Source organism: Epinephelus fuscoguttatus, linkage group LG19, assembly GCF_011397635.1.
Source record: "Epinephelus fuscoguttatus linkage group LG19, E.fuscoguttatus.final_Chr_v1".
Taxonomy (NCBI): Eukaryota; Metazoa; Chordata; class Actinopteri; order Perciformes; family Serranidae; genus Epinephelus; species Epinephelus fuscoguttatus.
The window spans coordinates 21,088,956-21,148,777 of NC_064770.1; the positions used below are offsets into that span (position 1 = coordinate 21,088,956).

The following is a 59,822-nucleotide window of genomic DNA, read 5'->3' on the forward strand; positions in this document are numbered from 1 at the left end:
TTGAATTCAACACATGGGGGAGCCAGAGATCAGTGACGTTTGTACAGTGGCTTCTGCAGTGCAAATACTAATGTAACCCCCCTGAGCAGAACAAAGAGCTATCAGATAAAACATTCACATATGTGTCTCTTTTTTCTCCCCGTGGAAGCTTTTTAACGTCATAAACAGATGTCAGTGTAGGTTTGGAGGATATCATGCAAAGGGTTTTGTTGGACTTCTCCTCGGAGCGTTCTCCCCAGATGATGTAGGAGGGTCTTTGTCGTTCAACTGGAAAAATATTTACAGTTTATGGCTCCCAAAATGCATGACATCATCCTTCACAACCTCTTTACACAGCACATGCCCCTCCTAAACCCAGTTTTCTCCCCTTCTACTGATAAAACTAATCAAATGGAGGCTATTCCAGATCCAATTCATTATTAATGACAGATTTTTTTTTTCTGTTTCAGTTCTATTTGGAAATAAAAAAAGAAATGACGAAGCTGAATGAGCTTCTGTCTGAGCTCTTTGTCTGTTCCCCATCACACAGCCCCTAAACATTCCCATATGGCTATGATGTCATGCTTTACGTTGCAGAGCAGTGATCCTCTCCCGGGACCATCAGGGTCAGATAGGGAAGTCAGACCCTCCCTCAACCGGAGGACCTGTAAACCTCCTGTCAGCAAGCATCTGCCCTGCTGAAATATTCCTGTGCAGGATCGGTTTAAGGGTGCTCTTTTAAGCTTCTCTGAAATCAATTCTCCCAATGGAAACAAGTCAAGTCATGCATTGTTTTCAATTATTTTTATTCAGTCAGTCCAGTTTATTGTCATTTTATCACACATATCTGTGCACTGCAGAATGAGAGTGTTTCTCTGGCATAAACAAATAACACTATATGCAAGAGTGCAAACATCTATGGGTAACTCTTCAACTACAGTGCATTTTGCTTTGGAAACTTTTAGAAAACACACATTTAGAGAGATGTATTGATACAACATTTTCAGTGATATAACAGGGGCATTTTTATTTCCATTATTGTATGTCATTTTCATCACAGTAAAGTGGTGGACATGAGATTTTGTCACATAAAAAAAAAGCATTAAATATACACAAAAACTCAATATAAAATGTTGTTTTTATAGTATTTGTACATTCAAAGTAACAAAATATGAGCTGTTTGGAAATGAGTGCCAGCAAACATGTTCTTCATTTCGTACAAGTTACCTGGATTTCTTCACATTTCACTTCCCTCCATGACGCTAACTGACCTCCAGCCATGTGCTCTCCTCTCACATGACTATTGCTGTGGTCACCAAGTTCATAAACTTGAAAAGAAAACATCCCTGACTTTACATTTGGTACAGTGGGGTGGAGACAACAATAACTCCAAGGGACATATATATCAAAAATTAGACATAAAATACTAATACATCCTACTACAATGTCACTCAAATTAATGAATACTGAACAGGAAGAGACTCAAGACAATCACAAAGGAGGTCCGAGGTTTAAACCCCCAAGTGGGCAATTACAAGTCTTTGATAATACACCTGACAAAAGCAGGTTGATGTGTGACTTGTATTGTACTGTTGTATCCCCAACAGTTAAATTGTTGTGAGTAACTTAAGTTTTGTTGCCGGTGGGAGGAGCTGAAGAGGACGTCAGAAAAGTACCTGCACCTGGGCAGATCTCATGTTTCTGTGAACTCTTGTAGTTTAAAAGTTCTCATGTCAAATCCTCTGCTACTTTATTAATTTCCAAATTAAAATTTCCCAATCCCCTCTAATAAGTATATTCAATTCAAGTAAAAAGAACTTATAATTCATCCTGTCAAAACCTACTATGACATTTAATGAGTTGCTGAACTGATCGGTAGTTTGGTGGTGAGGTTAAGAGTTAAAGTCCTGCAGGTGGTCAAATCCTTTTTCCATGACAACTTTTGACGCTTTTCACATAGTAGCACCATTTGTGTATAAATTAATAGACGTGGTATACATTTTAGATCTTAAATGAAATAGAAATTAAATACAAATGTAGTCATGTAAAACACCTTTTCATGGGCCACATCAAATGTCTCTAAAAGTAGATTTATGTATGTCAAAAGAGCATCAGCATATCATGATGACCACCATGAATATTTTTTTTAAGAAATGTTTGCTTCTTGTAAATTAAAAAAGAAAAAAAGTAATTAAATTCTTGCAATCTGCTTCGACTCGCTTGTGGCTGTAATTGAATTTAATAGTGGACCAATATTAAATTCAAAATTAAGCAAGGTTGAATGTCCAAATCTGGCTCAGGGACACAGGAAATGTACCAGAAACCACACATAAAAGGCTTGTTTTTATAAAATTAAAATAGTGACAGTCCAGTTATTTAAGTTTTATATGTTCATTTTGGTGTAAAGTAAGTGTGGCATAAATGAAATAAGAAATGTGTTTTTATTTTTCTTCTATCCGACAGAAAAATTCCGATAGTTGAAGAATTACCCTTACACAAAACACAGTCCCTGAGCCTGCATATCTAAGATATATGAGTGCACGTTACAAAAGTGAAAATAATATAGTGAACCGATAAAACAGCAGTGATCTGAAGTCGTAAAAAAGGTGTTCACAGATAAGATTTACAAGTTAAGCTGCAGCTGGTCGGCGTGAGATGGTTCGGCTATTTGTCAGCCTGATGGCCTGAGGGCCTGCGTTCTCTCTCGAATGTTTGCAGCATTGTCCAAATCTAAAATGTATCCTGTTTTATCTTATATGCTCCTCCACAGTTATAATCAGCAGACCATTTGGCAGTACTGACTCATCCTCCCCTGCTAAACTGGGAGACTCTGTAAGAATCTGATTGTTGTCAGCACACAGATGAGCCAAAGGGGGACCCTGGAAGGGGCAAGTTGTTCTTGGAGAAGCATTCTCATATGACTCAGCGGGACAGGAGTGAGCCTCCCTTTACGAAACAATAAAACAAAACAATGTAATTACTGTGAAAGGAGGCTTTCAGTCTCAGCTGAGACTCCCAATATCCAAAAGACTAATACCCCTTCATTTCCAACTGAAGAGAGCTGCTGCATTTAAAAGGAGACAAGAGAAAGGAGCAATGGTGGAGAGGAAGGGGGTGGGGTACACACTAACAAATGAGTCAAGACAAGAGGGGGATATAGGCCAGCAAATGATCCCAATGTACTCAGGATGTGTTGCCTTTGTTAATAAGCAAAGTTGAAGGAGAGGGTGACATAATGGAACAGTTTCATTATTTCAAATAAGGTGATATTGTGCAATCGGGATCCCATGGACAGAGGGGACAGGAATTTCAAAGAGGAAGGGGATTCACTACATGTGGCGTCCAGAACAGTAGGTCATCTGATAAGAAATGAGATCAGGAAAAGAGTCTTCCAGTCACAATCTTTTTCATGGCTCCGCCTCTCCTCAGATGTTTAAACACTTTTCCTGTCTTTTGTGGACGCACTGGAATTGTCCGCAGTAAATTGGATATTTCCTGTTTGTTATCTGGTTCCTGCATACAATATACTTTCCCTCTTCTATTATGAATCATTTAAACATGTGTCAGGCTTTTTTCAATTTAATTGACTGAGAAAGTTTGTTTTGGCACAGAGAGTTCATGTTTAGGTATTTACAAGAGAAGGCCAGCAAATTACAGTAAATCATTTCAGTTTATAATAAAAGCCCTGCGGAGCTACTGTTAGTGCCAAGCTTAGCACATTCATAGTAGCCTGAGGATGAATCCACCAGCAGGTCAAAGCTGTCGCTTAACCTGTGACATACACCTCAACATCTAGTCAGTGGATTGGAAAAACATGTTATAAACATTAATGCTTCCTACACAATGGATCCTAATTTCTTTGATGGTCCCCTAACCTTTCCTTTATCGTGATCATGAGGTTTACATTTGTGGTTTTGTGTGAAATGTAACAGCAACATGCCCAATGTTCATGCCCCCCCAGGATCAATTGTAATCAGTTTGCTAATCCCCTGACTTTCCATGCGGTTTCAATTTGTCAGTGGGATTTGTTCAGGTCTGTCAGCATGTTAGCACTGTGATTGTCAACATGCTGATGTATGTCTGAGTACAGTCTCACTGAGTGCTAGCTGTAGCCCCTTAAGCGGGATTTATACTTGTGCATTAGCTCTATGCCTACGTATGTGGCCTACGCCATTGTGTTACACCTTTAAACCACTAGTCAGCGGTGGGGTTTCTGTGAAGTGCTGTAAAATTTAGTTGATTCAAAACACACATTAAACATGGCTTAATAGCGACAATTTCAAACACAAGTACACAGATCAGCTTAACTATAATTCACAACATTCGCAGACAAAGCACTTGTCTTTTGCTGGATAAAATTTCTCCAAAAATACAACATGCTAATGTTTTTAGCATAAGCCTATGGCATTTTACACTGTATAAATTAGCCTAGCAGCTAGCAGACTTTTTCTCAACTCATATGAAACCAGGGACAACAGCAACATTTAACAAAGGTAACGTTACAAAATTCAGGTCCATTAGGTTGACTAACAAAACAAATGTTTTCCAAACAAATATAACATGCTAACGTTATTAGCACAAGCCTATAGCATTTGAAAATGTATAAATGTATAATATGCTCATTCAAAGCCAGGATAAATCCCGAAATATAAATCCCTGCAGGATAAATCACACAATGCTATTTTATGGAGGCTTTATTGTCTTCAAGAGGTCTGCATCGCTGCAATGTGTAGTCATTTTTCTCAGGAGGTGTAAGGCGTGCATTGACACACAGCCTATGCCGTAGGTACGGGGTCGATTCAATGCAGAAGTAGAACACGGCTTTAGTCCTGTTTTTGTCGGTTCAGAGGCCAATATTGTCATGTGATTGTATAAATTATGCACAACCCTACAAAAATACAAAAGTACATTTGGTAAGGTTATGATTGAGTGTGTGTTAATATCATAGACTGTAAAAATATTGGACATAGCTAGCCTGATGTCACTCATTGGTTTGGGGAGTCCTGTTTTGAAGCTTTGAGTGAGCGAGAGGTTGGTGCTGAGAGGAGCGAGGGGTCGATCTGACAGAGAAGCCATGGACACTATTGGCAGACAGCCTGTCACTCACAGCAGCCTGCCCTTAATTATGTGTAACTTTAAGCCTTTATAAAATGTAAACAGGTGAGGCATATAAAAATTCACCTCTTGTACAGCTGTCAAAAACGTTGAAATTAGCTACAGAAACCAAAACTGTTTATTGCACCAGGCTGTAAACATATTTCTGCTGTAAAGTTGGGCATTTTAACATGGGGATATGGGGATTGACTCACTTCTGGAGTCAGCCTCATGTGGCCGTTCAAAGAACTGCAGATTTTGGCACTTTGTGTTGGCTTCAATTTTCAGCCCTAGAGGTTGCTGCTTGGTTAGAACACACACGTGATATATTGTGTAAATAATTCAGCGCGCTTAAATCGGTACTGTTTCTTTCCATCTCAACCCCATCTTGAACTCCAAGATAATTGTTCAGTTCATTCATACACTCATCCAGTCGCGGGGGGCTGGAGCCTATCCCAGCTGACACAGGGCGATAGAAAGGGTACCCTGGACACATCGGGCTGACACACAGAGACAGACAACCATTCACGCTCACATTGACACCTACAGCCAATTTAGATTCACCAATTAATGACACAGGGCAACATGCAAACTTTAAACCAGGAACACAACAATGCTAACCACTGCACCGTCGTCTAATTGTTCAGTGAAAATCTGATATTGCGCTAGCCGAGACAATACCTTGGATTAGAAAAACATTAAAAGGATAAGGCACATTGTGAATCAGATGATGTAACTGCATTGATAGCAATCTATTTTTAACAAAAAGATGAATTTAAAGAAGTTATTAAAGGGTGTCACTAATTCTGCAAATCTCAGATCCTCAGACAGTTAGCATGAGGGGCCCTGACTGCAAAAGAATGATGAAGTAGGTTTGCATCTGGAAGATTGCAACTTCTGGGACTCCCTCCAAGAGAGTTTGCATGAGCTCAGATATAATGTACATATTTACCGTGTCCTTCCCAAAAAGCACACATGCATTCCAGCAATGACCTCTGCTCATTTTAATGATCAAGGGAAAAAATGCGGTCCTTGGCAGGGAAATTTATCTTGCTCAATGTTGTGGTATGTAGAGTCTTAACTCTTAGTCAGTGCACTGTGAGGTCTGTACGGGAAAAATAGAGTGTTCAAACTAAATTCAGAATGATTTATTGTTATTATTCATTACTGTAAATGCAAAACGACATTGGCAATTGCATAACAAGTGTATTAGATTTAGATGACAAATTGTGGTGTGCTCTGAAATTCACTGGAGCTTCTTATGAACTCGGGAGGTGTATTATCTGCAACTTCTCAGGAAACCAGATGAGTAAGCACAACCTCTGATGTTTGACTTATTATGCCAGTTTTCCAGCAGGCAAGATAAGATTATGCTGTGCAAAGGACAGAGGAATATCTATGTTGAACCATGTGTCAAAAGCCAATTTAGGAAATCCTTCTCCACAGTCTGTCCAGCCACCCCGACCCTGGCATTGTTTCTCTCGCACAAGATAGAGAAAATGGCTGCAAAATGCCAGCAGAGACACAAGGAATCTGCGGAGACAGAGGGACCTCTGTTAGACTCTTGCATTTTCCATGATCACATTACAGTAAGCTTTGCCTCAGTGAGTAAATGGACAACACTCATATTGTTGCATAGTGACAACTCTTGTGTTATTCTCTGTTTTCACAGATCTGCTGGTTGAACATTAAATCCCCGCTCAGTTTCATAACACAGATACAGAGAGGGTGAGAAAAAAGCATCTGGTCATTACAGCTGGTTTCTCTCGAACAGCACAAGGTCAACTTATTCATCAGTGTCCCGACAAGTGATTAGTCTATGGATGGTGCTCGCTCTGCGTTCTCTCTTTTACACATGTTTTCCTTGCCCTTATCATTGTCATATTTTAACAGCTTTTTCCTCTTTGTCACAGGAAAAGCCTTTAAAAAGGTAGCGTGGTCCCCTGGAGTTTCTTAGATCCTTTACTGGATAGCTCAGCCCAACAATTTCCCCACTCGCTGTTATCGTGTTACCCTGGAATGTCCACAGAGAGCATGTAGATAAGTAACCAGCACCACTGAATGACTTAAGAGACATTTTGGGTTTTTCTCATGAAGTGGCTGCTTTCCTTTTTCTTCCTAATCTTTTATTCCATCCCTTCCCGTTTTTTTTTTTTTTTTATTATTATTCGTGGGGGATTATCATTTAAATGCCACCTCTCTGTTTTGTCTCATAGTGGAAGGATAAACTTGATACAAAACAATGATATCTGGACGATGGAGAAACTCATTTAAAGGTGAACTGAGTCATGTGTTAACACTTCCATTGCTGGTCCCTTGAAAAAAAAAACATTAAGAGGCTTCAGCTCAGCTATTCAACGAACCAAGAGCACATCAGTCCACTTTTCTGTTACATTCAGAATTGATTTCAGGGTCCTCCTTCTTAAATACAAAGCCCCAAATGGGCTAGGACCAAGCTACATGTTTAACAACTCTGTTGTTTAACATTTGCCTTTAAGAACATTGTGTTCACCCACTGCTGGTTTATTGGAAGTTTCCAGCAACAGCATGGAGAACATCAAGGATGCAGCCCTTGTTAGTTACGCCCCAAAGCTATGAAACATACTTCCTATAGATAGGGGAGGCAAGTTTGTTTGTTTAATACGTTAAATATGTAAGATAAAAACACATCTTTTCACTTTCACCTTTAATTAGCTATGACATTCCTGACACAGACCTGAAACTCTTTCCTTATATGCGTCACGCTGCTGCAGTTCTTTTAAAATGCATCTTGATTTTTCGATAGTTTTCTGATTTCATGATTTTCAGATTATGGTTTTGCTGACACTGAGCTGTGATGCCTTCTATGTACTCTGTTTTTGTTGTATATTAAAGAGAGAACTGGATCCAAAAGCACGACTCAGACAGCTGTTTAGTTTAAAGTGGATTTATTTTCAATAAAGCCAGAAGGGGTGTCTTGGGTTCATCCAGGGCAGGTGGGGGAAACAGGGCAGGAATGCCGAGCAGGGCTGGAAACAGGTTGGCAGGCTGGAGTGGGAGGCAAACGGGGTGACCGATGAGTGTGGATCTGAGGCACAGAGACACAAGGCTTAGGCAAAACAAATCCAAGAGGAAAAAAGCAAAAAGCAATAAATAGGCCATAATTAGTATTACAAAGGTAAACTAAATGATCTGGAGACTGGACTGCAGAGTCAGAGTATTGTAGTGCTGGGGTTGATTAGTGGATGGCTTTCAGGTGGGCAGACTGGCAGCAGGACTGATGAGAGCTGAGCCCAGACACACAGCCACAGACACAAACAAGGAACCACAAGTAACAAAGGGAGGCTGACACATGAAGAATGAAGGAAAGACACAGACTATGACAGATTTTATCTACCAAGCACAAGATTTTGTCAGTTGGGTTTTCTGTTTGTTTTTGTACATTCACTCCTCATGTGCCATGTCTGCTTTTATTTCCTGTCTTTGTGTGTTTCCCCGCCTTAGTCTTTGTCAGCCCCGCCCTGATTAGTTTTACTTACCTGTTCTTACTCCCCCAGTTAGTGGGTTTCGAGCCCGGTCTCACTCCAAAGACATCGAAATCTGGCGCTTGGGCAGTGACTTGCGGCATCAGAAATCAACGAAATAGGCATCCTTTCACGTCGGCATGATACACAGCTGGTTGCTCTTATAGTTTTACAGCACCTGGCGGCGTCAGGGGTAAACACAGCGGGAAAAGGATGAAAGTTAAGCAAAAGTCCGAGTGGGGCTAGCAAGCTAGCTAGCTAACCAGCTAACATTACAAGGCAGCATAGTTATACTAGCTGGCGTGTTATCCTAATGTGAAAAATCCAACAATTTTGTTGAACAGGACAGATGACAGACGCCAGAAAGTGTGAGCTAGCTAGCTAGCTAGCTAACAAGCAACCTGACGACGGTAATGTTAGCTATGTATGAACTTTTTCCCCATCTCTTGCTCGGTGGTAGCCATGGCGACGTCTACCCCTCGCTGGCAAGTCAGCATCTGAAATCCCTCACTCAGAGGCCGTTTACACGTACACGGTGATTTTGATAAACGGAGACATCTTCCTTCGTTTTTGCCCTTCGTTTACACGCAAACGGAGATTTCTCCTCTGAAAACGAGTCTTTCTAAAAACCCCGGCCAGAGTGGAGATTTTGGAAAACTCCGGTTGCGCGTTTGCATGTAAACTGAGATAAACGGAGTTATAGGCAGCCGACGTCACAGTATGCGCCGTAACTTGTGCCTGTGTCAAAAGTGAGACCTTTGTTGCTATGGTGACAATGGATACATGGAAGGCTTGAGCTTCTCGTGGAGTGAAGGGTGATCTTTTTGTGCCACCTACAGGTTTGGCGTGCTCTTGTGTATATATACCGTACACGGGTAAGTGTAAACGAAGATCCTTTTGAAAACGGAGACAGTGAAATGTCCGTTTATGAAAATAGCTGGCAACGTGTAAACGGCCTCTCAGAAGGGCTAGTTTCATACCCACTACCCCTCGTTATGCCCCCTACCCCTACATGCAAAAAGGAATTGGGACACACCTACCCCTTGCGGGGACTCGCAAATGTAGGGGTAGGGCCAAGGGGTAGGGCTAAGGAGGGTATTAGGACAGGCCCTAAACGTTAAATGTCCTGTGAAAACAGAAGTGTATCTTGAAAGAAGACAGTGCATGTAACAGGCACAACGCACCCAGGGAACCTTTCACGTCACATGTGGATGTGAAAAGTCTATGACCAAGTATGCCAATATGTGACGAGGTTAGAGTGAGAGTTTACCCAGCAACACACCGGCCCTGCGTTAGCCTCATGACTCCTTCCCTGCACCTGAGTTTTTCCCAGCCTATCAGCTCCCTGCCTGTTCTTCTGATTCATCACTTTATTCCCCTCACCTGCGCTTCTCCGCCCCTTTTTCTCCACCTGCACTTCATCCCCTCATCACACTAGTTTGTATTTAAGACCTCTTTTTCAGTTCAGTTTTTGGTGGATCCTTGATTTGGTTGTGTGATGTTCGGTTGTTCTGTTTCCTGGAGTGAAGGGTGATCTTTTTGTGCTCCTGTGGTCTGCTGTCTCCTGAGTTTGGGTCCATGTTCTCCACACCACATAACAAAACTGATGCAAAATTAAGTTAAACTATAAAGTGTGTGTCTTACTCCTGTGTAGGAGAGGTGGTGGGGCCTTTTGCATATCTGTGCCCAAGGACCCATTGTCTCACAATCCGCCCCTGCCTAAAATGACCTACTGTAATGCTGGAAATGGATCAACATTGTCATGTCATTACCATGTAGAAGAAACCCCTTATCATGAGATAAAAAATCCTGTACAGGAACTGTTGCTTTTCACACCATTAACCATTAAGTGACTCACTTGCGTAAACATCTGAGCACAGTTAATCCAAATGAGCTGGAAACGCTCCACAGGCAGCTGACAGGGCTCTCTGAAGTCATTCCCTGGATGTCTTTTGGACATGAACAAGTCACATTGCGGACTTGATAACATTTAAGAGAGTCAAACACTCGTTTGAACATTTCAGTTCAGTTTTGGCAGTGATCTTTGTTTTGTTTTCAGAACCTCTGGCTTTGTTGCTGGGAAACAACGACCCCTTGTCAAGAGATTAAAGCTTACTACTGGCATGTGTCCAATAACAATCTGTTGAGGGTTTAATGATACCCACCTCCTGAGTCTGATATTACTGTGTGTATAAACCTCCAGGAGTGAGAGTGGAGACTAGTGCGTGTGATGCCTGTGTGTAGTTTTTGTGAATAGGGAGTGTTTCAGCAACATGACTGGAATCTCAATGCTTGTTTTCTCAAGTGAAGCACCCTGTTTGTCTTCCATGCCCCCCCCTGTTGAATATCTTCGTCTGTCATCTCCTCCTGCTCCCATCTGATGAACTGCCCTAACCACCTTTGACCCTGACTGGATTAAAAACGAGTGCAGCTGTTTATTCTCAGCATTCTTACTTTAATTTCAACCACAAACATTGTTCTGGTTTCTATTCATCATTCCAATGGGTCACAAGGGCTCAGGAAGGATGCGATCACACGGCATGCTCTATGCCTTCCTTAAAAAAATCTGTCTCAGCCTCTAGATATGTTATTTATTACAAATTACAACTCATCATATCCGCACTAGGGCAAAATTTTCTCCATTTCAAGGAATTCATATCCTGTTGGAATATCCCGTACTTCTGAAATTTGAAACAAGTAAAAACAGGATGTGACTGCATGCTGTGTAGCATGGAAATTCCACAGATCATATTAGCTTCTTTGTGAAAGTGAAAGATGCCATCTTGACGCAACAATGTTCTCAGGAAACAATACAACATATTCATTTTATTACAAAGCCCTATTTATGGACACTGGTTAAGATCTTAATAAGAACTTGAATGATTTTTGAATCATTATTACATTAAAAATGATCCAGAAGTGATAAATGTCAGATTTTGGTTTAAAAACAGCCTAAAGTGGTCTAAAAATGGTCTGAATATGCAAACACGGTGTTGGTAGAGCTGCAAACACTCAGACTGACTTGGAAATGTGGGTGTGTGGGTGTGAATCTCTGCGCTGGTGACCTTAAGAAGTGTGGGCATAATGAAGCCTTCCAGCATGCAACATTTTGGATGCCTGATTGAGAAAATGAACACGATGCCTTCACTGTCATCAAATTTGTTCCTTTCTAGTGTGGCTTTTTCAAGCAGTAAAGCAATATATAATGTAAATATCGGTGTCAGTTGTACTGTGGAATAAATATGTCTGCTTGAACAATTTTACTTAAAGTATCCAGTATTCATATGCAGTACTTAAATATTAAAAGTACTGACGTTACTCTTAAAGGGATAGTGCACCCAAAAATGAAAATTAAGCCATTATCTATTCACCCATATGCCGATGGAGGCTCAGGTGAAGTTTTAGAGTCCTCACATCACTTGCGGAGATCCAAGGGGAGAGGGGGTAGCAGCACAACTCCACCTAATGCAGTCTGACGGCGCCCCAGATTCACACATCCAAAAACACATACTTGAAACCACAAAATATCTCCATACTGCTCGTCCATAGTGATCCAAGTGTCCTGAAGCCCCGACATAAAAAGTTGTTTGAAAAAACGTCATTTGAACTCTGTTTTTAGCCTAAAGTGGTCTAAAAACCAGTGGTCAGAGCCTGCAGCTCTGACTGCCTCTCTGTGCACCGCGCTCATGTGTGTGCGCCGTAAGCCTCCATTAGGTGGAGTTGTGTTGCTACCCCGTCTCCCCTTGGATCTCCGCAAGTGTTGTGAGGACTCTAAAAGTTCACCTGAGCCTCCGTCGGCATATGGGTAAGTAGATAATAGGTGAATTTTCATTTTTGGGTGCACTATCCCTTTAAGGTACCCATCGTGCATCACTACTGCATTGTCTATTACTCAGCTAAAGTGTTTTCAGAAACATAATTTAGGGCGCATTCACAACAGGATAGTCTGGGGGACTCGGTTTGCTTGGGTGGGGAATGCTGAAAAATGTTACAGCTCCATTTGGTTCGGTTCACTTTTACACTGCGCTTCATAAAGCCGACCAAACTGCCTGGACAGCGTCACACAGTTACAGCTGCTCGTTTGGGGGCGGTATTGCCCGAAACGACCAGGAAAGGAAGAAGAAGAAGAAGAAGAAAAGCATGACGAAGAAGAAAACCTGGCTCATCGATTGGCCAGGCCCGAAAACGGAAATCCATTGTGGGTAGCCACAAGGAACTGCGATATATAGTCCTCTGACCATATATCAATAAGCGCCTGCACCTCCTCACTACTGCACGTCTATGTCCGTCAAGACATTTTCCAACTTTGTCTTTTTTTTACCTCTGCTTCTCCCAGTTCACGCTGTTGGCTTTGAGGTTTTTTTTGCTACCCAAAATGCACTTCCTCTCTTTGGTTCACTTCCTCTCTTTGGTTCCCTGGATAGTTAGTTTGCATTTCCCACTGTAAGCGAACCGCACCAGAGTTCACTTGCAAGTGAACCGAGACCCCCAGTTTTCAAGTGGACCAGGGTTCACTTGTTTGGTCTGCACCAGAGTTCGAATGAGCGGTCACACCACTCAAAAATGAACCAAACTACCTGTGGAAGTGGAACAGGGTTCGTTCAAAGCGGACCAAATAGCACCAGTGTGAATGTGTCCTTAGTGTACTGTTTAGCTGTAAATTGAGAGTTTGCTACAGCCTGTGGGCGGTGCTGAGTTCAGCTTGATTGTTTCCAACACGGTGACCAGGTCACAGTTTCTCATCTTTGAGTATAGCAGAGAATCGCATCTGTTTTCTTTTTACTTTTAGTAGGTACCGCAGCTGCCCTTGAAAAGTATGTACTGTTGCATGCAGTATGCACACAACTGGGACATACTACTTTCTCATAGCATTATGCCCTGAACTTTGACCCTCTTGCTTTTATATCCGTTAACCAGAGACAGAGATCAGCCTGGAGAGCTCTGCTGTGTGGATTCTAACGTATTATATTTGTGACAGTGAAATTACATCTGCAGTTCTCTGTCATTTTCATTTTCTTAGCTATGTCCTATTGAACTTTGTGACATTTATTTTGGTTACTTAAACAATTAATATTACAACTGGTCATCAGTTTCTTGAATGCGCTGTCATCTGTCACTGTGACTTCTGACAGCTGTCAATCAGCTGTCAATGAGCTGTCATCTGTTTGTGGCTTAGTCGATGTGACGTATCGTCCACTGTGCAGAGGATTGTGGGTCAGAACAGGCAGAAAAACATGCTTGCTTGCAAACTGCAAAATCCGACCAGATGTAGTAGAACATCCTGGTATTTTTGGCATACTGCATTTGACATACTGTGTATTGGGACATACTAAATTTTTATCTTGCATACAAGATAGAGTGATAGTATGGGAATTGGAATTCACAGATAGTTTTATAGTAGAGTAGTGAGTACTTTATTTTCTTTATCTTTTTTTCATTTGTTGTGAGATTTTGTTTGAGATACATTGGTCCAATTACAATATGCTTTTTATATTACTGATTTTTTTTCCTTTGGAGGAAAAATATTGTTTGAAACCGCAAAATCAGCTTTAAAATCACAGCAGTAAAACAGACCTATATCTTTAGCTACAGTCAGCGGAAACCCATAAAAATACTTGAATATGCACATTTAGTTAAATTTCATATAATCATTATAAAAAGACAGATGTTTCCAGTTTTTTGCTGAGCTGTTACTGAGAACAGAGGAAGTGTAAACTGGCACAACATAACCTTTATTTTCTGTGGGTTATTCTGTTTCATGCACTTTGAATAACTTTATTGTCACAATGTGCCCATTTCTTTTTAAAAAACTGTAGATCAGCAGTTTTAAATGAAACCTCAGTGGTGTGTGGAAAATCTTCCCACTGTTTAAGTTTGCAGTGATGCAAGTGGAGTGTTTACTGTGGCAAAAATGAAGGGATCAGGGTACACAGATTAATGCTTCAGTGAAGCGATTCTTTGTTGAGCAGGTCTGCAGAGAGCATTCTGGCATACACACAAGAGGACAACAGAAGGGTCTCGCTATTTTCATAGAAAGCAGAGTGCCTTCAACTAACAAGTTGAACCCTTGCACTTCCTCGTGCATCTTTCGGTCAAGAACTGGTCTTTTCTGAAACATCACATACACACTAACAGGGGATCTATCATAGATGATCAACAAAATAAGGAACTGAAATCAACACACAGAAAACAATTAATTAAAATGCAACAGCTGCTAAATCTGATAAGAGAATACTTCGAAATTTAATCTTTCAGTTCTTGTTTTTTTTTAAGTACATTTCTCATTTTCTTGCAAAGTAAGCATCGTATGTGTTAAGCTGCTGGTCTGGTTGCCAAGTAGCTCTTTTTTTTATAGAAGTTATTCAGATGTGTAATGTTGGCTACCTCAAGTTATATGTTCATTCCTTGATTGTCCTGTAAATTATTTATATTCTTTTAGTCCATAAGGGTCCTCAGATCAAAAGCCTCAAAAGGGTTTTTCATAAAAATTATTCCAAGTTGTGAGTGTTGTTTAAACAGGATAAAGTGGTGTTGTGTTGGTATGCCGGGTGCCGTAATCCTTGAGTGTTGTAACTCACTCTCTCTGCAGTGTTGTGCCTGGGGCACGTCATGTATTAATGATACTTGTTACCTGGAGAGGTTGGAAAAGATAAACGTTTCTTCCCTGTTCCAAAACCAAAATCAAACCCTGAAGAGTGTAGGGTTAGCTAGCTAGCTACTGAAGATATAGCCTACTGAATGTATACACATGCTGCTTTTGCTTTTTAATGATTATAACAGTGAAACCAGTGAAGGGAAGCAGGGAAACTTTGCTGATTTTCAACCAGCTGTGTGTCATTGCGGTGTGTGTGATCCCTGCCCGTCCTGCAGCAGAGGTCCAGGTGCTGGTGGTGGCAACGCTCATCTGCACACACTGTGATGCCACAGAGCTGGTTCAATATCAGCAAAGTTTCCCTTTATATTCATTGTCTTCTGTGGCGATCAGCAGTGATGTGGTGGTTCACTTTTACACTGTGATCTGTAGCCTATAGTTCGGTTTTAGCTTCTAACTATCTTTGTCTTTTTAACCTGTTGTTGCTGCTGAGTCAGTCTGACATCCTGGATATATCCTTCAAACAGACTGTAGACCCCTCTGTCTGCTTCTCTCTGGAATCACTGTTTCATTTTTCCAAAAATATGATAATATCTCTTCAGGCAGTGCAGTTAGTCACAGTGTGGGCTCCATGCTTACTCTGACAGCCTGTGGGACCATCACAAAAGGGCGGGGCTTGATGAAAGGTCAATTAAGGTGTTATGGTATTTTCAAATTTTGATATTTCAAAACAAATAAATAGTAGCTGACAGTTTGCTGAGCTGTTATAGAGAATTTTAGGAAGTGTAAAGTGGCTTAAGATGAACTCTGTCCTCTGTGGCTAATATGTTTTATGCACTTTGACTTGCCCTGTCATTAAAATGTGCCACACAAATAAACATATCAGTGTGAATGTGTTTAAAAAAAAAAAACATCAGAAGAGCAGAATTGCCAGGCTGAGTAACAATGCCTGACTCATGAATAACAAAAATATCCCCCACACAGACAAACCTCCAGCGACTGTACAGTCAAAGTGTGTGTGAGAGTGTGTGTGTGTGCTGAGAGAGAGAGAGAGAGAGAGTGTGAGAGAGAGAGAGAGAGAGAGAGAGAGAGCATTTCCCTCTCCCTCCTCCTCCTCTGAATGTGCTCCTTTGCTTTACTACGGGTCTGAACAGTGCGGTCTCAGAAGGGGAGCCGAGCAGAGCTGGAATAAACAACAGAAGGGACATTGTTCACATCCAATGAGTAAACAAATCCAATGACTGAGAGCACATCATTTGTTCGACTCTTTGTGGGGTTCCTGCTCAGTGTGACAGGTAGGTGCTTCTCACTTTCTCTGCTGAAATGATGCTCTTTATTTAGGCTTTGTTATGTATATTATCATGATACACATTATAAAGCCATCAGCTGTGGGTCTGCATTTTTATATTGTCACTCCACAGAAGACATGTTTTAATGATACACTGAATGTACTCAGGCGTCATTCATTCAAAAAATATAGCGGCAGCTAAAAGTGTCACATGCCATATGTGGCTGCAGAACTTTGTTTTAACCAGAAGAGAGCAGTATCATATGGAAAGAAAGGGACTGTCAATTCACTGTGCACAGAGAGCAAGCAAAGTTTCACATGTCCAAGGCTGTTAGAAAATCACGTGTTCATAATCCCTCAATAAATCTGAAGAGAGCATTAAAAACCTTTGAGTCCAGCTAGCGCACCTAGCACCACTGAGCTAGCTAAATGTTACAGCTCAGCCAAAGAGGACACCATTAATGTTCACATCGCAAAGTCGGGAGCACGAGCCTTACGTCAATGAGTAGATGTTTGCTTCCCTCTGCACAGTGATGCAGCTGGGGGGTGTAGTTTGGTAGAAAGAAATAGTCCCAAGAGAAAGAAAAAATATGTATTTTTGTTTTTTGGGTGAACTGTCCCTTTAAAGAAACAACTTTAACTATATACTCCACTAAGTAACCAAGTAGAAACAACACTATACCAACCTCTAACCTGCATCAAACTGAGATACAACCTTTTATAACCTGACAAAGTACAAACATACATGCAAATATATATTTTAGATTTTTTCCCACCTCATATACCTTCTGCAAGTCTTTGACAAACAGTGAGCATGCAGTGTGAGGCAAACATTGCAATGAAATGTTTCTCTTGTGGCAGTTATGCAAATATGACATGCCATATTTTCCCATGCTGTAGGTGCACACGCCTCCTGTCCTATTGAGTTGAGCCCCCCCAGTGTTGTGGTGAAATATGGCGACTCGGTCTCAATCAACTGCAGCACATCGGAGGTCCTGTTTCAAGGAATGGGTTGGGAGGCTACAGAAGGAGGCAAAAGTCTTGAGAAGGTCAACCATGTGGTCTGGACTGTGGCGAATCTCAAAGAATGGGGCGTCTCTCCCTTGTGCTTCATCAACCCCATACGTGAGAGTCATTTTAACCAGTGCCTCGAGAGCCCCAAAGTTGTACTTTACAGTAAGTCCTGCTTATTTTGCGCAGAATCAGAGTGAAACTACGACTGTGTCTGATAACGTCTACTTTTTCTCCAGCATTCCCAGAAACAATCAGTATCAGCTCCAGCAGTGGCACAAGTGGTGTGATAGATGAAGGGGAGAAATATGACTTCACGTGTGACATCAACAATGTAGCACCCATTCAAAATCTCACCATATGGTGGTATAAAGGAGATGCAGTAGTCTTTATAGACACTTTTGACAATCCTCGTGTTAAACCAGTGGATCAGTCAGCTGTCTACAGCTTTACACCGACCAGACAAGACGACGGAGTGACGTTCAGATGCGAGGCACATTTGGACCTGTCACCAGAAGGACCCCATTTAAATGTATCTTCTCGGGAGCTTAATATCACAGTTCACTGTAAGTATATCCTCTGTACTCACCAATCTGAAATGTACCTAAAGGCATATTTAGGCTGTATAGGTCATTAAAACTGGTACTTTCTGTTATTTGGAGTTTGCACATACTTTTTACAATACTATTTTCAGTAGAGCTGCAATTATTATTCAGTCAAGTGGTTAGTTGATCAACAGGGGACACGTCCCCCCAATTAAAACGTGAAAGTAGCAGAAGTCTTTTATTTGGCAAAAGTAAAGACATTTACGACACAAATTGATGCAGAAAAGGCACAAATTGGTGCATAAAAATCAACAGAATGCAGGAAATTAAGTGTTTGATGCTCAGAATTTTCTGGAGGAAGACCCACGCCTCCCATTTCATATGAGTCCCACCCACACATTTAACAACTTCAGCTTTAAATTGTGAGGATGTGCTACTTTTTCTTTTCTTACTGAGTACACTAAGTATCTTCGAGTGAAACTTTTCACTTCATAAAAACGATTAATTACACGACTTATGCGTATAAGATCATAAAGGCTTTTTAACTTAATTCAAATGCATCTGTTCCTGCTCCACACATGAGTGCCTGAAGTTGATTTTTTCTTCCCATGTGCTGACCCTTTTCTTCAAGAGCACCTGCGTTTATTCTTGAGTATCATATGATAAAGACGATCCTTATACAGTGCCAGTTGGGATAGGCTTCAGCCCCCTGCGACCCTGAATAGGATAAACGGCTACGGATAATGAATGAATAATTCCACTTGGAAGGGAGGCATCTAATTTCCATTTTAACACAATAGATTTTTTTAGCAATAGCCAGCAAAATTCCTGTAAGCCTTCTAGCATGGCTTTTTAAAAGATTTGTAAGATTGGCCTTAGTTACTCAGTTAACAAATCTGTGGGTCCAATGGTAAGACAACAACATGAATACCTCCTGTCAAAATGCCTGAAGTTTAGGGCACTGCCAAGCAAAGTGTAGGAATGTTCCCTCATCTAAGCCACAACTAAAACAAAGATCTTTTCATCTGTTAATTGAAAGAAAATAGTATAACCGGTTGCTGTGTTTGCTTCTGTTTAGTTGGACCAGATGTACAGTGTCCTGGTCTTTCACTGGACAAACTGGAGTTGCTGGAAGGAGAAACGTTGGAGGAGCGATGTTCTGTGTCGGGAAATCCCACCCCTATTGTCCAATGGCTGAAAGATGGACAGCCCACAGACCCAGGCGTCCCTCTGAGCAGGAAGAATGCAGGCCTGTACAGCATTACAGCTGACAGTGCCACAAAGGTCAAAAAGGAGCTCCGGGTTCTTATATTGTGTGAGTGTCACATCCAGTCATCAGCACAAACAGCCCTATTTCTAACATCCTGCACACACATCTACACAGAGACTCTCTGGGTTCTGCTTTTCATTGTTGTCCTATTGCAAGGATTTTTCTGTAATATTGTCTTTTTTTTTGGTAGTATTTATATTTGTAATTTAACGCACAAACAAACTTAGGTCTAGCTGCTATTAGGGTGTTACAGTAGATGTAAGGTGGAAGAAGTACTCAGATTTTTTTACTCAAAGTTCCAGTGTGTAGGAATAAGAGGCATCTACTGGCAGAAATTGTATATAATATTCACAACTATGTTTTCATTAGTTTATAATCACCAGAAAATAATAAGTGTTGTGTTTTGTTATTTTAGAATGAGCCGTTTATACCTACATACGGAGCGGGTAATCTTCGATGGATTTTGCCATGTTGTTCTACAGTAGCCCAGAACGCACAAACCAAACACTGGCTCTAGATAGGGTCATTTGCGTTTTTGTGAGCAGCGTCGAAAAAACACAGATTCTTTTAACGTAAAACGTCTTTATTCAGTGTTTTTGACAGTTTAAATCACTGGGTCTATTTGCTTGCAAAGAGTGGATTATTCAGAGACACTGCTTTGTAATGTGAAACTGCTTTATCCAGTGATTTCACCAATTTCAATCACATGGTCCTTTTGTTTTTGGATGAAAGAGACCTCAGCGGGTAATTTGGCTGTTGGGAAAACCAACCAAACAATGAACACTGAAGGAATTCTAATTAGGAGAAATTTTCAGCTGGTTGCAATCTGTAATTCTCACCACTAGATGCCACTAAATCCCCCTAATTCGTACACACGGCTCCTTTAAGTAGAAAAATTAATACCACAAGATAAGTAACTCCATTACAAGTAAATTTTCTGGCTTCAAATAATAGAAATATTCATGTAAATTACAAGGATCTCAAAGTCATACTTAAGTACAGTACTACCACCACTGGCTAGTTGATGAATTGTCAAGTGTTTTACTTTCAGATGGACCAGAATTGATGTGTCCAAGCAGTTACACAGCACTGGAATACACTTCTCACAACCTGACCTGCACTGTGGAGGGCTATCCTAAACCTGAGATCACCTGGTCTAAAGATGGCGAGGAGGTGGATCTTCCAGAGAAACTAACAAGACGTGACACGGGGCAGTACGTGATCACAGCTTCCAACAATCAGTCGAGTGTAAACTTCACAGTGGACATTAATGTTATATGTAAGTTATTTTGATGGAAACCTAAGCATCTATTTGCACAAGTCTTCTGCTTTTTCTCTGACTTTGTTTCAATGGCTTCCTCTAGACCCGCCATCTGAGATAGTTGAGCTTGAACACTCTGAAGTCAACGTTGGTTCTACTGTGTGGCTGAAGTGCTCCTCTATGGGCAACCCACGGCCCACATATTTCTGGAATTATTACCGAACCGCCAATGTGATTGAGGAAAATGATGATGGAGTGTCCCGTCTGCTCATCCACAATGCTACTGTATACAACATGGGCCTCTACACATGTCACGCCTGGAATGACAAAGGAAATGTCTCTAAAACTGTCAAAGTCTCTGTAAAAGGTAGGTTCAGTATGATGTATCTGTCACTTTAATGTAATCAGTGGGCTAATGCAATAATTTATAGAGTTTGTTTTTCATTGGTAGCCTGCTCATGACATTATTATTTATATTTAAATATGACCTTACTCATAATATAGTCATATAGTCATGTAGCAAGCATTGATTAAAAGAGCACTATGTAGGATTCATAGGATTTAGTGGCATCTAGTGGCGGGGATTGCAAATTGCAACTAGCTGAGACGTCTCCCATGTGCCAAGCATGAACTTCTATTGAGGATTCCTTCAGTGTTCATAGTTCAGGACGTTTTTACCGGGAGCTGAATTAAAGCAAAGTCTTTTCATCTCCAAAACAAACAGACCTGGTGATTTAAACCGGTAAAAACGCTGAACAAAGTAATTTCACATAAAAAAATCTATGTGTCTTTCAATTCTGCTCATCGTGGAGGGGCTGCTAACTAAGATGGCCAATGCAAAAATGTGAATGTCCCTATCTAGAGCCATGTTTAGTTTGTCCATTCTGGGCTACTGCAGAGACATGGCAGACTCTCTCTTATGTAGATATAAACGGCTCATTCTAAGAAAACAAAAACACAAAGATTCTTATTTTCAGGTGATTATACACTGAAGAAAACCTACTTATTATATTATATTATATTATATTCCATTTCTGCCAATATATCCAATGAAGATGATAAGCACAAAACCACCCATACTCACCTCACAGATGTGCTGAGCAGACTCTCGCAGACGCCCCAGGGGAAGGTACTCCATTATCAGCTGCACCACTTGTCTTCCTGTCAATGGACAATGGAACTGCTTTTATCATCCTATTTCCATTACTTTTCACAAGCAAGAATGACCTGTTGTCTATCCTGGTGCCCAGTCAGCATGCTATGTGTTAAAAAAAAAAAACAACTCAAAATACATTGACAAATAAGGGAAACAGTGCTGCACTTCGGATAGATTTTTTCATTATTTACAGAGGAACAGCAGGAACCAAAAATCAATTTCTTGAATCGTCCACTGAGTACTGCAAGCTTAAACAGAATACTGAGCAAGCACTCTTTGGCACATGCAGACACTGTATTTTGACATATCAACATTACAGCAGGGATACTCAATTTGCTTTGCCTAGGGGCCACTTTTGCAAAATGACAGGAGGCCAGGGGCCAGTTAATAAACAAACATTAATAATATGTATCAGTATATAATTAATGAATTGCCTGTTGTTCTCACATTTTTTATAGTTACTGTCCTCACTCAGTCCAGTCACAGGTTAAGCGGAATTTATACTTGTGCATCAGCTCAATTCGGAGCCTGTGCCGTAGCCTACGTGCATGGCCTACGCTGTTGTGAGCATTTATACTTGTGCAATGGTGTGTGTGTGTGACTCTGCAGTTACACCTCCAAAACACTAGCCAGTGGCAGGGTTTCTGTGAAGTGCTGTAAAGTTTAGTTGATTCAAAACACACATTAAACACACATAAAACATGGCTTAATAGAGACAATTTCAAACACAAGTACACAAATCAGCTTCACTATAACTCGCAGCATTCACAGACAAAGCATTTTTCTGTTGCTGGACACATTTTCCCCACAAATACAACATGCTAACGTAATTAGCTCAAGCCTATAGCATTTTGCATTGTATAAATTACCCTAGCGGCTGACGATCTTTTCCTCTACTCATATAAAGCCTGGGACAACAGCAACATTTAACAAAGGTAACATTACAAAATTCTACTCTATTACAACTCACAAGGTTCACCGACAAAACTACTGTCTAATATTAAACATGTTTTCCAAACAAATATAAGATGCTATCGTTATTAGCACAAGCCTATGGCATTTTACATTGTATAAATTAGCCTAGTGACGAGTGGAGATTTGAAACCTGGATAAATCCTGAAGTATAAATCCCTGACGGATAAATAACACACAAGACTTAAAATGCTATTTTTGTGGAGGCTTAATCGTCTTCACAATTTATTGTTTCTTAGCTGTGAAATTAAAGTAAATAAAAGCTACGTTTCCACTGAGGGAAATGGTTTCAGCTTACAATAATAAACAGGAGGTCTGCGTTGCCGTGATGTGTAGTTACATTTTTGGGAAGGTGCACGTCAGGCGTTTTAGGGTATGGTGTTCTCTGTGTCATACAGAGCCTACGCCGTACGATTCGACAGACGTATAAATCCTGCATTAGCCTGGACCACTTGGTTGGTGGGCCACCCAGCACTCTATTGTGGGCCAGATTTGGCCCGCGGGCCATATGTTGAGTGTCACTGCTTTTAGTGTTAGAGCCATATTTTTTTAAACATACGGTAACTATAAGACTGTGTGCCTCAGTAACCATATAATTATTTATCGTTTTTTTTTTTAGAGTTTGTATTAACCCGTATGCGCTCTGAAGTTTGGCCAACCAAAGTCTAACTAGCAACTGGCACAGATACGGTTACATTTATAGACAAGGTGGGTGTGAGGGCTTGCAGAGTGTGTGTGTGTGTGTGTGTGTGTGTGTGTGTGTGTGTGTGTGTGTGTGTGTGTGTGTGTGCCCACTGTGCTGGGGGGAGGGCTGTTTCTCAGTTTCCTCTCCGGTGATGTTGGAGCTGCAGCCATAGCTTAGCTTAGCCTTCTCCCAAAAAGTCAACAAGCCGCCGCTGGCAGAGAGGAAGCAGCAGAAAGCTCTGAGGCGCCCGGTGTTACAGAGGAGGGTCGACAGCTGCCGGACAAACTTTATACCCATGAATGATTTAAACTGTCTTCGTCTCCTTTCAGTCATTTTGACTGTGGAGCTGCTGTCGCTTTGTAACGGGATAGGACCGAGTAAGTTGAGCGCTGAGTTTGTGTCGAGGCTGAAATGACTGACTGTTAATAGACTTATAAGGAACAAAAAACGGGATTGTGTGAGTTTATTTATGTAGTGTGTGTGATGAGGAACTGACTTACAGCAACACTCTGAAGTCTGGAAAAGTTAGTTGGAAACTAGTAATTATCCTTTGAATGGGGACAAACTGGAAAATCAGTGTAAATACTTCGTGACTGTTAGTAAGCACTGTGAACTTTTGTCTATCTAATCTAATGTTTAAAGCCTCCTTTCACATTCTGTGTATATTATAGTATTCTGATAAAATAGTGTCTTTTAAGTTATGATAACTGTTATAATAATATGGGCTGGGTGGAATGTGCATTGATGTGAGATTTTGATATCACAGTATAGTCCAGGACAAAGAATGTTGGGCAGCAAGTGCAGACTTTCCTAAGGGAGGGGAATATCCTTCCTGAGCCTTTTCCTGTTCCCCCTATGAGACACTGCTTTTGTATTACAGGCTTGTCCACAGCATTTCATCACAGCGCTGGATGTGGAAATGTTGTCTTAAGATAATGTGTGTGTATACACTTGGACGTGGAATAACATCTCCCCCCCCCCAACTCTACATTCCACAGGTGCCAGGCCAGAGTGCACTATTGAAATATCCCCGGACAGGATGGTGGTACAATACCAAGACAGAGGCCAGAATGCAACATGCGAGCCAACACCCAGCACCTCCCAACATCTCAAAGAAATATACTGGCAAGATCTGCAGGGCACCAGGACTAACAGCACAACCTGGTTCATTGACGCCAATACAGACTGGGACCCAAGGCCTGTTTGTGTAGCAACGTTTCATGTAACAGGATCATGCCAGAAACAGCTAAAAGTCACACTCTACAGTATGTATTTGTAACTTTTGTACTTGCCCTGTCATCACTTTTAGAAACGTCTCTAAGATGTTGGAACTATCCTGATGATTTTTTTGTCTTAGAAATGCCAGACAGTGTCACCATCCGTCCTGTGGATAACTTGATCTCGGCGAGGGAAGGGAAAGAGATCCAGCTGCAGTGTGACATCACCAACGTTGCTCCTGCACGAAGCCTCACCATACAGTGGTACAAAGGGAATGAAACCTTAAGACCACTTAGCAAAGGTAGGGGATCTTTCTCTACATAAGTCTTATCTTGTCTGTAAGGCCCAGGGAACCTACCAGTGCTAGTGTAGCTCAGAGCAAGTCATGAAAACCGTCATGGAGACAATTTGGAACATGTATGCGCCGAAGTAACAACTGCAGATCCGGCACAGCTCTGAAGTGCACTCTGTAGATGAGTTAAAATGAAGTGCAAACATTTGAAGTCAACATTTAGTTCCCCTAATGTTGCAATGTTTTATTTTCTTGTTCATAAAACAACCAGAATGATGAGTAGAAGAGTATTTTCATAATTAGTGTACTGTGAGGAAAGGTTGTGGAAATGATGAATTTGTGACAGACATGATGTGACATCCAAAAGACTGACTGCAGCATTTCAGTTTAAAAAAAAGAAATCAGTGTTTCGGCCCTTTTACACTGCCAGATTGTAGGCGAATGTTGGGCCGTTTTGCCGGCAAGCTGCAAGCGTTTTTAGACACACAGAGCCGGATTGGCGAGTTGATCCGAGGTGCCCAATTTTCCACCTCATAGGGTAGACATATTGGCGGAACCTTTTTGGCAACCCACTGGCGGTGGATAAACAGGCAACTGCTGATAGCAGGAATGAGCAGCTAGTAGCAAGAGGGAAACGCAAACCTGACAGACAGTGTAAAGATGAGCAACTGGGGAGACTCGCAAACGAAGAGGCTATTAACCATCAAGTGACGGGGACGGTGAAGGACGGGCCAACTTATACAAGAATCGCCGAAGGACTGACTAACCACGGCTTCCTTCCCACGTCACTGTTTACGTCACACGCTGAGCTACACGTTTTGTTACTTGCTCACGCCCCCCCATTGCCCCAAAAAAGGCGCATTCTGTATAAACAAAAGTAGGTAGGCGGCATTTTGCTGCACTCCCCAATTTTGTTTTTATACTGCCAATGCTTAAAGAAGACTGATTGGGCTTTCTTGCAAATTTGCACAATTCCTATTTAAAAAGGGCTAGTGACTCATTTCAAGATACTCTAAACTTCAGGAAATCCCTTTTTGGTTTGTGTGACTGTGCTTGTCAACATAAGGGCAACAAATGCACTTCTTTTTGATTTAAAATAGAGAGAACTGCACACATTGTCTCCGTAACAAGTTTTACAACCTTATCTTAAACCCAGCGCAAAGTGCCACAGTGCAGCACAGCTGTCATTGCTGGTTTCAGACTGGCGCAGATGAAATATTCACAGCCAGCACCCACGTTTTGTAAGTAGCAAATGTACTCGCACCCATCTGAGCGCCCATTGGCGAGTAGATCTCAAAGGAATACAGCCAAAAAGTTAGGACAAAAACGGGAGACAAACGAGCTGACTGACAATAATGATGATTTATTTACAAAAATCTAAGTTAAATTAAACAACACAATGTGTATAGTCAGTAATCAGTAACGGGGTGCATATGTTGATGCTTGGTAGTATGTGTGTGTGTGTGTGTGTGTGTGTGTAAAACCCAGGGCTCTCCTCAGGCCCGTGAGAGAAAGCGAAACTAATGACAGAGGGAGTATTTGTGCTGGAGCACACACTGGGCCCGGGTGTGGCTCCATCAGCCATAGACCCTCCTCTCAGCTCCTGCAACACAACAAAAGAGAACCAGCAAGAGAGCCATCTAGAGTATGAGAGGAGGATCGTCACAAACCACAAAACGACCATTTGTACTAATATGTATTAATCAGTCATGCTGTGTGTCAAAAGAATTTCTTCGTAATGACTTTTAAAGCAACAGAGATCGGAGCTGAAGTATCAAAGTTTAACAAAGTTTTATTTTCTTGTACAAGAAGGAGCGTTTCACAGTGCAACACACAAGGTGAGGTTACAGAGAAAAAGGCTCGCTGGAGGAGCATTTGCTATCAGCTCATATACAGCACAAGTGGGTGGGTAAGCTCCGATGTTTTAGTTCTCCATCAAGTACACACTTGTAGATAACGTCACAATCATCTTCAGTCTCTCTATTGAAACAATACCCTGCCTGTCTGGCCAACCAAAATGGCCTGTCCTTGACTTGTCTCCGATCCGAGCCTCCCTTACAGATACAGAGCTGATGAATCTGCAAACGTTGTGGTGTTTAAGTACAAAACAGAAACGGTACCCTACTGACCGGTACACAGCGTACATACACAGCACACACATCATAATTTTATAACACTGTGTTACCTTGTATTTCTGAAAAAAACGTTAATTTTCTTCCATGCCTACATGAAAAAAAAAGCAAACATATTGATATTAAACGTGGTGCCCAGTCAATCAATAAATCAGTGTTTGCAGTGTTCCCTGGAGGTGTTGCCAGAAAATCAAAGTTTTCCTTACAGATTCAAGGTAACACAGCATGACTGATTCATATACAAAAGGTCATTTTGTGGGTGAAGTATTCTTTTAAAATGAGGTGTGGTCAGGCACATTGTTGGTGCATTGCTATTTTGAGGCACCAGAAAGCGATGGCGCCACCTGACCAACAAAAGCCTGGTTTAAAGTCATTATCACAATATTTTCCTGCTATTTAAAAGGTGCATTATTCAGATAGTAAGCTGCGCCTACATAGCTGGGTTCACAATGTGTGCTTGTTACACAAAGTGAGGCATAGATAGTAACTTTACTGATAATTTCAGAAGCTAAAAGTCTAGTTCCCTTTCCTTTCAAGTTTGTTTTTAAGTTTGCTGCTGAAGTGTCTCAGGATAATTGCTGCTGTGACATTGCTTCTCTCACAGCATTGCTTCTCCAATTTGCAGAATCTGTCAGGTAAATAGTAGTGCACCATGTTTTTAAGGGGAATGCGAGATGACATTCTGATTGGTTGAATTCATGTTACACCCAAAACACACCTATGGTTGATAAGGGGACCAAATATAACCCCTTTGCCCCTTGTGCCTCACTTTGCGCCCAGATAATGTTATTTAACGAGCATAATTGGAGTTGGACACACCCTAAATGCACTTATGCCGTGCACTTTAGGCTAAGCGCTATAGATGGTTTAACAAGGGCCCTTACTAGTGTTTATTTAAGAGTCCATCAGAGTGAAAATGCAATGAGACATTAGACAGAGTGAATAAAACTTAATCTACAATTTGAAGTTTCTTACTTTATTTTTCCCCAAATGCTCCTTCGTCCACCAGGCTCAGTGCAAGTGACTGGCTGCCTGACTGAGAACAACACAAACTGTGACATCAGTGTGATCCAATCCCCGCTCAACGTGTCATCAACTATCAACGTCACTGTGGACAGAAACCATACCGGAGTAGAGTTCAGATGTGAGGCTAAATTGGATCTTGGATCGAAGTCTCCTCCAACCATGATGTCCAGTCCTCTCAACTTCACCGTCTACTGTGAGATCATACTTACATTTGCTGCTCAGTATTATCACAAATACAACACTAGCGATAGCATACTTCCACTCATTTAGATTTTTTAATACAATAAAACACAAGAGCTGATTGTTTTCCTGACGTTATGGAATTGTAAAAGTGCATACTCACACTGATGGATTGGCTGTTATTTCTCAACAGATAAGCCCAAAATTAATACCACGAAGCTTCCAAAGACGATCCCAGTGTTCAGCGGTTATCCTGAAGAGCTGGTTTGTGAAGCTGATGGCCACCCACCTCCAAAGATCCAGTGGTTCTCCACCCCCGACAAAGTGCCCCATGTGTCTGGAAACAGACTCATTGTATCTGAAGCAGGCATCTACAACTGCTGCGCCACTAACGAAGTCGATTCCACGTACCATGAGGTCGAAGTGATTTTAAAAGGTAACAACTCAATCTGAACTCCACTGTAAAGTAGTGAAACCAAATCTCTGGCAGGGGGTTCAAATATTTTATGTGTAACATCAACTCAACTTTCCCTCCCTATATACAGACTGTCTGAGAACTTTCATGGGTTTTTGTTGTTCAAAACTGTATTTTACTTTGCATCTGCAAAGATGTAACCATGCTCTGGACATTTTATAAGTAGAACTTAACCTTAAGTAGCACAACAAAACACATACAGCTTCAAGGAGGATTCTATCCAGCCATATAGATTTATTTCAAAATGGCGCCGTGAGATTTCTTTGAGCGGTTTGCGTACAAAGACAGAAACAAAAAGGCAGAAGGCTGGTGGAATGATCGGAGGTTTCGGTAAGTGTTGTTGAAAATGTTAAAGGAAAACGTTGGTATTTTTCAACCTGGACCATGGTTTCCCATGGTTTTGGGTCTAAGTGACTAATGGAGACAACAGTTTTTAATAATGCTCCAGTATTGGACTGCTCCAGCCACAGCTACAAACAGGTTACAATGCAATCCCTAGGACAACTGTGCTGTCAATGTAGGTCTATTAAAAGTGTTTAATTTTGCTCACATTGTTATTCAAAGTGCCTGACAACATTACAAGACAGAGAAATTAAACTTTTTCCTCACCTTTCGCTGCTCTGTTTGATATTAGCCCCTTTTACACTCAAGGCGGGAATATCACGCCGTTATTCCGCTTTGCTGTTCAGTATAAAAGGTACGATCCAGGAATCGGGAGACAGAATTCTCACCTCTGAGCCAAGAACGGAGGTTGTTGTGCCAAAATGATTCCTGTATAAACTGAAAAGCCAGCATGTGATGTTTTGACAACATGTTATACGTGCGACCAGCCACCGGAGATTTAAAAAGTAGCTGTTAGCAGTTAGCAGCTAACTCAAAGAAGAGAAACAGTGGCTGAAAATGTCAGCAAAGTCCAAAATCAGTGAGGTGTGGGAGCTCCCTATCTGCCGAGCAGAGGACAAGATTAGCTGCCATTTAACAGAGAAGGTCAATGATTGTTATTGGCATGTTCTGCCATTGTTATTGTTTGTACAGCACTGCTGATACTAATGTTATATGTCACGATAGAGGCCGATGCTGTTGTGTTACATGTCATGCCCATCACGTCTTCTTCGATCCCGCAATGCCGGCATACTGTCTAAAATAACAAAATGGAGAGGAAAGATGCCACTGTTGTTTGGTTCTGTGTAAAAATACAAAGAAGGCATAAGGGGCCCTACACATGCCGCATCTTTAACCACCTGGGAAATGACGAGCGCTGTCTGAGGTTGCTAAGCAACCTCAACAAGCACTGTATCAGAGCCTATTTACCTCTGAGTGCAGAGCTGATCTTCTTTCAGTCGCTGTTAATAAGTGTGTAGGCCTATCGTCTGTGGGACAGATGAAAAGCTTTGGTGGCCCTTCACCAAAATGAGCAACTTTTCCATATTATTTATGGAAGAAGGGAATGATATCTGTCGCCTGTGATTGGTTGGTCCTTGTCACATGACACAAAGTGTGTGCTGCTGTGTTCCAAAAGCTGAAGGGGCCAAACACATGCCGCGTCTTAAATTGCCTGGAAAATGCGAGGTAGGGTGCAGGGCGCTACTTTTGTGCCTTTTTTGAGCCAGCTTTCAAGAGCACGGCGGCAGGTTTCATCTTAGGTTCATCATCGTCTGTTTACCTGCAATCCTGAGTGCAATCCTGGCGTTGCTTGCCGCAAGTCTACATTGAAAACAGTGAATGTGAGGGCACAAAAAAGGCGGCATGTGTACGGCCCCTACAAAGGGACGTTGTAGCGGCCTGATCTCTGTGTAAAAAGGGCAATTGTGACCAAGTCTCAAGGAGAAGTGTTGCTCTGAAATCTCGTGAGAGGTGATTGTTGCAGGAAAAACAAGGGTAGAAATGTAAGTGAGAGTTGGGAGAGGAGTGGACTGAAGAGTGTGTTGTGTTAGAGTATACAAAGTGTAGCTTAGTGTTATCTAAAAGATTTTCAGTGTCATGGCTGAATATTTGGCTGATTTCAACAGTGTGGAAAAGTCTGCAAGATTTCAGAATGAGATTTCACTGACAAACAGATCAGTGAAAAAGAAAGGAAAAGTGTCTTATTTCTCTGTAGGGTCAGTTCCGTGATGTTGTCAAACACTGTCAGTGGCAAAGCAAGCACTTTCAGTAGTCATAAATTACAGGTGTGAAATTGCCTGTAGAGATTACATTTGAACCTGTTTATCTGCTGCAGCTGCAGCTGCAGCTGTAGCTGCAGCGGTCTCTCTCAATACTGGACAAATTTCAAAAATAGTTTTCTCCATTAGTCACTTAGACACAAACATGGGAAAAATATGGTCCAGGTTCAAAAATATGTGCGTTTCCCTTTAAGCTTCTTTGTATATGACTTGTTTTCTGTTGTCAGATTTTTTCATCAGGAGGGCCTTCCTGTTTTCACAGTAATCGTACAATTACAGCCTTATCTTCCTGTCTAAGCGCAGGTCATATGATAACATTATAAGCAGATAATCCGCATCCTTTTCATCATTTTTATTTGTGCATGTGCATCCCAGTGGTGAAGTGCATCTTCAACCTTCCCGTGGTAAAAAATAAAAATTTTATAGAAATAAAAGTTCACAGAGATGTAGTGAGATGTTGTGTCGCATGATGGAAATGTATTTATACAGTAGTTTATTGTGAAGTTCTCAAACATTAATATGTTGTCTGTTTGATTTCATTCCAGAGGACTACCTTCCCCTCATAGCCGGATTTGTGGCCGTCACAGTCGTTGCCATCTCCATCGTCTTCCTGTTCATCTACTCAATCTACTACAAGAACACCAAGATGCGCCGTTACAGTCTTAAAAACCCCAAACTTGACACCCGCAGTGACAACGTAGCCCACAACGGCTGGGACATGCAGTTTCCTATGACCAAACTGTCTTAGCAGTACATCTGTGGATAGCACAGGACGGATAGTCTGACCACTCTGAATGAGCCGCATCTCTCTGCCACCACAAACTACAGTGTATGAAAGCCTGAGTACCACTCAACCTGCAGGCTCACACTGGACTGATCACACACTCTGTCATCCTCACATCTATTTTTCTCACATAAGAGAGTATTTTACCCTTCGTGGAGAAGTCTAATTATAAGATTGAGCAACCTTGGCTTGAGATGTGTAATTTTATATTTACTACTGGATTTTACCTGTTTTCACTGGACAGAAAGAAGAAGAGGAGTAAGGACTCAGAATCTGACTCTGACTTATCAGAGGTATTGATATTTTTTTTTTTGTATTTTTTCATGAGCACAAAGGGAATATAATGTTTATAATGAATGTTTTTTTGTTTGCCTTGGTTTCACTAATGCCTGATTTTTTTAATATGCCCCACTTGATCTATATTTCTAGAAAGTGAACATGCATATCCAAAGCAGTGACCCCTGAAGTTTCTGTGGTTTTAACAGTCACACCAATGCTGTGTTCACACCAGGAGCGAAAACGCATCAGTGTGACGAGCTAGAATATCGCACTTGCCATGAAAGTTTTGCTCAAGCGCTCACTATGTAGTTTTGGTGCCACAGGCTTAGGTGTGTCAAATACTTGCAACAATGCACTTTGACTTAACGTCATCCAAAGTTTGAATTTAGTCATAAAAGTATCCATGTTTTGGTCAATATCTGAGCCCCATTTTAACATCACATTTCACCGCCCCATTGCATCCCTGTGTGCACCACAGTCCACAGAAGCATAGCATCAGCTAAACTACACAGCTAGTAACAAAAACATACAACAGATGTCAGGCCTCAGCTTATAGCGTTAAAAGTCAATTGTGGTCTGTTGTTGTGTCGCTGGTCGTGTGAACAAAGCATAACAGGAAGGGTGCAACATCTGGCCTCTCTGTAGGTGTGACATTGAATCTGTGAAAACGAGACAAGTCCTGCTAAATTTGTAAACACATTTGCTTGTGCGTTTTTTTTCCATTGCGCCCATTGCCCCCCCTCAAGCCACTCTGCACTTGTTTCTGTAGTCTTCGCTGTGCCTGGCGCTTTGTTGTGCCATACTGTGTCAGGCTCTGGCCTTAAGGGACAAATTTTCTTGTTCCACAGTTGAGTGCTTTTTTGTATAAATGACTGCAGGCGTTGTAGCCTAATGCCTATCAGAACTGTATATTTAGGATGGTATTTTATGTAATTTCAAAACATATTTATTTATGAGAAAAAGCAAACATGGAACAATTGAGTATTGAAAATGGACTGCAGACAGATATGTGAACTTTGCAAATGTTTAAAGAGTTTGTGGGGTTCAGGTTAAGGACCTGCGATGATGGGGACATGAAGACATTGTAACACATTTGTGAATACGGCTGTAAATATTTGATTGATGTAAAACTGTATTTTGATATTAAAAATGTGGCTTTTTGAACAGACTGTTTCATTATTGAAATCTTACTGAAAATATCTGGTATGCACAAATCTATGATCAGAAACGCAAGACTCATTTTGTTGTGTTTTCAAACTATGATAGCACTGTGCAATAGTTAAACTTTGGACTTTGGTGGACAGAGGGAAAGGGATCCAATGAGTTAATATCTAAATAGTTATTAAATGGGAACACCACCTAAATGAAGAATTCCAATATGTTATTTAATGGCCTAGGGAAGTTTAATCAGGATTTGAAAACATGAGTTACTCTCTCTTAAAGTTAGACACCAGAGAAGTATGTCTCAAACTTCTTATGACATTAACAGGGTTCCCACGGTCATGGAAAACCCGGAAAAGTCATGGAATTTCACAATCACATTTTCCAGGCCAGGAAAAGTCATGGAATAAGCAAACATAATTAAACATTTTGGAAAAGTCATGTACTTTTTGTGTAATGAAATTGTTACACTAATCTCCGTGGACGACCTGACCTGACGACCTGAGACCCTGTGTCCTCATATGAGGACATCACATTTTGGGTTTACTGGACCTTATACTTTATTCTACTTTTCTTGGACCTGTAGTCCTCATTCGTGGACACTTATGTGCCATCTAATGGTAGTAAGACCACAATACACTATGTAAAAACAAGATGACAGCCATCTCTGCTAAGTCAGTCTGCAGCTGATTACGAGACAAAAGTGAACAAAGCCCAAAACCTGATCACACTTAATGGCTGAAACTTGTTTATTTATGATTAATAATGTTTGTAGTTTGATATGGCAACAAATTTGACCAATTTTAGTAACAGTAACATGATCAGACGCTGTTAATTAGGAAGAACTTGTGTGAAGACATTGGGACTTTATTATTGTCACGTTTGAGGACACTGGGACTTAATTATTGTAGACAATGTTTAGTATTTTATACTTTTCGGGTCCTACTGATCCCAAATAGCTGGGAGAAATTAAAAAAAGCATACCAAACAAAAGTTTGAGTCTCAGGATGCGTCAATGTGTGACAAAGTTTTGTTTACCCTTCTTCATTTTCTCCTTGAGCTCTGTCTCTCCCTTCATGTATGCCAGTTAGCTGAAATTTGGGTTTGAATCTGATATGTTTGAAAAATAACGGGCAAGTGGGGCAAGAAAATTATATATTTTGGGTCCTTGATAAGTCACGGAATAGTTTTGAAATGTTGTCCATGAAAATGTGTGGGGACCCTGCATTAAGTATAAAGGTTGAATTTTCTTGATGACATCATATATTTGAGTTTAGTTATTTTTTTTTGGGAGAGAGTTGTTCATGTTTACTAACATTTTTGGACTGTTTTAGACCATAGGAAAAACATGTATGAATTTTGAAAACTGACGTAGTTCCCCTTTAAAGCCAACCCAGAGGAGGCATGTATCTTTATTTCCCTGGGCAGCACGGACACTACTGTACTTTCCAGCAGACAGGTTTTTTCATTGTTGAACAAATCTGTGGAAATCCCGAGCACTGAGGGTGTGTTTGGCGATTGTGCAACACACAAGGAAAGAAAAAACTAGTCCAGATCGTTTCGTTTTGGTGGACCTATTCCTCAGGGGGGTGCTGTAGCCTAAACTGCATCCAGCAGGATTGTCCGGGCTGAACTCTGCCCGTGCTGCCTTCCGGTGCTGTCGGGAATACAGCAATTACAGAAATTATCCCTGAACTACTTCCTTGTTGGAAAGAGGGGGATTTTCACACCTGAATAACCGGATGTGACCTTGTCACCGTAGGGAGTGTGTGGGAGTCGTGTGGCTGTATAATTTATGTAGTAGAAAAAGGTCAGTTAACAGTTTACTGAAACATGAATTCACTTAATTGCCCTGCTGGTTGTTGACAAATCATTTTTAAGCACTGGGGAGGGTGTCATGTTTTTTTTTTTATTGTGGCTTAGAGAATGGGCACACAACTTTAAATGGCTGTATTTTGAATTTATGTAAGTTTTGAAGGTGTGTCATTCATCATTTACAGCCAGAAACTGTAAAAACAGAAATTGTTGATGGGTTTTCACATATCTCACGGTCCTTGGACTCATCATGTTCCACAAACATCCATCAGAAAAAAAACATAACCAAATCGGAGTTTAAAATAGTAATAATTCATCAAAACCGCACTAACACTAACTTCACACTAACTAACCAGCATGAATGAATGAATGAATAATCTTTATTCCGGTTACATACATCTGGAGAAACAAAGATTACTCCACACAAATTTTCTTACACTCAATAACCAAAAAAAGAATAGGCTGAAGCCCATGGCTTATTTTTGCATAACCAAGAATATCAACAATACCAAAGAATGGAAATAAATTAATTAATAATTAAATATACTCAAACTAATTTTTACCATTGTACACATGTTACACACACCTGTATCCTCATGATACATATTTTAAAATTTTTCTCTACAAATTTAATCACTTTACTTACTTTCATTTTACTATAATCCTTAAATTTATGTTTTTTTTTACACATTAATGAATTAGATTTTGACACATAACACATTAAAATCATTACACCCCCTACCCCTTTTGACTACTTTTGATTTCACCTTTAAATTTCACCTTAAAAACTGTTTACCTTGCCTTGTTTGGTGTCATTTTTTCAGCACAACCTCACCTGTGTAACTTTACAGTTATTATTTTTTTCATTTTGACATACTGTATTAACACATTGAACCTAAAATCACACAAAAAACACCACCAATAGGAAAGGGGGTGTCATGTTTTTTTCTTCTCGTTTTTACTGGTTCTCCCTGCACCAAATGTGACGACAATATTCAGGAAAAAGCACGGCGTAAATTATTTATTATAAGTCTGGTTTTACTTTGCCTATCAACATGATTTAAAACTGGTACATAGTTTGAAGTTTCGACACAAGTTGAAAGGAGGCTGCTACGTCATCTTAAATCGATCATGTGATTTGGAAGCACTGGCGTGTTCATGGACTCCAGAGGGTTAAAATCAAGAGGGCTTCCTGACCCTCCCGTGACTCTTTGGCGCCCTTCTGAGGGGGTCACGTCCCCCCGGTTGGGAACCACTGCTCTAAATTATAATCCTCAATTCTTTTAGATTTCGATCATTTTACATTATAATCCAAAATCAATTTATGCATGACAGAAGTTAAAAAAGCGAGGCCACCTTCAGGATATTGTCTTCTTCTTACACTTAACTTTCAAACATCAAAGGGTAGGGTTTTAAAATGTAACAACTATAATTTATGGTGGAGGGAGGGTCGTGCATTTTGCCAGTCACTCAGGGAGGTTTAAGGGAAAATATCTGTAGCATCAGGGAGAAAAAAAAACACCCCAGCCACAATTCTCAACTGACAAGTAAAGAACAGTCCCACAATCAGCAGCGACCACACTGCAGACCACATGACTCCACAGCCTGTAGGACTTTACGAGGAGCACGTTAATGCGTCACAGGGTAGTGCTGTATTCGGGACTGTCGATGATCTCAGTCACAGGTGAAAGGAAAAGCACAGCGCATATCTACGAGGGACACGGATTTGGAAACAGGTTTACCTGCTTGAGCTTTTTTTTCTGCTCGGCGCACCGGCGAAACCATGAAGTGGCTCCTCGTGTTAAGCGTCCTAATATCGTGTACAGGTAACTACTCTCTGTCGTGTGTGTTTGCCTTTTATTCATCAGCGTTACATGTTAAGTCCCATTTTGCGTGTCGATAGTGTTACAGCGTCGAGTCCTCTGGGTGGCCTACGCCCATTGTTTAATCAGTCTGCTCATCGGTTTGTTATTTATGGTCGGGGATTAAAGTTTAACCGTGCTTCTTAGACCTTTACTAAGTCTTTGCGCAAATTTGTTTGGGGGAAAACTTTATTTTGCAAAATCCCATTGTTGTACAAGAGGGCAGCAGCATGCAGGACATGGATTTGTAAACATACTTAACAAAAAACATGTGTTAGATTTCTGTGAACAGACAAAGCAGGCTCCCATTTAGTGTAAATACAGTTTTACACTTAAAACATGCATTTACATCGTTGACAAAGTTAGTTTTAAATCATCTGTGAGATCATTTATCTGACAAGAACTACTGTTTTTTCACCTGGTGATCACTCTGCAACTCATTCACTGTGTCTCATGAGCCTTTGCTTGGTCAAAATCCAAACTGGAATGATTTATAAAACACTGTTTTGTACATGGCTGCTTGTAATATAAGATTAAATTCATACTTTGTAATTCTAGGAACGATTGTGAGTCTCTCCTGCACAGTCGAGATGAGCCCTTCAAGTGCTGTGGTGAAATTTGGAGATCCCCTCTCAGCCAACTGCAGCTCATCGTCCAACCAGACAGCGTCAATGGGCTGGGAGTCCATATACAAAACAGCAGGACTTCAAAAAGGGGTGTCATCTGTTCTCTTTAAAGTAGACTCTGTGGTAAATTGGGATGTTGGACCAATGTGCTTCATCAATCTCCATGATGGTACTCAGTGTATAGACTCCCTACCAGTCACTGTGTACAGTAAGTGGCCCTTTACTTTATCTGAAATTGCCGAACATGCCCCTTGTCCTTTTTGACCGTTCAATACTTTTGATGTTGAATGCTTTTCGTCAAACATCTTTACACTTTTGTTTTTTTAAATACAGAAATGCCAGACAGTGTGTCAATGACTCGGCCGGGTCAATTGGGCTCCATGATCGAGGGTGAGACGTATCGCATGCGGTGTGACATTGTTAATGTTGCACCAGTAGCAAATGTCTCTGTGCACTGGTATAAAGGGGATCAGATCATCTATACAGAGAAACGTGAGGGGTCCACTCCATTTCCAGACAATATATCGTCTGCCTTCGATCTGACCGCCCAAAGAGGAGACAATGGAACTCAGTTCTGGTGTGAAGCAAAGCTGGACCTTTCGCCATCAGTACCAAATATGCCCACGGTCCTATCAGAGCCACAAGAAGTGACTGTACTGTGTAAGTTTTTAATGCCATCTTGATTTAAAGCTGGGGTAGGCAGAAATCTGGCAAAGGACAAAAAGAAAATGGCAGGATTTGAAAATACACCCTCCTCCTTTAGCTCTCTCCTCTCTGTCCTACACAGCATTTCAGTCAGGAAAACTTTAGTCAAAGAAAACTTTATTTTCATTTCCAGTGTTATATTTGACGGTATGGCTCTGTTCTGGGGCCTCTCTGCCTTTCCTTGGGCCTACGCAGAAAGCCTCTTACACGTGCCTATGTGGAACGCCTAAGGCAGAGAGTGTACACCTGTCTGCCCTTCCACTTGCAAATGAGGAAAGCCTAAGGCAGAGAGTGCACACTTGTCTGCCTTTCCACTTGCAAATGAGGAAAGCCTGAGGTAGAGAGAGCAGACCTCCCTGCCCTTCCATGCGCCTACATGAAAAGCCTAAGACACGGAGAGCAGCAGCAAAGACCCCCAGGAACAGAACAGAGCAGCATCAATGACAAACAGAAATGACATTGATAAGTCAGACACAGCATGAAAAGGAGGAGCTGCGGTGGAGGTGGGTTGCAAAGCAGCTTGCAGAGGAAGCAGCAACAGGAGGCAGACCAGAGCAGTTTAAATAGGGCTCCCTGAATGAGATTCGCCAATAGTTGCATAGAAAGGAATCGTGAATTCAGCAAGTGCAAACCCCCCCAGCACCAGGTGTCACAGCAGGCTGGTGGTCAGTGGCCAATGCAAGTATAGCAACTTTCTCTGGAGGATTCTCCACAATTAAATCAGGATTTCACCAAAGGGAGTTTTTATTTGTTGATTACTGTTGGGGGGAAAAAGAGATTTTCAACAAATATGACAAAAAAGCCTGCCCACCCTAGCTTTAACCACAGTTGTTGGATTTGTAAGATAGTATTGGGTGTGTTTTGCCTTTCTCTGATTGTGTATTCATTTCTATTTGTTTGTCTCTCTCTGTCTGTATTCAAATTTCATGTATTTTCTCAGACTCCCCCGCCTTCACCCAGCCTGAAAATGAGACGCTGGAAATCTCAGATGGTACTAAAATCATTTTAGATTGCACTGCTACAGGAAACCCAACGCCGGTATACAGCTGGCATTTCCCACATTCAGTACAACGGACAAATACAAAGCAAGATGAGAGTCAAGCCATTCTGACCCCGTCCTTTGAGCTTCCAGGGACCTACAGCTGCACAGCGTCAAACACCCAGGGCACCATGACCAAATATTTCACTGTCGTCGAAGGTCCAAGTAAGATATCATCACCAAAGTTTATCAGCTTGTTTTACTCCATCATTGTCTTGCAGTGTTAATTATTCTATAACCCCTCCATGTTCTCCATCAGGTAGTCACGCTGGAACCACTGCTGGGATTTTAATGGCTGTGTTCCTTGCTCTAATCTTTATTTTGGCATGTGTGGTTTATCGCAAACAAAAAGGCACACTTTTGCTGCAAGAGCAGAGTGTCAGATGAGCTGAGAGAAAGAATGTAACAAAAACTCCCATCTCCCACAGGGGATCGCACAACCTTCGCAGCCTTGGTTGGAGGATTTATGATCCTGGGAGTCCTGCTCCTCATCAGCGGTCTTTTTTTTGTGACACCTGAAGGAACGTTTTCTTGCAACAAAGGCAGCTATCTCAAAGGACAGCCTACCTCATCGGGACCTGTATGAGGACGACTTTTTTTAAAAATTAAATTTAGCATGGCTTTGTGATGAACATGGTGCCTTTTTTAATGGTTTTTTTTTGTGCTTGGATATCACTTCTGCGTGCTCAGTTGGCGGGCTTCTGCTCGCGCTTGGCCGCTGCAGTTTTAAGAATGCATAATCCTATCAACTGTCTTTGAAGTGCCACTCATCAATATTGTTTTACTAACATGTTATTATGTTATTTAGGGGAAAAAAACAGGATACACAGATAATGAGAGAGCACATTAACATACACTGCAGTAGCCTGGTTACTGTAAATGTGTGTATTCCTGCAGCACAGCCCCAAAATAATATCTGGAAGCATAACTCACTTATTTTAAGTTTTGTAATGATGCTGCTTCCTGACTGCTTCGCCCCGGATTTAGACTTCTACAGGCTACTTTGAGTTCCAGTTTCATTCTGACTTAAGATGGCATTATTGTGTACTCTCCTTTCATTGTGCCACTGTGGTGTCACAGCAGTCCGCTTTCGCTGTCTGAAATCTGTGTCCTAACAATGTGCAAATATAAAAAGCTGACTTTAATCTGGTTACATGGGTGCATGCAAACACTCTTGACTGAATCAAATTACTGTGGGACCCAGGAGCATTAATGCAAACCTCTAATTAGCTCTTTAAGCTGTTTTTGTTTTGTGGCCAGCAAATTTGCTGCATGGGTCAATCTGAGCTGCTCTCATCAGCCACCAGCAGGAAGTGGTTTCCAGCAAAACCCACTGTATGCTGCCTTTCCAGCTCCCAAGCAACTAATGAAATCTGAACATGGAAAGACATGAGAGTGGACACAATACATTTATAAGCACATTATAGGTAAGGACAGTGGGTCTGACAGCTTGTTGGAAAGTTCTGCCTGCATGTGGCCAAAAAACTAACGCTTGGGTTATGCCTTTGGTCAGTCAGTAGCTGCACTGCTTGGGAAGAAAAATGTTTTTTTTACTGAATATGTCTGGTAAGTCATAATCATGGTTATTCATGCTTGAATGTGTCTAAACAATACTGATTCAGCAGCCATTGTTTCTTTATTTTTTGCATTGATTTGCTTTGGTACTCATCATTTTCATTCACTCAGGTATATTTAGCTGTTTAATTTTTTACGACATACTTTCCAGACACAACGATACAGCTCCAGTAATTACTTGAGTGTGCTCTGACAACTGCAGCTGGGCACAGTGTTGATAGTGCTAGGTTTTTATTGTTATTGTATGTAATTATACTCATTTCATGTTCTGTAAGATAATTTTTTACCAAATGATATTTTTTTACGCGCTGGTACAGCTCTGGAATGTTGAATTATGTTTGCACTGAGAATACTGACCATGCCATTTCTATTGTGTACCATCAATTTCATTTGCTAGAGACAATTAGATGCTTTTTTTTAAATTGCCCAAAAATGAGCCAGTCAATTATGTATTGGACAGTTTGTGTAATTTGCCAGTAAAAAAAAAAAAAAAAAGCCGATTTCCATGTGTTGTCTTTTTTATTCGAGTTGAATCAATTGGAAAAAGGGTACAACTTAAAATGTGAATATATTTTGTGCTTATGCTTTGGTTGTTAAATTCTAGTCGACTCCTCCGTCAGTGACATCCTTAGGCAGAATACTGATTGAGGCAAAGTCAAACCAGTGTCTTTCATGACTATGTTTTCACTGCCACCTTTTGTCAACATCTTGGACCTCTCTCTCCAACTTTCTCCCTCTCATTCAGTCGGGCTTACATTATACAGTGCTCGGGCTGCCATACTAATTAGCACTGCACAAAGTGAATGTAAAGGAGAGCATTTACTATCCTGCCCACGGTTGCCAATATAAACCTTTTTTTTCTGACACCATGTTCTTTATGTTCAGTCCCTGTCATTCCCACTGAGGGCTCTGCCAGAAAGCACTGTTTGTGTATGCCTGACTGTGTTGCCATGACAACCTGGCAGAGAGGATGTTGCCCAATTTGTCATGGAGTTAAAAAAAAAAAGTTTTATTATAGACACAGATACAAGCTACATATTTCTCCGGAGAACTAGAAGAGAGAGGAGTGTATCTGAAGTGAAGCGAGCGTGAGCTGTAATCTGTACATTGAGATTCCCAGCTGTGCTCCCCATGAATACACCGAGAAGCATCCGATTACTTGCTCACTTGCACTTTGCATTTGCGGTCAGAGCGGATACGCTGTGTTGCATTCTAGTCACAGTGTGAGACTTACAAGCTACATGCTGCACCAACACTGCCTGCCTGCTGGGATTTCACAAAGCGTTGGGAGTTCAGAGGCAAATGGAGACAAGTGTACAAGCCGAATTGAAAACATGCTTTTGTTCACAACCGGTCTTGACAAGACGGTGAATCAAGATAAAAATCTTTGATTTGAAACATGATCATGCCCTAGACTGGAATGTAGAGAGGATAAAACATACCCTTTACTCAATATAATAAATGTCTAGTTTAGATTTATGTCTATTTTTTCTGGAGTCAAAGGTTATTCTGTCAGTTTAGGGAGGAAAAGGCTGCAGGAGCTGGATGGTCTCTCAGCTATTGTAAATGTTTTGGAGATGTAAACATGAAAGTGACAACCACATTTGTCTCTGCATAAATTCTAATAAACCAAACATGAAAATGGAAGCTTGAGTTCTCTTGTATCCTGAGCACAATGTTATCTCCACACTGTAAACATGCTCATGTGGCAGGCCTGTTGTATATCCACATTTCTCCTGGTGGAACACTCACTGTGGTGTTTAATTTCCTGTTAAAAATGCTCACAAGATCAATGCAGTACAAAGGATTGAGCTGTGTTTTTCAGAGGCCTGCCACCTGTTAAATTTCCCTCTTTCCCTTTTACCCCCCACCCCCAAAGTCAGCTGGGAGAAAGGGGGCCCTTTTGTCCCAACATAGTTCCCTGCAGAGTTGCCAAGCTTGTTCAAGTTGGAATTTTTGCTCGCTCTCGCCCGTTAATCGACGGCTCGGTGCAGGAAATAACATGGAGAACAAGTTTCTCAAATGGATTCTGACGCTTTGCATGTTTTACTCAGGTAAGAAGTAGTGTTTTTTTCTCACTTGCTGGGTTTGGTGCGGTAATTGTCTTATGAAAATAGTGGTGCAGCAGGCAAACTATGACCTCTAGTCGGTGATAATATGAATGTGGGAGCGATTAACAGTGCAACAACAAGATAAAGCACTGGTTTGTTTTTCATTTTAAAGACTGTGGTGTGTTATAGATCTTTGTAGCCTAAACATATGTTTGTTTGTGTTTGAATGGCGACACTATATTCCGCAACCAAAATTATAACGTGATAGGAGTTAAACATGGGCCTGTAAAGTACACATCCTGTTGCGAGTTAAACATATTTAAGTTCATTATTATAGACAGGAGTATTTTAGAAATAAAGCCAATCCCCGATGTATTTCTTGTGGTTCCCCTGTGTGTTAGAACAGGGTTACATAATAGCCACAGCCTGCGTAAAAATGAAAGTGCTCCAAGTGGAAAGAAGCTGGTGGTAGTGGTGGTGGTACCTGCTGCTGTAATGACTGCTGCTGTGTGTCTCAGTGTCAGGTGAAGGCTGCTCCCTCATCCTCAAGCCTTCCAGGGTCGTGGTGGGTTTTGGGGAGTCGGTGTCGGTCAGCTGCGAGGCCGCTCGCCCGGTGCGCGTCCTGGGCTGGGAGTCGGCCATCAGCGCCGCGCACACTCAGCAGGACTTGTCCGTCCAGTGGAAGGTGGACAGTCTCATTGACTGGATAGAGGAGCCGATCTGCTATGGTGTGTTTTTCACAGCTCCGAGACAGTGTGAGGAAAAACTCAACCTCGTCCTCTACAGTAAGTTAACTGCTGTTTTATGAGCCTACACACGGGACTACAGGGCACAGTCCCAGGGGCCCCGAGTGTCAGGGCCCCCTCCCTGGCCTTCATTTGCAAAATGTCACTGAAATTATCACGTGCTGACTAGAGAGAGACTCAACATGACCATATAGAGACACGAAAAGACCAGAAAGAGATACAAAGAAATGGAAAATAACTACAAAATGAACAACACAACCACAAAGATACACAAAATGACAACAAAGTGTCAGAAATTGAGCAAATAAAATACAAACATACCAAAGAAAGACACAAAATCACCTCAATAAGACAGAAAATTACCTCAAAGCGACCTAAATGTCTACAAAAAGAAACAAAACAATCACAAGGAGACACAAAATGACTGCAAAGTGACAGAAATTGATCAAAGAAATACCACAGAAAGACACAAAATTACCTCAGCAAGACAGAAATAGACAGAAATTTACTTTAAAGTGAACCAAATGACCAATGACCAACCACAAGGAGACACAAAATGACTACAAAATGAAAGAAATTGTGCAAACAAAATACAAAACATACCACCAGAAGACACAAAATCACTTCAGTAAGACAGAAAGTGACCTCAAAGTGATCCAAATGACTACAAAAAGACACAAAGCAACCACAAGGAGACACAAAATGACTACAAAAAAACACCAATTGACAAAAAAATACCACAAAAAGACTCAAAAATCACTGCAATAAGACAGAAAAATACCTCAAAGTGACTTAAATGACTACAAAAAGAAACAAAACAAGCACAATGAGACACAAAATGACCAAAAATAGACACAAAATAACAACAAGGAGAAACAAAATGACTATGAAGTGACTCAAAATTACAAAAAAAAAAACACATAAAGACCTCAATGAGACAGAAATTTATCTTAAAGTGACCCAAATGACTACAAAAAGACACTAAAAAACCACACGGAGACACAAAATGACTATGAAGTGACTCAAAATGACTAAAAAAGACACAAAATGACCTCAATAAGATAGAAATGTATCTTTAAGTAACCAAAATGACTGCAAAAAGGCACAAAACAACCACAAGGAGACACAAAACAACCACAAGGAGACACAAAATGACCACAAGGTGACAGAAATTGACTAAAAAATACCACAAAAGACAGAAATTTACCTGAAAAGTGACCCAAATGACTACACAAAGACTCAAAACAACCACAAAGAGACACAAAATAACAACAAGGAGACAAAAAAAACCCACAAAAACATGCATAATTACTTAGAAGACAAGCAAAACCACCACAAAGTCTGTGTGTCTTGCTCCTATGCAGGACTGATGTTTGCACACTTTGCATAACCAGGGCACATTGTCTCATAATCCACCCGTGCTTACACAGTGTAAACATTGATGACTGACATAAACCTGTTTGACATGTGCTTTGTGTATTGTCATTTATTTAGAAACTCCAGACAGCGTTTCGATCAGGCCTGTGAACCACACCGGCCCCATGGTTGAAGGGAAAGAGTACCAGCTGCTCTGCGAGGTGCAGAATATTGCACCTGTTCAGTACCTCACCCTGAGGTGGTACAAGGAGCAGACGGAGGTCTATAACCACTCCTTCTCCGACCTCACATCTCCCTCACCTGTCCAAGTGTCCTCTATCCTTATGGTCACGCCAACCAAAGCCGAGAACGGAGCACAGTACAGGTGCGTAGCGGAGCTGGAGCTCGGACCAGAGGGACCACAACCACCTCCTACTGTGACCTCGGAGCCTCTTAACGCCTCTGTGTACTGTAAGTCATGACATTATCTGACAGAGTTCTTTTGTATGTTTTTTCCTGAGTTATGTTTATAAAAGTGACCAACTACAGCTTTAAAGATGGTGCATCCAATCTCTGTGGTCTTTGCTCTAGTTCCCCCAACGTTCCCCAGTCCCGAGCCAGAGGTCTTGGACCTTATAGCAGGTGCCGAACTGACCTTGAACTGCACTGCCATAGGAAACCCCACACCCATGTACAGCTGGCAATCCTCCAATCCCATTCAGGAGAGGATGGAGGATGAAGCAGTTCTTACCTCCTCCTCACTGCAGCCAGGGACCTACACCTGCACTGCCTCCAATCCACTGGAGAAGAGGAGCAAGCAGTTCATTGTCAAGGCCAAGACCAAAGGTATAAGGGGGACTCTGAAGTGCACATGGTGTCTCTTTACCCTGCATCTTAACCAGCATCTTCTTTCACTTTTACTTTAGGTGTTTGAAACAAGAGATCTTGAGACGGGATCAGATGACCACATTGGACACACAAGGAGAATTCAGCTAAGGGGATTTTACTGTTGCTGCTTTGGAGACAGAAATGACATTCATGACTCAACAGATATTTATGACGATCTTGCTATCAGGCAGAATTAGATCTCATTTAATAGATCTGAATATACTATGTTGTCATTTAATTTGTCAGTATTTTAACATGAATGTATTCTGTGAGGTAGATCGGTGGTTTAGGATATAGGTCACTTTTTATGCTTCCCATGTGATACCCTTACTCTAATTTATATTATTTGCTAGACTTATTTTCGTATTAATGAAATTATCTTGTAACCGCTACTCTTGATATAGTGATGATGACTACATTATTATTAATGCATGCTGGAAATTTAATACACAATGTTAAAGATCAGCAGGCCATTACTGTAAATATTGTTTCTTAATTTGCCTATTTGAATAAAAGTGAAAAATTAAAACATTGTTTTTCCACTTATTTATATTATACCTACTACAACAAGATTTTGTATTAGCATTAATGGTATTTTATTTTAGTTTGTTTTGTATTGTTTTGTTTTGTTTGATTTTATTCTATTTTATTTTGTTTTATTTTATTTGTTTTATTATTTTATTTTATTTTATTTTACTTTATTTTATTCTATTTTATTTTTTATTTATTTATATATATTTTTTTTACTTTATTTTATTCTATTTTATTCATATAGGGACCAGTATGTAGCATACATAAATGCCACACACCACTGTATTTATAGTGTAAGCTACTTTACAATGTCTGTCCCTAGCTGGGCATTAAGATACAATAGACTCAGCAAAAAAAAAAAAAAAGACAGAAAAATTCAAGACACAAACTGCAGTACATAATAAGCACCATGGAACAGGAAAGACCAAATTATTAATGACTGCATAAGTATAGTTTGAGTTTAGAGTGACCCAAATCAGGATCCAAATGTTGGGTGTGAAGGCTACCGATGCTGGAAAAGGTATTCTGATTTTTTACTTAAGTAAAAGTAATACTACTGTGTAGAAATACTCTGTTACAAGTCTTGCATTCAAATCTTGCTTAAGTAAAAGAACAAAAACAAATAGCAAAAGTGAAAGCACTCATCATGCAAGAGTTGAAAATACAAATAACGTACAGAATGGAGACAGGTGTTTACTGAAGTTTTAGAGAGATGAGATACTGCCTGACCCCAGAGATTCTCTAAAAATATACAAGATCAAGCTCTCAATGCTGGAGTAATAAATACACAATGGTTGAAACTGTTTATGTCGATGGAAGATCTCTGTATTTAAAAGCAGAGCGTGTCATTTTGAGAAAACCTCCAGCTACTCTTAGTCAAGATGAAAAGTACCTATTCAGAATCTTGAGAATCACAGCACTGAAACAGCTCACCAAAGGGTGGGAAAAACCAACCCCCCAGATTTCATAACATGGAAAAGTATGATTCAAAAAGTACAATTCATGGAGAGAGTGACTCACATTCAGGAATAGGGAGGATGTGTTTGAGAAAAGGTAGCTTATAAGATGGGAGACTGTAACTGTACTGTCACTGTATTTAATGTATCTATTTTTTTTATCATACTGTGAATGTATTGGTTGTAATTCTTTGCAATAAATTGTAAGGTAAAAGCAAATAAGCCAGATGAAAATGGGCTTGAAATATATAGCATAGAATAAGTAAATCTATGAAGTTACTTACTGATGGCTACACAACTATCATAAAAGAACCCTGTGTCCTCATATAAGGACATCACATTTTGGGTTTAACTGACCTTATATTTCATTCTACTTAGCTCAGACCTGTTGTCCTTGTTCATAGACACCTAATGGCATCTAGTGGTAGCAAAACCATTATACACTATTCATGTAAAAACAAGATGGCAGCCATCTCTGCCAAGTCAGCCTGTAGCAGATCCTGACACAAAAGTGGACAAGGTCCAAAACCTGATCACATTTTATGTTTGAAACTTGTTTATTTATGATTAATAATGTTTTTAGTTTGATACGGAACACGTATGATACGAACAAATTTGACCAATTTTAGCAACAGTAACAAGCTAAGACACTTGTTTGAAGACGTTGAGGTTGGGACTTAATTATCTTTGACAATGTTCAGTTTTTGGTACTTATCAGGTCCTACTGATCCCAAATAGCTAGGAGAAATTAAAAATGCACACCAAACAAAAGGTCTCAGGAGGCTGTGAGAGCATTACAATACTTAAATGTTGCAGTTTCTCATCATGCCATTAGTCTTTTAGATTAAAAACTACCTTTAACAACTCATGTGTGTCATTTTCCACCAGCACAGGTAGTATAAGTGAAATGTCATCTGTCATCTGTTGTATATTAACCTCGGACCGCCAGGGGTCGCTGCTGCTCTCTTTAAAGAGATGATTTCATTGGCTGTCAATGCGTCACGTGATCAAAACATTGCCCCGCAGTAGCAGAAGGAAGTGGAGTTAGCTTAGCGGCTAACGCTAACAGACGACCTTTCTACTGTTTGACAAAGGTGGACGTCAGTACTTTGTAATGCGGTGTTTGATATATACTTACAACTACTATAAACTGTCCCTTTCTGTTCCCTCTCAGGCATGCCGCAGAAAGACCCGTGTCAAAAACAAGCGTGTGCAATTCAGCACTGTTTACAAGGTAACATAACAGCTAGCTACATGGAAGCTAACACTCAGTTGAATGGCTATATCACGTTATCGTTTAGCTAACTCTTTCCTCCTCCTGCTGCAGCTAACAAATACGTGGAGACCATGTGTGAGGATGTGATAAGGGAGATGCGGCGCTGCTGTGAGATTCATGCTGCAAACTCCATCTGCTGCTCCGGCTTCAAGGACTCAAACCCAACGGAGAGCAAATGTAACACGTAGCTTACTGTGTGAAGCTTCGGACGCGAAATATAGTGGAAGGAAACATTGCATCAATGTTTTTGACTGTAACTTTGTATCTGTGCTGAGTTAAATTGCCTTTACTATCTGATTTTTTGGTCATACAATAGCAAATATTTTGACATGTCATTGCAGAAAAGCATCATGGGTACTGGAATATTAATATTATCACACCTGTGTTTGGCACGTCAAAATGTCACACCCCTCTGGCACAGTAAGGTTGAACATGCTGTCTTAAATTATTAAAGGAAATTATTTTCTGTAGGTGGCTCTCCGTGTTATTGTGTCCACACCCAGTCATCTAGAATGAGGCACATGTTTGTGCATGTCAGCACTGAGCTACTGTCATATTGCAAGTCTGACCTGCTCAACGCCCTGCACACTAATAGTCTAGTAAACCCAGTTACGATTCATTTTGGGGGATCAGACCCACATTTAAAGATGATACACTTCTTCCCAGGACAGTGTGAATGTGCAGACTGTGCCTCACTGACACCTCTCTGACCATCCTGTTAAAATGTGTTGCTCATTTGTGCATAGATGACCACACATCATTATGAGGAAGCTCAGCACATCTTAACCCATAGCAAAGATCTTACATTTTACGATAGTTGAAAAACACCTTAAATACTTACGCTGATTTGCACTACATGATCTCCTTATTATAAATCAAATAAATGAGGCATTTTGTTAGAAAAGTTTTTTGATATTCCAGTATGTCTGCAGACATCAAATAAACAACTTAAAAGAAATTCAAGTGCCACCCCCATAACTCCAGCACCATGGATTGTTACATCATGTACAATAAATATTCATTGCATGAATGGCCAATCAGAATACACTCCACATAGTATGAACAATCTTTTACTGCTGTACCCTGAAGCAGTTCAACTGCAAGTCCCTGGCAGATGAAGACAAAAGTTTTTTTTCTCATCCATAAATGGAAACTTCTCCACATTATTAAGATTATTAAGCATCATCTAATACAGAAAACAAACATAAAAACTTGATGGTAGGGCAGGGACCGTGCATTATAGAGGAGGATACTTTGTGGCAGACCAAAAATGCTGTCTGAAGGAATTTGTATTCTCTTATCAGTCCTGCTAGGGCAGAATAAACATCACAATATTCACCAGAGTTATCAGGCAGACACAATATAAAATACTTAGGTAAGGCTACGTCTGTGCATTATTGAGGGGGGACTTTTGCGGAGAAGGGATATTTTTTGTTGCAGGTTGAAAATGCAGTCTGAAAGAATTTGTGTCCCCCTAAGAAGAATCTTCTCCATATTCAGCTGGATTATTGGGTATGATCTGAAGTTCACAAAGAATAAAACAAGCCTACTTTATTGGTGGGCAGAGACTGTTCATTATACTATTATCAGTATGATGATGGTGATGATGATGATGATGATTATGTACATGCCCTTTAAGGAGAGGGGGTTAAGAATCATTTAGTACAATACCCAGAGGTAGACAGACCAAGACCACGTGGTAAATTGTCACATTATGATGAAAAAAGGTGCTTTACGAGGAAAAACCTTGGTTTTAAACATTCTCAATTCAGTGCAATTAATTATATGGAATTGTTAACACTTACTGATGAATAAAAGCATTTATTTTGGTATGAGAGCCATGTTTTACGTTGCAAAACCTTGTAGATAAAACAGCAATACTTAATCAAATAATATACATTTAGCTATTCTGTGATTTAGGCCTGCTTAAGTGAAATCAAGGTGTAAAATATAAGTCCAACTTCACTGTATGTGTGCTCGCTCCCGCGGCCCCGCGCGCACACGACAGCGTCTTCCTACGTCCTGGAGGCGCAGTGACGCGCTGACGTCAAACGGAAATTTGCACCAGCAATTCTTTCTAGAAATTTGTGGCAGTTTCATGCTAGCCCGCGCTAGGTAGGTCTCCCTAAGTTTATCTTGGCAAAACACAGCCAGCAGCTGCTTGGAATATAAACACATATTTCTTACAACTGCTAAGTGTTTTGTTTTATCTGCTTTTTGACCAGAGATTCGGGTTAGCTCCGTTTAGCCCACGAACTTAGCCGAGTCATATCCGAAGCTAACGCCGTTTGCGTTAGGTTGTTCCTGGCATCATGTCGAGGATAGACTACAGCGTGTGGGACCACATTGAGGTGTCAGACGATGAAGATGACACCCACCCGAACATCGACACACCCAGCCTCTTCAGATGGAGACACCAGGTACAGATTTAAAGATGTTGTATTCACTGTAACAGGTTCACATTACACTGTAACCGTTAGCTGGTAAGGTTAAATGCTTCCTGTGCTTACTATGATGCTGTATACAATAGAAAATGATTATACTGGAGTAACTGTTAGGTTGTAACTTGTTGTATAAACCCTAGATCTGAGAGATGAACCACCATCTCCTCAAAGAGAGCACTGACTCCTTGAATCTGTGGACTGATTTGTGACTGTTGAAAAATTTGTGTTTCAGGCACGTGTGGAGAGGATGGAGGAGTTTCAGAAGAAAGGTGAAGAACTAAACAAGTCACTCAACGAATGCCGGCGTAAGCTTGCAGAAACACAGAAGAAAATGCAAGAGCTGAACATCACTTCAACGGACGACGCCAAAGCAGAGCTGAGCAAAGTCCAGGCTGAGGAGAAGAAACTGAAAAAGGAGGAGCGGGACTGGGAGAAGAAGGTGGCCGAACATAGCCGGGAGGAGAAGAAGATGCCATGGAACGTGGACACGCTCAGCAAGGAGGGCTTCAGCAAGGTTAGACACATAGAGGGTGTTTTCAGATAGTTCACACACCTTATAAAACATAACTTAAAGCCAGTCTTTGAATCTGTATCACCAGCCACTATTTCAATACAATGAGAGAGTGGTTTAGTAGATTGCTATAGTACAATAGTACAAGGCAAATCCATTGATAATAAACATAACACTGGTATTATTTTATTATTTTTATCGTCAGCCAGTTCCCCAAAGAGAACAGAACCAACAATCAGTGTATTCTGGTAACAGGTATCACCAATGTAGGCCCCATTTCTGTGAAGCTGAGCCACATATTTCTTGATTAAAATGAACATGGTCAGTTTACAACATTGCACTTACAATATCTGGAGAGTAGCTTTGTGTAGCTCAGGGTGGGAGGCAGTTTTATGTTGACCCTACTGAGAAGAATATACTGTAGTGGTTGTGTTCATTGTGGTGAAGGAATATACCATCCAGTTCATATACCAGCAGTTTTTGGATGACAGTGGAGTTCTATAGTACTGAGAAATATATGACTATATCAGACTTTGGCAACAAAGTCAACATTTGTTTGGGTACAACGAGTGTTGGTTTTGATCTAATGATTATCAAAGGTTCATACATGACGTCTCGTAAGGTATACATTCTCAATAGCAGAATAACAGTACATTAGGTGGGCACTGATCCCTCTCAGATGATTATATTAGTGTTTATATGCATGGTCCATGCTACAAACAGTGTGATGGGCTGCAGTTCAAATTTCAATTTCCAGATAGGGCTGTGACAATCACTGCTTCACTGCAATGATGCTGCTGCGGTGATTAGGTCATCACCATGATCACCGCTTGTTTTGTTTTGTTCTGTTTTTTTTTTTGTTTTGAGCCAGTATAATAATTGGGTCAACAGCCAAACCATGGTGATACATTGCTTTTTTACTGCAATAAGAAAAATCCATATCGCCACAGCCCAAATTAGTGAAGCGTGCAAAGGCAGCTTGACGTCACCCAGTTTGGCATTTTGACTGTCACTATCTTGGTTAATTGTTGCCAGAAGTGACCATATGTGGACAAGAGGGTTGAGATGTGGAAGGTATGCATTACTACGCCTCTATCCTGATTGACAAGTCACTGTGGCAATGCCTGCTTTAGTGTGTATTTACTCTAAATGGGTCCATAATTTACCAAGTGAACATCATGTTGTATTGAAAAAAAACTTGAAACTAGCAATTGACACCATTAACTCAGGAAAAGCTTACTGAGGTAATAAATCAAGTGAGAGGTAGGCTCATTTTCTCATAGACTTTAACACAGTTGGATCTCCTGCTGACCAAAGATGCAGGCTACATTCACATTTTTTATACAGTCTATATTCCAGTCTCTGTGTTATCCATTCATATATTTTTAAAACACTGTATGGGCTCCCGGTCTTGCTTCAGTTGTTGCCTCTGTGTCTGTGCCTGTGTCATGTACATATCTCTGACTCCTACTGCGATTTTCTCAAACACATGTGTTTACATCCTAGTTTTCAGTGATGATGTGACATTTTCTCTACAGATATCAGAGACACAGTCTGTAATGATGATTTTCTGCCTCTGTCTGTCCTCCACAGAGTATTGTTAATGTCAAACCTGATTCTTCCGAAGAGACCGAAGAAGAGAAGGAGCGCAAGCATAAAACCTTTGTGGAGAAATATGAGAAGGAGATCAAACATTTTGGTAAGGACTAGTGACATCTGTTCATCCGGGCATGTTACGGGATATTGGTTTTATATGAAAGTAGAGATGATACTTCATTGCTGTCTTTACTACAGGCATGTTGCGACGTTGGGACGACAGCCAGAAGTACCTCTCTGACAACCCTCATCTAGTATGTGAAGAGACTGCCAACTACCTGGTCATCATGTGCATCGACCTTGAAGTAGAGGAGGTACAGAGCAGAATTTGTTTTTTAACATTTTGTTCTAAGAAAACTTTATTAAGTTTTATGGGCTGTAACTGTGGGATCCTCGTCACATGCTACAAGTTCCATACACAAAATATGTGCATTAATCTAAAAATGCTTCCTTTTTTTTTGTAGAAACATGCATTGATGGAGCAAGTGGCGCATCAGACCATCGTCATGCAGTTTATTCTAGAGCTGGCAAAAAGCCTCAAGGTGGACCCCCGCGGCTGCTTTCGTCAATTCTTTGCCAAGATTAAGGTGACTATGTTTGAATGTTAGAAAACCTAACGAAGTTAGTAAGTTTGTCTGCCCCCTAAGTGCGATTTCGTTTGGGCAGGAGCGAACACAGCAATTGGACAGAGACCTTCTTGAAGAGGTGGTCTCGGTCCGGTTCTAAACAAACTCTGGTGCGGTTCGTTCGTGAGTGTTCCGACCTCGATCTGAACTAGCTGCAGTCACATGACACATTGTTTGGGTTAAACATGAGCATGTTACAGTTCTGGAGGAGGATTATTAATGTACACCTCCTCCTGCACTGCCTTAATATGCACATTCAGCACATCCAATGCACCGTAACATTGTTTCCCAGTTGGAGCCGCGCCTCGTTTTCAAACTGTATGGTTTGACTAAAATGAACAATGACAGCAATATAGTCCACGATGAGCAGCGCTAAAATCAACCTACCTAGTTGTCCCTCCATTGTGACATTAGGAAGTGTCACATTTATCTTGCAAGTGTACTCTTCTTCAACGTTTTGTTCACTTCCTGGATTTTTCCCATATGGAAATTCTGACCAATCAAGAGCAGCTTTCTCACTCAGACATTTTATCTGGTCCACTTGTAAGTGCCCCTGTGAGAACACGAACCAACTCTAGGCAGTTAAGCAACTTTGTATCAGAATTAGTCCCTGATTCAGACCAAAGCAAGAGAACTCTAGGTCTGAAAGCACCCTTAGAACGATCGTCCAGAAACTAAATTTAGTCTGTAGTTCCTCTAGTCGAAACGCAGGTTAACAACTAAGTTACCACCAGGTTGTAAAGCAGAATTTTGTTGCTCTGTCAAGCCTGTTTCACCTCAAAACATATCCAGCAGTGATGTCAAGGGGTACTGCAGTACACCTGTACATCACTGCAGCAAGGTGAGACGTTCAACCACTGGAGGTCAGCAAAAGCAAGATTTTCAAGGTGTGTCAAGTTACTCAAAAGATTCCTGTGTTGCAAACACCACAATAAATGCAAATAGTATTTGAAGATTTCAACTAAATGCTTCTTTGTATGGCCATTAACACACTGAATAATGTGTTCTCTCACAGACAGCAGATCAGCAATACCAGGATGCTTTCAACGACGAGCTGGAGTCATTTAAGGAGCGGGTTCGGGGCAGAGCGAAGATCCGCATCGAGAAGGCCCTAAAGGAATATGAGGAAGAGGAGCGACAAAAGCGTTTGGGACCTGGGGGGCTAGATCCTGTTGAAGTGTATGAGACACTGCCAGCTGTAAGTTCTTTAGTTTTCAAGAAACATTAGTGCTCCCCTTTTATCTTGATGTTAGTTTAAAGCGCCTTACAGAGTTTGTTCTCGATTGCAGGAGATGCAGAAATGCTTTGATGATAAGGACATCCAAATGTTGCAAGATGTTATCAGCAAAATGGACCCAACGGTAGGTTTTGTATTTAAAGTTTATAATGAAGTCTGCTGAAAATCTTATTTCAGTAATGTAAATGTCTAGGTGTGTTTTGTACCTCTGATTATTTTGTTTTGATTTAGGAGGCAAAGGCTCACATGAAGAGGTGCATAGACTCAGGGCTGTGGGTCCCCAACTCCAAGACAGACGATGGGGATGAAAAAGAGGAAGATGCTACCTATGAAGAGGTGAAACATGAGCCGGAAGAAACTAAGAAGGAATGACCAACATTGATCACGTGATGTGTTGTTTCTGCAAATGTACTTAACCCACTGCATTGCGACTCCACTATGTGTATGACTAGTTTGCCAATAATGGATCAAAGAGATAACGTTTGTAAAATACTTGGCTGAGATTTTAAGGAATACACCACCCACGGAAGTATCATTTGTGTATCAGTGACTCACTCCATGTTACCTTGAATTCGTGATGAACAATTTCGTCTCTCATATGCCTCTGGAGTGAACGAAGAATCCAAAAACTGAGAAAATTCTTGATGAGTTGGAGTAAACGGGATTCCTTTAACAACAGCAAAACAATATCATATATACTGATCAACTGGATAAATGAGACTTGGATTAATCTTCACCAGTAAATGGATGTTTATACGGCCCCCTTTTACTTCAGTTTATTACAAATGCAGGTGGTTTTTGGATTCTTCGTTCACTGTTGAGTCGTGCCAAATAAACAAAGTTTTCTTCAGAATTCACTGAGACACAGCGTGAGTAACTGATACACAAATGGTCATTCTGCGGGTGACGTATTCCTCTAAGGGATTAGCGCTCACTTATCTGCACTACATTGCGTCAGTAACTCCTGCTTGGAACAGAAACTGCTGCCCGTGTTTAGGTCTTTTATTCGTTTGGACTTCGGCTGTGTTCTGACATTTATTTGTATACACCTGTCAAATTACATGGGAGTGTATGTGCACACATGCCTGCCTGCTTTGTTTGTGCTGTTGTATAGTTAAAAAACCTTCTATACATTTTCAGGTTGTGCATACAGTGAATTGAAAGGATGAATTTTTTTGTCATTTCCAAATGTAAGAGTTTTTGTTAGACTTTTAGGGCTTGAGCAACCGATGTATTCAGATGGTCATTTCCCCCAAAGTGACATTTTCTACAAACTTGCTTAAGTAAAGGTTGAATTATACCCAACTCTTCAAAAAAACAGGTGTTGTGGTTGTGTCTATAAAGTCAAGGTGTGGGTGACATGCTTTTCAATTCATAGCTAGAGGTCAAAAGTGTGAGTCATGAGAGACTCACAAGAAAATAATCCATTTGCGAGCCCGGTAGCCGTGGTAACCACTGCTTTTTGATGAGGATGTACTGCATCTGTGCACAGGTTTCATAATGAACTGGCATTTACAAATGACATTGGCTCTACATAGTGATTTAGTGGCACTGTGGATCGACAGATGGATGTGCTGTGGTCTTCAGTACATCACAGTATACATTAGACATTAAGACAGCAACTAATCTTAAACAAACTTTCACTTTCAATGCTTTTATTTTGAAGGTCAGACTGCTTTTGCATTTTACAAATAAATACAAAATGAAACAGCACATAGAAAGGCATCATTTTACTATCACTTAATAAGACTGCTCGATGTTTATGTAGGAGCTATTGTTAGAAAAAAATAACCTGTTTCTCTGCTTTAGTGTGAGGTAATTGTGATAAAAATCTGAAGACACCTGGTTGTGTTACCAGGACTGCCTTACTTTGCAAACAAAGTGAATGATGAGAGACAGCTGAACCTCCTTGTTGTCTGACAAAAGACAAAACAAAACAAGATACCATAAACATTTGACAAAAGGAAGACAAAGGTGGCTGCAGGTGTCCTGAAATAGCCACTGTGTGGAGGTGGGGGTGAGGCTTCTGACAGGCAGGTGCACTGTACACATCAAACAACAAACGTTTATGGAAAAAAAGGCAAGTTGAAATGATAAAATCATGACACCTAGTGATGAATAGTGGACCCACAACATGACGGGAAAATTGGATAAACCTGTCTACTATAGACTGATGTGTTTGTATTGACTTTGCTTATTTAATGGCTGATGAAAAATTATAATAGTAAGCATTGTAGACCTTTCCCAGCAGGCCTGTCACTGCAGGGTAAGCACAGGTGTAATGACATCATTAATTATGACCTCATGCCATTTAAGAGTCAATTATGGTTTTTATTACACCTGTGCCCTACAATACAACAAGATAGCGCCTGTACACCTTCACAGTCTAATACAGTTCGAAACTACAGCCCGAAATAAGAATGTGAGGCTAGTAATGTTTAATTTTTGTTGACACAGTGTTGGTTTAATCCTGAAATAGTAGTTTTAAGGAAATTGGGCTGGACAGAACAAAATCAGACACAACTATAGTATACATATCCATTGTATGATATATGATGGATGATAAATATTCGGTGGTGGAGGAAGTACTTGCTCCTTTACTCAAATAAAAATACTCACATGTAAAATACTGTATTACAAGTAGTCCTGGTTTCACAAGTATTATTAAGTTAAAAATAAAATTATCTATTTGCCCCCTATTAAAGTGTAAAGAGTAGTTGAATATATAACAATTTTATAAATGTATCATATAATGTATGTGTTTTTATTGTAATATTAATCTACAGAACTGGTATTTAGCTGTCAAATAAATGGAGTGAGCTAAAAAGTAAAATACCTGACACAAAAATGTGCATAAGTACAGCACAAAAATCATGTATTTATTAGTTACTTTCCATTGCTGTAAACATGTGAGTCAATACTTTGTGATGCCTTCTTGATGTTGGATTTGAGTCAATATTTTTTGGACTGTACACACAGTTTAAAAAATGTAGGATACAGAGTGGAACTGTGGAATTTGCAGGTTGAGGCATGAGTAAAATATGAGAATAGGAGCTGCAGAAATCCACACCATTGAAACATGTTAGCACAGAGACAACTCCTCAAAAGGACTTTAGTTTAGTAAGTGAAAAAGTGCAGACTAAAACCACCCTAGAGATGGTACAGGTATGTAATCTCATGTAATTTTTCACCTATTGCTTGGATTTAGTTCAACTTTGCACTAATGTCTGCTCTGATATCTGCCCTACATGTCAGAGCAATATGAATATCAATGTATGTATAAAACTAGAGCCTTTGGGCTTTTAAATACAAAGATGTCACAGGCAGAAATTTCACACAGATGCCTCCTTAAAATAAAGTTACTTTTACCAAGGTAATATATGGTATGTTGGCACAGTTCAGACCATCACATCAATTAATATGCTTTGCACAAAACAATAAAACTTGTGCAATAAAACAAAATGTGTTAAGTAAGGAGTTAAATATATATTTTTCATGATAATATGTAACAAAGTATGCAAAAACAATACAATAATCTTGTCTCTTTTTACTTTTGGAAATATATCAAAAACAAAATTTCAACCCCAATAAACTCCATGGAACTCAAGATTTCAATATGTATCTCCTCTTACAACATTTAAACCAGACACTCCAAGCTCCACTATAATAGATAGGCTACTGTTAACATTTTTTACTGATTTCAAACAAATTTAAAATTCTTTTGAGTCTTCAAGTTATTCTCATTCACATAGTCTCCATTCATTCTCTAGGTAATTTTTAGCGTTGGGAAGGTTACAACATTGTGTCCATCCATCCATTTTCATCTGCTTATCCAGGGCCTTATTGCAGGGGCAGGCCAACAAAGCATTTCAGATGTCCAGGTCCAGCATTTCCTGGGTGTTCCCAGGCCAAACGAAATATGTAATTGCTCCAGCATGTTCTCGGTCTGCTCCGGGGGCTACCTACCAGTGGGACGTGCCAGCGACACCTCCAACGGGAGGCACCCAGGAGGCATCGTAATCAGATGCCCGTACCACCACAACTAACCCCTTTCAACGCGAAGGAGCAGCGGTTCTACTCCGAGCTCCGTCTGGATGTCCAAGCTCTTCACCACAGCGCCCGCATTACTGCAGACACTGCACTAAACCGCCTTTCCATCTCACGCTCCATTCTACCCTCACTCATGGAGCAACATTATAGCCCCATTTCCACCAAATACTTTCGGTATGGTACCTGCGGAACCCAAAATAACCATTTAGACATGGTACCTAGACCCTAGTGTATTCACCACAAACAGTACTCTTACACGTGGACGGGGTTATTGTCACCCACTGCTCCGTCCAGCACTCACTGTATTTCCTCATTACTGGTGACACAGATGGAAGTCTGCGCCTTGTTTATCGTCCACAGAACAAGGCTGCACGCAACGTTTTCAAAACAAAGAAACACAGCAACGACATTCTGGGACGCTTTCTTTTTCTCCGAATGAGGATTGAGATATATGCCGTTCACATAACCCTGTCCACATTGACATACATAAACTCTTGATGATCCACTCATTACTAAAAGTGTATGTCATATAAAAACTAAAGTAATGGTCAAAGTTGTCACAGTGAAATTTAAGGTGTGTTGACGGATTGCAGTGTTCACAGCTCCACCTTTTAGTACCAGATCTGTGTGCCAGGTACCCCAACAGAGGGGTGACCAAAAATGGGGATGGTACAGCACGGTTCCATTGGTACTATCCACAACTTTTCACAGTGGAAACAACAAAAAAGCGCACCAAACTGACTGAACTGAACTAAAATAGAATATTGCTCAGTGGAAATGAGGCTTACGTGTGTGCCTAATTCACATCCCTTGCTCTGTATGTTATCTTATGCTCTGTAAGGTGACCTTGGGCGCTTTGAAAGGTGG

The 59,822-nt window shown here is 40.7% G+C and overlaps 5 protein-coding genes across 8 annotated transcripts; all 5 read left to right on the forward strand.

The window, feature by feature from the left end:
* The first annotated feature begins 16,312 nt into the window (after positions 1-16,312).
* LOC125878948 (hemicentin-1-like) lies at positions 16,313-33,068 on the forward strand. Its single transcript, XM_049560490.1, has 11 exons — positions 16,313-16,463; positions 17,357-17,632; positions 17,707-18,033; positions 19,091-19,327; positions 20,334-20,561; positions 20,647-20,910; positions 24,355-24,621; positions 24,714-24,875; positions 28,008-28,217; positions 28,398-28,640; positions 31,387-33,068. The coding sequence occupies exons 1-11, from the start codon at positions 16,406-16,408 to the stop codon at positions 31,587-31,589; spliced, it is 2,475 nt and encodes an 824-aa protein (XP_049416447.1). The 5' UTR covers positions 16,313-16,405; the 3' UTR covers positions 31,590-33,068.
* Positions 33,069-36,451: 3,383 nt separating this feature from the next.
* Positions 36,452-42,334, forward strand: LOC125878949 (intercellular adhesion molecule 1-like). 2 transcript variants are annotated; one of them, XM_049560492.1, is made up of 5 exons: positions 36,452-36,706; positions 37,301-37,576; positions 37,702-38,028; positions 39,014-39,277; positions 39,372-42,334. In XM_049560492.1, exons 1-5 carry the CDS (start codon positions 36,664-36,666, stop codon positions 39,497-39,499), a joined length of 1,038 nt encoding a protein of 345 aa, XP_049416449.1. In that variant the 5' UTR covers positions 36,452-36,663; the 3' UTR covers positions 39,500-42,334. The 2 variants fall into 2 exon arrangements, with proteins under 2 accessions (XP_049416449.1, XP_049416448.1); XM_049560491.1 differs by having other exon boundaries at positions 36,456-36,706; positions 39,541-42,334.
* Positions 42,335-42,477: 143 nt separating this feature from the next.
* On the forward strand, positions 42,478-46,215 carry LOC125878951 (hemicentin-2-like). Its single transcript, XM_049560493.1, has 5 exons — positions 42,478-42,741; positions 43,257-43,523; positions 44,979-45,311; positions 45,432-45,686; positions 45,767-46,215. Exons 1-5 carry the CDS (start codon positions 42,690-42,692, stop codon positions 45,772-45,774), a joined length of 915 nt encoding a protein of 304 aa, XP_049416450.1. The 5' UTR covers positions 42,478-42,689; the 3' UTR covers positions 45,775-46,215.
* Positions 46,216-48,217: 2,002 nt separating this feature from the next.
* Positions 48,218-48,961, forward strand: cmc4 (C-x(9)-C motif containing 4 homolog (S. cerevisiae)). Of its 2 annotated transcripts, XM_049561243.1 has the most exons (3): positions 48,218-48,309; positions 48,390-48,449; positions 48,543-48,961. In XM_049561243.1, the coding sequence occupies exons 2-3, from the start codon at positions 48,392-48,394 to the stop codon at positions 48,677-48,679; spliced, it is 195 nt and encodes a 64-aa protein (XP_049417200.1). In that variant the 5' UTR covers positions 48,218-48,309; positions 48,390-48,391; the 3' UTR covers positions 48,680-48,961. The 2 variants fall into 2 exon arrangements, with proteins under 2 accessions (XP_049417200.1, XP_049417201.1); XM_049561244.1 differs by lacking the exon at positions 48,218-48,309 and having other exon boundaries at positions 48,310-48,449.
* A 1,561-nt stretch (positions 48,962-50,522) lies between these two features.
* LOC125879724 (hsp90 co-chaperone Cdc37) lies at positions 50,523-56,210 on the forward strand. 2 transcript variants are annotated; one of them, XM_049561748.1, is made up of 9 exons: positions 50,523-50,606; positions 50,717-50,911; positions 51,168-51,449; positions 53,040-53,145; positions 53,241-53,356; positions 53,507-53,629; positions 54,684-54,866; positions 54,958-55,029; positions 55,137-56,210. In XM_049561748.1, the coding sequence occupies exons 2-9, from the start codon at positions 50,804-50,806 to the stop codon at positions 55,275-55,277; spliced, it is 1,131 nt and encodes a 376-aa protein (XP_049417705.1). In that variant the 5' UTR covers positions 50,523-50,606; positions 50,717-50,803; the 3' UTR covers positions 55,278-56,210. The 2 variants fall into 2 exon arrangements, with proteins under 2 accessions (XP_049417705.1, XP_049417704.1); XM_049561747.1 differs by having other exon boundaries at positions 50,538-50,911.
* The last annotated feature ends 3,612 nt before the right edge of the window (positions 56,211-59,822 follow it).

What these genes read in the sequence shown, in the direction of transcription:
- LOC125878948 (XM_049560490.1), top strand. Translation starts at nt 16,406, where the DNA reads ATGACTGAGAGCACATCATTTGTTCGACTCTTTGTGGGGTTCCTGCTC. An exon ending in GCTTAATATCACAGTTCACT is followed by an intron (nt 18,034 to 19,090) that starts GTAAGTATATCC and finishes GCTTCTGTTTAG; the next exon opens with TTGGACCAGATGTACAGTGT. An exon ending in AGTGGACATTAATGTTATAT is followed by an intron (nt 20,562 to 20,646) that starts GTAAGTTATTTT and finishes GGCTTCCTCTAG; the next exon opens with ACCCGCCATCTGAGATAGTT.
- LOC125878949 (XM_049560491.1), top strand. Translation starts at nt 36,664, where the DNA reads ATGAAGTGGCTCCTCGTGTTAAGCGTCCTAATATCGTGTACAG. An exon ending in CCTACCAGTCACTGTGTACA is followed by an intron (nt 37,577 to 37,701) that starts GTAAGTGGCCCT and finishes TTTTAAATACAG; the next exon opens with AAATGCCAGACAGTGTGTCA. An exon ending in CACTGTCGTCGAAGGTCCAA is followed by an intron (nt 39,278 to 39,540) that starts GTAAGATATCAT and finishes CATCTCCCACAG; the next exon opens with GGGATCGCACAACCTTCGCA.
- LOC125878951 (XM_049560493.1), top strand. Translation starts at nt 42,690, where the DNA reads ATGGAGAACAAGTTTCTCAAATGGATTCTGACGCTTTGCATGTTTTAC. An exon ending in GCTTTGCATGTTTTACTCAG is followed by an intron (nt 42,742 to 43,256) that starts GTAAGAAGTAGT and finishes TGTGTGTCTCAG; the next exon opens with TGTCAGGTGAAGGCTGCTCC. An exon ending in ACTCAACCTCGTCCTCTACA is followed by an intron (nt 43,524 to 44,978) that starts GTAAGTTAACTG and finishes TCATTTATTTAG; the next exon opens with AAACTCCAGACAGCGTTTCG.
- cmc4 (XM_049561243.1), top strand. Translation starts at nt 48,392, where the DNA reads ATGCCGCAGAAAGACCCGTGTCAAAAACAAGCGTGTGCAATTCAGCAC. An exon ending in AATTCAGCACTGTTTACAAG is followed by an intron (nt 48,450 to 48,542) that starts GTAACATAACAG and finishes CTCCTGCTGCAG; the next exon opens with CTAACAAATACGTGGAGACC.
- LOC125879724 (XM_049561748.1), top strand. Translation starts at nt 50,804, where the DNA reads ATGTCGAGGATAGACTACAGCGTGTGGGACCACATTGAGGTGTCAGAC. An exon ending in GCAAGGAGGGCTTCAGCAAG is followed by an intron (nt 51,450 to 53,039) that starts GTTAGACACATA and finishes TGTCCTCCACAG; the next exon opens with AGTATTGTTAATGTCAAACC. An exon ending in TCAGCAAAATGGACCCAACG is followed by an intron (nt 55,030 to 55,136) that starts GTAGGTTTTGTA and finishes GTTTTGATTTAG; the next exon opens with GAGGCAAAGGCTCACATGAA.